Consider the following 72,089-nt stretch of genomic DNA (forward strand, 5'->3'; position numbering starts at 1 on the left):
AATGCCTCCAGATGTGCATCGAAAACTACTACTGGTCTTCCAGGGAACGATCAAAGCGTAAACTGTTTGAGACATTACACCCATGGAGGAATGTGCGCATGGTGACTGTTGTATTCTATCCCGATGCAATTTCTGTGTCTCATCAAGACTCTGATAGTCCACAGATTACCAAATGCCTCCAGGTGTGCATCAGAAACTACTACTGGTCTTCCAGGGAACGATCAAAGCGTAAACTTTTTGAGACATAACACCCATGGAGGAAAGTGCGCATGGTGACTGTTGTATTCAATCCCGATGCAATTTCTGTGTTTCATCAAGACTCTGATAGTCCACAGATTAAAGAATGCCTCCAGATGTGCATCGGAAACTACTATTGGTCTTCCAGGGAACGATCAAAGCGTAGACTGTTGGAGACATTACTCACATGGAGGAAAGTGCACATGGTGACTGTTGTATTCAATCCCGATGCAATTTCTGTGTGTCATCAACACTTTGAAGGTCCACAGATTACAGAATGCCTCCAGATGTCCATCGGAAACTACTACTGGTCTTCCAGGGAACGATCAAATCGTAGACTGTTTGTGACATTACTCATATGGAGGAAAGTGCGCATGGTGACTGTTGCATTCAATCCCGATGCAATTTCTGTGTTCCATCAACACTTTGAAGGTCCACAGATTACAGAATGCCTCCAGATGTGCATCGGAAACTACTACTGGTCTTCCAGGAAACGATCAAAGCGTCGACTGTTTCCGACATTACTCCCATGGAGGAAAGTGGGCATGGTGACTGTAGTATAAATCCCGATGCATTTTCTGTGTTTCATCAACACTCTGATAGTCCAAAGATTACAGAATGCCTCCAGATGTGCATCGGAAACTACTACTGGTCTTCCAGGGAACGATCAAAGCGTAAACTGTTTGAGACATTACACCCATGGAGGAATGTGCGCATGGTGACTGTTGTATTCAATTCCGATGCAATTTCTGTGTTTCATCAACACTCTGATAGTCCACACATTACAGAATGCCCACAGATGTGCATCGGAAACTACTACTGGTCTTCCAGGAAACGATCAAAGCGTCGACTGTTTCCGACATTACTCCCATGGAGGAAAGTGGGCATGGTGACTGTAGTATAAATCCCGATGCATTTTCTGTGTTTCATCAACACTCTGATAGTCCAAAGATTACAGAATGCCTCCAGATGTGCATCGGAAACTACTACTGGTCTTCCAGGGAACGATCAAAGCGTAAACTGTTTGAGATATTACACCCATGGAGGAATGTGCGCATGGTGACTGTTGTATTCAATTCCGATGCAATTTCTGTGTTTCATCAACACTCTGATAGTCCACACATTACAGAATGCCCACAGATGTGCATCGGAAACTACTACTGGTCTTCCAGGGAACGATCAAAGCGTAAACTGTTTGAGACATTACTCGCATGGCGGAAAGTGCGCATGGTGACTGTTGTATTCAATCCCGATGCAATTCTGTGTTTCATCAACACTCTGATAGTCCACACATTACAGAATGCCCACAGATGTGCATCGGAAACTACTACTGGTCTTCCAGGGAACGATCAAAGCGTAAACTGTTTGAGACATTACTCGCATGGCGGAAAGTGCGCATGGTAACTGTTGTATTCAATCCTGATGCAATTTCTGTGTTTCACCAACACTCTGATAGTCCTCACATTACAGAATGTCAGAAGATGTGCATCGGAAACTACTACTGGTCTTCCAGGGAACGATCAAAGCGTAAACTGTTTGAGATATTACTCCCATGGAGGAAAGTGCGCATGGTGACTGTTGTATTCAATTCCGATGCAATTTCTGCGTTTCATCAACACTCTGATACACCACAGTTTACAGAATGCCTCCAGGTGTGCATCGGAAACTACTACTGGGCTTCCAGGGAACGATCAAAACGTAGACAGTTTGTGACATTAATCATATGGAGGAAAGTGCGCATGGTGACTGTTGTATTCAATCCCGATGCAATTTCTGTGTCTCATCAAGACTCTGATAGTCCACACATTACCAAATGCCTCCAGGTGTGCATCGGAAACTACCACTGGTCTTCCAGGGAACGATCAAAGCGTAAACTGTTTGAGACATAACACCCATGGAGGAAAGTGGGCATGGTGACTGTTGTATTCAATCCCGATGCAATTTCTGTGTTTCATCAAGACTCTGATAGTCCACAGATTAAAGAATGCCTCCAGATGTGCATCGGAAACTACTATTGGTCTTCCAGGGAACGATCAAAGCGTAGACTGTTTGAGACATTACTCACATGGAGGAAAGTGCACATGGTGACTGTTGTATTCAATCCCAATGCAATTTCTGTGTGTCATCAACACTTTGAAGGTCCACAGATTACAGAATGCCTCCAGATATCCATCGGAAACTACTACTGGTCTTCCAGGGAAAGATCGAAGCGTAGACAGTTTGAGACATTACTCCCATGGAGGAAAGTGCGCATGGTGACTGTTGTATTCAATCCCGATGCAATTTCTGTGTTTCATCAACATTCTGATAGTCCACAGATTACAGAATGCCTCCAGATGTGCATCGGAAACTACTACTGGTCTTCCAGGGAACGATCAAAACGTAGACTGTTTGTGAAATTACTCATATGGAGGAAAGTGCGCATGGTGACTGTTGCATTCAATCCCGATGCAATTTCTGTGTTCCATCAACACTTTGAAGGTGCACAGATTACAGAATGCCTCCAGATGTGCATCGGAAACTACTACTGGTCTTCCAGGAAACGATCAAAGCGTCGACTGTTTGCGACATTACTCCCATGGAGGAAAGTGGGCATGGTGACTGTAATATAAATGCCGATGCATTTTCTGTGTTTCATCAACACTCTGATAGTCCAAAGATTACAGAATGCCTCCAGATGTGCATCGGAACCTACTACTGGTCTTCCAGGGAACGATCAAAGCGTAAACTGTTTGAGACATTACACCCATGGAGTAATGCGCGCATGGTGACTGTTGTATTCAATCCCGATGAAATTTCTGTGTCTCATCAAGACTCTGATAGTCCACAGATAACCGAATGCCTCCAGATGTGCATCGGAAACTACTACTGGTCTTCCAGGGAACGATCAAAGTGTAAACTGTTTGAGACATTGCTCGCATGGCGGAAAGTGCGCATGATGACTGTTGTATTCAATTCCGATGCAGTTTCTGTGTTTCATCAACACTCTGATAGTCCACACATTACAGAATGCCCACAGATGTGCATCGGAAACTACTACTGGTCTTCCAGGGAACGATCAAAGCGTAAACTGTTTGAGACATTACTCGCATGGCGGAAAGTGCGCATGGTGACTGTTGTATTCAATCCTGATGAAATTTCTGTGTTTCACCAACACTCTGATAGTCCTCATATTACAGAATGCCTCCAGATGTGCATCGGAAACTACTACTGGGCTTCCAGGGAACGATCAAAATGTAGACAGTTTGTGACATTACTCATACTGAGGAAAGTGCGCATGGTGACTGTTGTATTCAATCCCAATGCTATTTCTGTGTTTCATCAACACTTTGAAGGTCCACAGATTACTGAATGATTCCAGATGTGCATCGGAAAGTACTACTGGTCTTCCAGGGAACGATCAAAGCGTCGACGGCTTGCGACATTACTCCCATGGAGGAAAGTGGGCATGGTGACTGTAGTATTCAATCCCGATGCATTCTCTGTGTTTCATCAACACTCTGATAGTCCAAAGATTACAGAATGCCTCCAGATGTGCATCGGAAACTACTACTGGTCTTCCAGGGAACGATCAAAGCGTAAACTGTTTGAGACATTACACCCATGGAGGAATGTGCGCATGGTGACTGTTGTATTCAATCCCGATGCAATTTCTGTGTCTGATCAAGACTCTGATACTCCACAGATTACCAAATGCCTCCAGATGTGCATCGGAAACTACTACTGGTCTTCCAGGGAACGATCAAAGCATAAACTGTTTGAGACATAACACCCATGGAGGAAAGTGCGCATGGTGACTGTTGTATTCAATCCCGATGCAATTTCTGTGTTTCATCAAGACTCTGATAGTCCACAGATTAAAGAATGCCTCCAGATGTGCATCGGAAACTACTATTGGTCTTCCAGGGAACGATCAAAGCGTAGACTGTTTGAGACATTACTCACATGGAGGAAAGTGCACATGGTGACTGTTGTATTCAATCCCGATGCAATTTCTGTGTGTCATCAACACTTTAAAGGTCCACAGATTACAGAATGCCTCCAGATGTCAATCGGAAGCTACTACTGGTCTTCCAGGGAAAGATCGAAGCGTAGACAGTTTGAGACATTACTCCCATGGAGGAAAGTGCGCATGGTGACTGTTGTATTCAATCCCGATGCAATTTCTGTGTTTCATCAACACTCTGATAGTCCACAGACTACAGAATGCCTCCAGATGTGCATCGGAAACTACTACTGGTCTTCCAGGGAACGATCAAAGCGTAAACTGTTTGAGACATTACAACCATGGAGGAAAGTGCGCATGGTGACTGTTGTATTCAATCCCAATGCATTATCTGTGTTTCATCAACACTCTGATAGTCCACAGATTACAGAATGACTCCAGATGTGGATCGGATACTACTACTGGTCTTCCAGGGAACGTTCAAAGCGTAAACTGTTTGAGACATTACACCAATGGAGGAAAGTGCGCATGGTGACTGTTGTATTCAATCCCGATGCAATTTCTGTGTTTCATCAACACTCTGATAGTCCACAGATTACCGAATGCCTCCAGATGTACATCGGAGACTACTACTGGTCTTCCAGGGAACGATCAAAGCGTAAACTGTTTGTGACATTACACCAATGGAGGAAAGTGCACATGGTGACTGTTGTATTCAATCCCGATGCAATTTCTGTGTTTCATCAACACTCTGATAGTCCACAGATTACAGAATGCCTCCAGATATTCATCGGAAACTACTACTGGTCTTCCAGGGAACGATCAAATCGTAGACAATTTGAGACATTACTCCCATGGTGGAAAGTAAGCATGGTGACAGTTGTATTCAATCCCGATGCAATTTCTGTGTCTCATCAAGACTCTGATAGTCCACACATTAGAGAATGCCTCCAGATGTGCATCGGAAACTACTACTGGTCTTCCAGGGAACGATCAAAGCGTAAACTGTTTGAGACATTACAACCATGGAGGAAAGTGCGCATGAGGACTGTTGTATTCAATCCCGATGCTATTTCTGTGTTTCATCAACTCTCTGATAGTCCACACAATACAGAATGTCAGAAGATGTGCATTGGAAACCACTACTGGTCTTCCAGGGAACGACCAAAGCGTAAACTGATTGAGACATTACTCCCATGGAGGAAAGTGCGCATGGTGACTGTTGTATTCAATCCCGATGCAATTTCTGTGCTTCATCAACACTCTGATAGTCCAAAGATTACAGAATGCCTCCAGATGTGCATCGGAAACTACTACTGGTCTTCCACGGAACGATCAAAACGTAGACTGTTTGTGACATTTCTCATATGGAGGAAAGTGCGCATGGTGACTGTTGTATTCAATCCCGATGCAATTTCTGTGTTTCATCAACACTTTGAAGGTCCACAGATTACAGAATGCCTAAAGATGTGCATCGGAAACTACTACTGGTCTTCCAGGGAACGATCAAAGCGTCGACTGTTTGAGACATTACTCCAATGGAGGAAAGTGAGCATGGTGACTGTTGTATTCAATCCCGATGCAATTTCTGTGTTTCATCAACACTCTGATAGTCCACAGATTACAGAATGCCTCCAGATGTGCATCGGGAACTACTACTGGTCTTCCAGGGAACGATCAAAGCGTCGACTGTTTGAGACATTACTCCAATGGAGGAAAGTGAGCATGGTGACTGTTGTATTCAATCCCGATGCAATTTCTGTGTTTCATCAACACTCTGATAGTCCACAGATTACAGAATGCCTCCAGATGTGCATCGGAAACTACTACTGGTCTTCCAGGGAACGATCAAAACGTAGACTGTTTGAGACATTACTCCCATTAAGGAAAGTGTTCATGGTGACTGTAGTATTCAATCCTGATGCAATTTCTGTGTTTCATCAACACTCTGATAGTCCACACATTATAGAATGCCTCCAGATGTTCATCGGAAACTACTACAAGTCTTCCAGGGAACGATCAAAGCGTAGACTGATTGAGACATTACTCCCATGGAGGAAAGTGCGCATGGTGACTGTTGTATTCAATCCCGATGCAATTTCTGTGTTTCATCAACACTCTGATAGTCCACACATTACAGAATGCCCACAGATGTGCATCGGAAACTACTACTGGTCTTCCAGGGAGCGATCAAAGCGTAAACTGTTTGAGACATTACTCGCATGGCGGAAAGTGCGCATGGTGACTGTTGTATTCAATCCTGATGCAATTTCTGTGTTTCATCAACACTCTGATAGTCCACACATTACAGAATGCCTCCAGATGTGCATCGGAAACCACTAGTGGGCTTCCAGGGAACGATCAAAGCGTAAACTGTTTGAGACATTACATCCATGGAGGCATGTGCGCATGGTGACTGTTGTATTCAATCCCGATGCAATTTCTGTGTCTCATCAAGACTCTGATAGTCCCCAGATTACCGAATGCCTCCAGATGTGCATCGGAAACTACTACTGGTCTTCCAGGGAACGATCAAATCGTAAACTGTTTGAGACATTACAACCATGGAGGAAAGTGCGCATGGTGACTGTTGTATTCAATCCCAATGCAATATCTGTGTTTCATTAACACTCTGATAGTCCACAGATTACAGAATGCCTTCAGATGTGCATCGGAAACTACTACTGGTCTTCCAGGGAACGATCAAAGCGTAAACTGTTTGAGACATTACACCAATGGAGGAATGTGCGCATGGTGACTGTTGTATTCAATCCCGATGCAATTTCTGTGTTTCATCAAGACTCTGATAGTCCACAGTTTACAAAATGCCTCCAGATGTGCATCGGAAACTACTACTGGTCTTCCAGGGAACGATCAAAGCGTAGACTGTTTGAGACATTACTCACATGGAGGATAGTGCGCATGGTGACTGTTGCATTCAATCCCGATGCAATTTCTGTGTTTCATCAACACTTTGAAGGTACACAGATTACAGAATGCCTCCAGATGTGCATCGGAAACTACTACTGGTCTTCCAGGGAACGATCAAAGCGCAGACAGTTTGAGACATTACTCCCACGGAGGAAAGTGCGCACAGTGTCTGTTGTATTCCATGCCGATGCAATTTCTGTGATTCATCAACACTTTGAAGGTCCACAGATTACAGAATGCCTCCAGATGTGAATCGGAAACTACTACTGGTCTTCCGGGGAATGATCAAAGCGTAGACTGTTTGCGACATTACTCCTATGGAGGAAAGTAGGCATGGAGACTGTTCTATTCAATCCCGATGCAATTTCTGTGTTTCATCAACACTCAGATAGTCCACAGATTACAGAATGGCTCCAGATGTGCATCGGAAACTACTACTGGTCTTCCAGGGAACGATCAAATCGTAGACTGTTTGCGACATTACTCCCATGGAGGAAAGTGGGCATGGTGACTGTTGTAATCAATCCCGATGCACTTTCTGTGTTTCATCAACACTTTGAAGGTCCACAGATTACAGAATGCCTCCAGATGTGCATCAGAAACTACTACTGGTGTTCCAGGGTACGATCAAAACTTAGACAGTTTGATACATTACTCCCATGGAGGAAAATGCGAATGGTGACTGTTGTATTCAATCCCGATGCAATTTCTGTGTTTCATCAACACTCCGATAGTCAACAGATTACAAAATGCCTCCAGATGTGCATCGGAAACTACTACAGGTCTTCCAGGGAACGATCAAAGCGTAGACTGTTTGAGACATTACTCCCATGTAGGAAACTGCGCATGGTGACTGTTGTATTCAATCGCGATGCAATTCCTGTGTTTCATCAACACTTTGAAGGTCCACAGATTACAGAATGACTCCAGATGTGCATCGGAAACTACTACTGGTCTTCCACGGAACGATCAGAGCGTAGACTGTTTGAGACATTACTCACATGGAGGAAAGTGCGCAAGGTGGCTGTTGTATTCAATCCCGATGCAATTTCTGTGTTTCATCAACACTTTGAAGGTCGACAGGTTACAGAATGCCTCCAGATGTGAATCGGAAACTACTACTGGTCTTCCAATGAACGATCAAAACGTAGACAGTTTGAGACATCACTCCCATGAAGGAAAGTGCGCATGGCAACTTTTGTATTCTATACCGATATAATTTCTGTGTTTCATCAACACTTTGAAGATCCACAGATTACAGGATGCCTCCAGAAGTGCATCGGAAACTACTTCTGGTCTTCCAGGGAAAGATCAAAGCGTAGACTGTTTCAGACATTACTCCTATGGAGGAAAGTGCTCATGGTGACTGTTGTATTCAATCTCGATGCAGTTTCTGTGTTTCATCAACACTCTGATAGTCCACAGATTACAGAATGCCTCCAGATGTGCATCGGAAACTATTACATTAACTTCCAGGGAACGATAAAGCGTAGACTGTTTGAGAGATTACTCTCATGGAGGAAATTGCGCATGGTGACGGTTGTATTCAATCCCGATGCAATTTCTGTGTTTCATCAACACTCTGATAGTCCACAGATTACAGAATGCGTCCAGATGTGCATCGGAAACTACTACTGGTTTTCAAGGGAACGATCAAAGCGTAAACAGTTTGAGACATTACTCCCATGGAGAAAAGCCTGCTTGGTGCCTGTTGTATACAATCCCGATGCACGTTCTGTGTTTCATCAACAATTTGAAGATCCACAGATTACAGAATGCCTCCAGAAGTGCATCGGAAACTACTTCTGGTCTTACAGGGAACGATCAAAGCGTAGACTGTTTGAGACATTACTCCTATGGAGGAATGTGCGCATGGTCACTGTTGTATTCAATCCCGATGCTATTTCTGTGTTGCATCAACACTTTGATAGTCCACACAATACAGAATGTCAGAAGATGTGCATCGGAAACCACTACTGGTCTTCCAGGGAACGATCAAAGCGTAATCTGTTTTAGATATTACTCCCATGGAGGAAAGTGCGCATGGTGACTGTTGTATTCAATCCCGATGCTATTTCTGTGTTTCATCAACACTCTGATAGTCCACAGATTACAGAATGCCTCCAGATGTGCATCGGAAACTACTACTGGTCTTCAAGGGAACGATCAAAACGTAGACTGTTTGTGACATTACTCATATGGAGGAAAGTGCGCATGGTGACTGTTGTATTCAATCCCGATGCAATTTCTGTGTTTCATCAACACTTTGAAGGTCCACAGATTACAGAATGCCTCCAGATGTGCATCGGAAACTACTACTGGTCTTCCAGGGAACGATCAAAGCGTAAACTGTTTGAGACATTACCCCAATGGAGGAAAGTGCGCATGGTGACTGTTGTATTCATTCCCGATGCAATTTCTGTGTTTCATCAAGACTCATATAGTCCACAGATTACAGAATGCCTCCAGATGTGCATCGGAAATTACTACAGGTCTTCCAGGGAACGATCAAAGCGTAGACTGTTTGAGACATTACTCACATGGAGGATAGTGCGCATGGTGATTGTTGTATTGAATCCCGATGCAATTTCTGTGTTTCATCAACACTTTGAAGGTACACAGATTACAGAATGCCTCCAGATGTGCATCGGAAACTACCACTGGTCTTCCAGGGAACGATCAAAGCGTAGACAGTTTGAGACATTACTCCCACGGAGGAAAGTGCGCACGGTGACTGTTGTATTCCATGCCGATGCAATTTCTGTGATTCATCAACACTTTGAAGGTCCACAGATTACAGAATGCCTCCAGATGTGAATCGGAAACTACTACTGGTCTTCCAGGGAATGATTAAAGCGTAGACTGTTTGTGACATTACTCCCATGGAGGAAAGTGGGCATGGAGACTGTTGTATTCAATCCCGATGCAATTTCTGTGTTTCATCAACACTCAGATAGTCCACAGATTACACAATGGCTCCAGATGTGCATCGGAAACTACTACTGGTCTTCCAGGGAACGATCAAATCGTAGACTGTTTGCGACATTACTCCCATGGAGGAAAGTGCGCATGGTGACTGTTGTATTCATTCCCGATGCAATTTCTGTGTTTCATCAACACTCCGATAGTCCACAGATTACAAAATGCCTCCAGATGTGCATCGGAAACTACTACAGGTCTTCCAGGGAACGATCAAAGCGTAGACTGTTTGAGACATTACTCCCATGTAGGAAAGTGCGCATGGTGACTGTTGTATTCATTCGCGATGCAATTCCTGTGTTTCATCAACACTTTGAAGGTCCACAGATTACAGAATGACTCCAGATGTGCATCGGAAACTACTACTGGTCTTCCAGGGAACGATCAGAGCGTAGACTGTTTGAGACATTACTCACATGGAGGAAAGTGCGCAAGGTGGCTGTTGTATTCAATCCCGATGCAATTTCTGTGTTTCATCAACACTTTGAAGGTCGACAGGTTACAGAATGCCTCCAGATGTGAATCGGAAACTACTACTGGTCTTCCAGGGAACGATCAAAACGTAGACAGTTTGAGACATCACTCCCATGAAGGAAAGTGCGCATGGTAACTTTTGTATTCTATACCGATATAATTTCTGTGTTTCATCAACACTTTGAAGATCCACAGATTACAGAATGCCTCCAGAAGTGCATCGGAAACTACTTCTGGTCTTCCAGGGAACGATCAAAGCGTAGACTGTTTGAGACATTACTCCTATGGAGGAAAGTGCGCATGGTCATTGTTGTATTCAATCCCGATGCTATTTCAGTGTTGCATCAACACTCTGATAGTCCACACAATACAGAAGGTCAGAAGATGTGCATCGGAAACCACTACTGGTCTTCCAGGGAACGATCAAAGTGTAAACTGTTTGAGACATTACTCCCATGGAGGAAAGTGTGCATGGTGACTGTTGTATTCAATCCCAATGCTATTTCTGTGTTTCATCAACACTCTGATAGTCCACAGATTACAGAATGCCTCCAGATGTGCATCGGAAACTACTACTGGTCTCCCAGGGAACGATCAAAACGTAGACTGTTTGTGACATTACTCATATGGAGGAAAGTGCGCATGGTGACTGTTGTATTCAATCCCGATGCAATTTCTGTGTTTCATCAACACTTTGAAGGTCCACAGATTACAGAATGCCTCCAGATGTGCATCGGAAACTACTACTGGTCCTCCAGGGAACGATCAAAGCGTCGATTGATAGCGACATTACTCCCATGGAGGAGAGTTAGCATGGTGACTGTAGTATTCAATCCCGATGCAATTTCTGTGTTTCATCAACACTCTGATAGTCCACAGATTACAGAATGCCTCCAGATGTGCATCGGAAACTACTACTGGTCTTCCAGGGAACGATCAAAGCGTAAACTGTTTGAGACATTACACCCATGGAGGAAAGTGCGCATGGTGACTGTTGTATTCAATCCCGATGCAATTTCTGTGTCTCATCAAGACTCTGATAGTCCACAGATTACAGAATGCCTCCAGATGTGCATCGGGAACTACTACTGGTCTTCCAGGGAACGATAAAAGTGTAAACTGTTTGAGACATTACTCGCATTGCGGAAAGTGCGCATGGTGACTGTTGTATTCAATCCTGATGCAATTTCTGTGTTTCATCAAAACTCTGATAGTCCACACATTACAGAATGCCTCCAGATGTGCATCGGAAACCACTAGTGGGCTTCCAGGTAACGATCAAAACGTAGATTGTTTGTGACATTACTCATATGGAGGAAAGTGCGCATGGTGACTGTTGTATTCAATCCCGATGCAATTTCTGTGTTTCATCAACACTTTGAAGGTCCACAGATTACTGAATGCCTCCAGATGTGCATCGGGAACTACTACTGGTCTTCCAGGGAACGATCAAAGCGTAAACTGTTTGAGACATTACATCCATGGAGGAATGTGCGCATGGTGACTGTTGTATTCAATCCCGATGCAATTTCTGTGTCTCATCAAGACTCTGATAGTCCACAGATTACCGAATGCCTCCAGATGTGCATCGGAAACTACTCCTGGTCTTCCAGGGAACGATCAAATCGTAAACTGTTTGAGACATTACAACCATGGAGGAAAGTGCGCATGGTGACTGTTGTATTCAATCCCAATGCAATATCTGTGTTTCATTAACACTCTGATAGTCCACAGATTACAGAATGCCTCCAGATGTGCATCGGAAACTACTACTGGTCTTCCAGGGAACGATCAAAGCGTAAACACTTTGAGACATTACACCAATGGAGGAAAGTGCGCATGGTGACTGTTGTATTCAATCCCGATGCAATTTCTGTGTTTCATCAAGACTCTGATAGTCCACAGATTACAGATTGCCTCCACATGTGCATCGGAAACTACTACTGGTCTTCCAGGGAACGATCAAAGCGTAGACTGTTTGAGACATTACTCACATGGAGGATAGTGCGCATGGTGACAGTTGCATTCAATCCGGATGCAATTTCTGTGTTTCATCAACACTTTGAAGGTACACAGATTACAGAATACCTCCAGATGTGCATCGGAAACTACTACTGGTCTTCCAGGGAACGATCAAAGCGTAAACTGTTTGAGACATTACCTCAATGGAGGAAAGTGCGCATGGTGACTGTTGTATTCAATCCCGATGCAATTTCTGTGTTTCATCAAGACTCATATAGTCCACAGATTACAGAATGCCTCCAGATGTGCATCGGAAATTACTACTGGTCTTCCAGGGAACGATCAAAGCGTAGACTGTTTGAGACATTACTCACATGGAGGATAGTGCGCATGGTGATTGTTGTATTCAATCCCGATGCAATTTCTGTGTTTCATCGACACTTTGAAGGTACACAGATTACAGAATGCCTCCAGATGTGCATCGGAAACTACTACTGGTCTTCCAGGGAACGATCAAAGCGTAGACAGTTTGAGACATTACTCCCACGGAGGAAAGTGCGCACGGTGACTGTTGTATTCCATGCCGATGCAATTTCTGTGATTCATCAACACTTTGAAGATCCACAGATTACAGAATGCCTCTAGATGTGAATCGGAAACTACTACTGGTCTTCCAGGGAATGATCAAAGCGTAGACTGTTTGCGACATTACTCCCATGGAGGAAAGTGGGCATGGAGATTGTTGTATTCAATCCCGATGCAATTTCTGTGTTTCATCAACACTCAGATAGTCCACAGATTACAGAATGGCTCCAGATGTGCATCGGAAACTACTACTGGTCTTCCAGGGATCGATCAAATCGTAGACTGTTTGCGACATTACTCCCATGGAGGAAAGTGGGCATGGTGACTGTTGTAATCAATCCCGATGCACTTTCTGTGTTTCATCAACACTTTGAAGGTCCACAGATTACAGAATGCCTCCAGATGTGCATCAGAAACTACTACTGGTGTTCCAGGGTACGATCAAAACTTAGACAGTTTGATACATTACTCCCATGGAGGAAAATGCGAATGATGACTGTTGTATTCAATCCCGAGGCATTTTCTATGTTTCATCAACACTTTGAAGGTCCACAGATTACAGAATGCCTCCAGATGTGCATCGGAAACTACTACTGGTCTTCCAGGGAACGATCAAACCGTAGACTGTTTGAGATATTACTCGCATTGAGGAAAGTGCGCATGGTGACTGTTGTATTCAATCCCGATGCAATTTCTGTGATTCATCAACACTCTGATAGTCCACAGATTACAAAATGCCTCCAGATGTGCATCGGAAACTACTACAGGTCTTCCAGGGAACGATCGAAGCGTAAACTGTTTGAGACATTACTCATATGTAGGAAAGTGGGCATGGTGACTGTTGTATTCAATCGCGATGCAATTCCTGTGTTTCATCAACACTTTGAAGGTCCACAGATTACAGAATGACTCCAGATGTGCATCGGAAACTACTACTGGTCTTCCAGGGAACGATCAAAGCGTAAACTGTTTGAGACATTACATCCATGGAGGAATGTGCGCATGGTGACTGTTGTATTCAATCCCGATGCAATTTCTGTGTCTCATCAAGAATCTGATAGTCCACAGATTACCGAATGCCTCCAGATGTGCATCGAAAACTACTACTGGTCTTCCAGGGAACGATCAAATCGTAAACTGTTTGAGACATTACAACCATGGAGGAAAGTGCGCATGGTGACTGTTGTATTCAATCCCAATGCAATATCTGTGTTTCATTAACACTCTGATAGTCCACAGTTTACAGAATGCCTCCAGATGCGCATCGGAAACTACTACTGGTCTTCCAGGGAACGATCAAAGCGTAAACTCTTTGAGACATTACACCAATGGAGGAAAGTGCGCATGGTGACTGTTGTATTCAATCCCGATGCAATTTCTGTGTTTCATCAAGACTCTGATAGTCCACAGATTACAGATTGCCTCCACATGTGCATCGGAAACTACTACTGGTCTTCCAGGGAACGATCAAAGCGTAGACTGTTTGAGACATTACTCCTATGGAGGAAAGTGCGCATGGTCACTGTTGTATTCAATCCCGATGCTATTTCTGTGTTTCATCAACACTCTGATAGTCCACAGATTACAGAATGCCTCCAGATGTGCATCGGAAACTAGTACTGGTCTTCCAGGGAACGATCAAAACGTACACTGTTTGTGACATTACTCATATGGAGGAAAGTGCGCATGGTGACTGTTGTATTTAATCCCGATGCAATTTCTGTGTTTCATCAACACTTTGAAGGTCCACAGATTACAGAATGCCTCCAGATGTGCATCGGAAACTACTACTGGTCTTCCAGGGAACGATCAAAGCGTCGACTGTTTGCGACATTACTCCCATGGAGGAGAGTGGGCATGGTGACTGTAGAATTCAATCCCGTTGCAATTTCTGTGTTTCATCAACACTCTGATAGTCCACAGATTACAGAATGCCTCCAGATGTGCATCGGAAACTACTACTGGTCTTCCAGGGAACGATCAAAGCGCAAACTGTTTGAGACATTACTCGCATTGCGGAAAGTGCGCATGGTGACTGTTGTATTCAATCCTGATGCAATTTCTGTGTTTCATCAACACTCTGATAGTCCACACATTACAGAATGCCTCTAGATGCGAATCGGAAACCACTAGTGGGCTTCCAGGGAACGATCAAAACGTAGATTGTTTGTGACATTACTCATATGGAGGAAAGTGCGCATGGTGACTGTTGTATTCAATCCCGATGCAATTTCTGTGTTTCATCAACACTTTGAAGGTCCACAGATTACTGAATGCCTCCAGATGTGCATCGGAAACTACTACTGGTCTTCCAGGGAACGATCAAAGCGTAAACTGATTGAGACATTACACCAATGGAGGAAAGTGCGCATGGTGACTGTTGTATTCAATCCCGATGCAATTTCTGTGTTTCATCAAGACTCTGATAGTCCACAGATTACAGAATGCCTCTAGATGTGCATCGGAAACTACTACTGGTCTTCCAGGGAACGATCAAAGCGTAGACTGTTTGAGACATTACTCACATGGAGGATAGTGCGCATGGTGACAGTTGCATTCAATCCGGATGCAATTTCTGTGTTTCATCAACACTTTGAAGGTACACAGATTACAGAATGCCTCCAGATGTGCATCGGAAACTACTACTGGTCTTCCAGGGAACGATCAAAGCGTAAACTGTTTGAGACATTACCTCAATGGAGGAAAGTGCGCATGGTGGCTGTTGTATTCAATCCCGATGCAATTTCTGTGTCTCATCAAGACTCTGATAGTCCACAGATTACAAAATGCCTCCAGATGTGCATCGGAAACTACTACTGGTCTTCCAGGGAACGATAAAAGTGTAAACTGTTTGAGACATTACTCGCATTGCGGAAAGTGCGCATGGTGACTGTTGTATTCAATCCTGATGCAATTTCTGTGTTTCATCAAAACTCTGATAGTCCACACATTACAGAATGCCTCCAGATGTGCATCGGAAACCACTAGTGGGCTTCCAGGTAACGATCAAAACGTAGATTGTTTGTGACATTACTCATATGGAGGAAAGTGCGCATGGTGACTGTTGTATTCAATCCCGATGCAATTTCTGTGTTTCATCAACACTTTGAAGGTCCACAGATTACTGAATGCCTCCAGATGTGCATCGGGAACTACTACTGGTCTTCCAGGGAACGATCAAAGCGTAAACTGTTTGAGACATTACATCCATGGAGGAATGTGCGCATGGTGACTGTTGTATTCAATCCCGATGCAATTTCTGTGTCTCATCAAGACTCTGATAGTCCACAGATTACCGAATGCCTCCAGATGTGCATCGGAAACTACTCCTGGTCTTCCAGGGAACGATCAAATCGTAAACTGTTTGAGACATTACAACCATGGAGGAAAGTGCGCATGGTGACTGTTGTATTCAATCCCAATGCAATATCTGTGTTTCATTAACACTCTGATAGTCCACAGTTTACAGAATGCCTCCAGATGTGCATCGGAAACTACTACTGGTCTTCCAGGGAACGATCAAAGCGTAAACTCTTTGAGACATTACACCAATGGAGGAAAGTGCGCATGGTGACTGTTGTATTCAATCCCGATGCAATTTCTGTGTTTCATCAAGACTCTGATAGTCCACAGATTACAGATTGCCTCCACATGTGCATCGGAAACTACTACTGGTCTTCCAGGGAACGATCAAAGCGTAGACTGTTTGAGACATTACTCCTATGGAGGAAAGTGCGCATGGTCACTGTTGTATTCAATCCCGATGCTATTTCTGTGTTTCATCAACACTCTGATAGTCCACAGATTACAGAATGCCTCCAGATGTGCATCGGAAACTAGTACTGGTCTTCCAGGGAACGATCAAAACGTACACTGTTTGTGACATTACTCATATGGAGGAAAGTGCGCATGGTGACTGTTGTATTTAATCCCGATGCAATTTCTGTGTTTCATCAACACTTTGAAGGTCCACAGATTACAGAATGCCTCCAGATGTGCATCGGAAACTACTACTGGTCTTCCAGGGAACGATCAAAGCGTCGACTGTTTGCGACATTACTCCCATGGAGGAGAGTGGGCATGGTGACTGTAGAATTCAATCCCGTTGCAATTTCTGTGTTTCATCAACACTCTGATAGTCCACAGATTACAGAATGCCTCCAGATGTGCATCGGAAACTACTACTGGTCTTCCAGGGAACGATCAAAGCGCAAACTGTTTGAGACATTACTCGCATTGCGGAAAGTGCGCATGGTGACTGTTGTATTCAATCCTGATGCAATTTCTGTGTTTCATCAACACTCTGATAGTCCACACATTACAGAATGCCTCTAGATGCGAATCGGAAACCACTAGTGGGCTTCCAGGGAACGATCAAAACGTAGATTGTTTGTGACATTACTCATATGGAGGAAAGTGCGCATGGTGACTGTTGTATTCAATCCCGATGCAATTTCTGTGTTTCATCAACACTTTGAAGGTCCACAGATTACTGAATGCCTCCAGATGTGCATCGGAAACTACTACTGGTCTTCCAGGGAACGATCAAAGCGTAAACTGATTGAGACATTACACCAATGGAGGAAAGTGCGCATGGTGACTGTTGTATTCAATCCCGATGCAATTTCTGTGTTTCATCAAGACTCTGATAGTCCACAGATTACAGAATGCCTCTAGATGTGCATCGGAAACTACTACTGGTCTTCCAGGGAACGATCAAAGCGTAGACTGTTTGAGACATTACTCACATGGAGGATAGTGCGCATGGTGACAGTTGCATTCAATCCGGATGCAATTTCTGTGTTTCATCAACACTTTGAAGGTACACAGATTACAGAATGCCTCCAGATGTGCATCGGAAACTACTACTGGTCTTCCAGGGAACGATCAAAGCGTAAACTGTTTGAGACATTACCTCAATGGAGGAAAGTGCGCATGGTGGCTGTTGTATTCAATCCCGATGCAATTTCTGTGTCTCATCAAGACTCTGATAGTCCACAGATTACAAAATGCCTCCAGATGTGCATCGGAAACTACTACTGGTCTTCCAGGGAACGATAAAAGTGTAAACTGTTTGAGACATTACTCGCATTGCGGAAAGTGCGCATGGTGACTGTTGTATTCAATCCTGATGCAATTTCTGTGTTTCATCAAAACTCTGATAGTCCACACATTACAGAATGCCTCCAGATGTGCATCGGAAACCACTAGTGGGCTTCCAGGTAACGATCAAAACGTAGATTGTTTGTGACATTACTCATATGGAGGAAAGTGCGCATGGTGACTGTTGTATTCAATCCCGATGCAATTTCTGTGTTTCATCAACACTTTGAAGGTCCACAGATTACTGAATGCCTCCAGATGTGCATCGGGAACTACTACTGGTCTTCCAGGGAACGATCAAAGCGTAAACTGTTTGAGACATTACATCCATGGAGGAATGTGCGCATGGTGACTGTTGTATTCAATCCCGATGCAATTTCTGTGTCTCATCAAGACTCTGATAGTCCACAGATTACCGAATGCCTCCAGATGTGCATCGGAAACTACTCCTGGTCTTCCAGGGAACGATCAAATCGTAAACTGTTTGAGACATTACAACCATGGAGGAAAGTGCGCATGGTGACTGTTGTATTCAATCCCAATGCAATATCTGTGTTTCATTAACACTCTGATAGTCCACAGATTACAGAATGCCTCCAGATGTGCATCGGAAACTACTACTGGTCTTCCAGGGAACGATCAAAGCGTAAACACTTTGAGACATTACACCAATGGAGGAAAGTGCGCATGGTGACTGTTGTATTCAATCCCGATGCAATTTCTGTGTTTCATCAAGACTCTGATAGTCCACAGATTACAGATTGCCTCCACATGTGCATCGGAAACTACTACTGGTCTTCCAGGGAACGATCAAAGCGTAGACTGTTTGAGACATTACTCACATGGAGGATAGTGCGCATGGTGACAGTTGCATTCAATCCGGATGCAATTTCTGTGTTTCATCAACACTTTGAAGGTACACAGATTACAGAATACCTCCAGATGTGCATCGGAAACTACTACTGGTCTTCCAGGGAACGATCAAAGCGTAAACTGTTTGAGACATTACCTCAATGGAGGAAAGTGCGCATGGTGACTGTTGTATTCAATCCCGATGCAATTTCTGTGTTTCATCAAGACTCATATAGTGCACAGATTACAGAATGCCTCCAGATGTGCATCGGAAATTACTACTGGTCTTCCAGGGAACGATCAAAGCGTAGACTGTTTGAGACATTACTCACATGGAGGATAGAGCGCATGGTGATTGTTGTATTCAATCCCGATGCAATTTCTGTGTTTCATCAACACTTTGAAGGTACACAGATTACAGAATGCCTCCAGATGTGCATCGGAAACTACTACTGGTCTTCCAGGGAACGATCAAAGCGTAGACAGTTTGAGACATTACTCCCACGGAGGAAAGTGCGCACGGTGACTGTTGTATTCCATGCCGAGGCAATTTCTGTGATTCATCAACACTTTGAAGATCCACAGATTACAGAATGCCTCCAGATGTGAATCGGAAACTACTACTGGTCTTCCAGGGAATGATCAAAGCGTAGACTGTTTGCGACATTACTCCCATGGAGGTACGTGGGCATGGGGACTGTTGTATTCAATCCCGATGCAATTTCTGTGTTTCATCAACACTTTGAAGGTCCACAGATTACTGAATGCCTCCAGATGTGCATCGGGAACTACTACTGGTCTTCCAGGGAACGATCAAAGCGTAAACTGTTTGAGACATTACATCCATGGAGGAATGTGCGCATGGTGACTGTTGTATTCAATCCCGATGCAATTTCTGTGTCTCATCAAGACTCTGATAGTCCACAGATTACCGAATGCCTCCAGATGTGCATCGGAAACTACTCCTGGTCTTCCAGGGAACGATCAAATCGTAAACTGTTTGAGACATTACAACCATGGAGGAAAGTGCGCATGGTGACTGTTGTATTCAATCCCAATGCAATATCTGTGTTTCATTAACACTCTGATAGTCCACAGATTACAGAATGCCTCCAGATGTGCATCGGAAACTACTACTGGTCTTCCAGGGAACGATCAAAGCGTAAACACTTTGAGACATTACACCAATGGAGGAAAGTGCGCATGGTGACTGTTGTATTCAATCCCGATGCAATTTCTGTGTTTCATCAAGACTCTGATAGTCCACAGATTACAGATTGCCTCCACATGTGCATCGGAAACTACTACTGGTCTTCCAGGGAACGATCAAAGCGTAGACTGTTTGAGACATTACTCACATGGAGGATAGTGCGCATGGTGACAGTTGCATTCAATCCGGATGCAATTTCTGTGTTTCATCAACACTTTGAAGGTACACAGATTACAGAATACCTCCAGATGTGCATCGGAAACTACTACTGGTCTTCCAGGGAACGATCAAAGCGTAAACTGTTTGAGACATTACCTCAATGGAGGAAAGTGCGCATGGTGACTGTTGTATTCAATCCCGATGCAATTTCTGTGTTTCATCAAGACTCATATAGTCCACAGATTACAGAATGCCTCCAGATGTGCATCGGAAATTACTACTGGTCTTCCAGGGAACGATCAAAGCGTAGACTGTTTGAGACATTACTCACATGGAGGATAGAGCGCATGGTGATTGTTGTATTCAATCCCGATGCAATTTCTGTGTTTCATCAACACTTTGAAGGTACACAGATTACAGAATGCCTCCAGATGTGCATCGGAAACTACTACTGGTCTTCCAGGGAACGATCAAAGCGTAGACAGTTTGAGACATTACTCCCACGGAGGAAAGTGCGCACGGTGACTGTTGTATTCCATGCCGAGGCAATTTCTGTGATTCATCAACACTTTGAAGATCCACAGATTACAGAATGCCTCCAGATGTGAATCGGAAACTACTACTGGTCTTCCAGGGAATGATCAAAGCGTAGACTGTTTGCGACATTACTCCCATGGAGGTACGTGGGCATGGGGACTGTTGTATTCAATCCCGATGCAATTTCTGTGTTTCATCAACACTCAGATAGTCCACAGATTACAGAATGGCTCCAGATGTGCATCGGAAACTACTACTGGTCTTCCAGGGATCGATCAAATCGTAGACTGTTTGCGACATTACTCCCATGGAGGAAAGTGGGCATGGTGACTGTTGTAATCAATCCCGATGCACTTTCTGTGTTTCATCAACACTTTGAAGGTTAACAGATTACAGAATGCCTCCAGATGTGCATCAGAAACTACTACTGGTGTTCCAGGGTACGATCAAAGCTTAGACAGTTTGATACATTACTCCCATGGAGGAAAATGCGAATGATGACTGTTGTATTCAATCCCGAGGCATTTTCTATGTTTCATCAACACTTTGAAGGTCCACAGATTACAGAATGCCTCCAGATGTGCATCGGAAACTACTACTGGTCTTCCAGGGAACGATCAAACCGTAGACTGTTTGAGATATTACTCATATGTAGGAAAGTGCGCATGGTGACTGTTGTATTCAATCGCGATGCAATTCCTGTGTTTCATCAACACTTTGAAGGTCCACAGATTACAGAATGACTCCAGATGTGCATCGGAAACTACTACTGGTGTTCCAGGGTACGATCAAAGCGTAAACTGTTTGAGACATTACTCCCATGGAGAAAAGCCTGCATGGTGCCTGTTGTATACAATCCCGATGCACTTTCTGTGTTTCATCAACATATTGAAGATCCACAGATTACAGAATGCCTCCAGAAGTGCATCGGAAACTACTTCTGGTCTTCCAGGGAACGATCAAAGCGTAGACTGTTTGAGACATTACTCCTATGGAGGAAAGTGCGCATTGTCACTGTTGTATTCAATCCCGATGCTATTTCTGTGTTGCATCAACACTCTGATAGTCCACACAATACAGAATGTCAGAAGATGTGCATCGGAAACCACTACTGGTCTTCCAGGGAACGATCAAAGCTTAAACTGTTTGGGACATTACTCCCATGGAGGAAAGTGCGCATGGTGACTGTTGTATTCAATCTCGATGCTATTTCTGGGTTTCATCAACACTCTGATAGTCCACAGATTACAGAATGCCTCCAGATGTGCATTGGAAACTAGTACTGGTCTTCCAGGGAACGATCAAAACGTAGACTGTTTGTGACATTACTCATATGGAGGAAAGTGCGCATGGTGACTGTTGTATTCAATCCCGATGCAATTTCTGTGTTTCATCAACACTCTGAAGGTCCACAGATTACAGAATGCCTCCAGATGTGCATCGGAAACTACTACTGGTCTTCCAGGGAACGATCAAAGCGTCGACTGTTTGCGACATTACTCCCATGGAGGAGAGTGGGCATGGTGACTGTAGTATTCAATCCCGATGCAATTTCTGTGTTTCATCAACACTCTGATAGTCCACAGATTACAGAATGCCTCCAGATGTGCATCGGAAACTACAACTGGTCTTCCAGGGAACGATCAAAGCGTTAACTGTTTGAGACATTACACCCATGGAGGAAAGTGCGCATGGTGACTGTTGTATTCAATCCCGATGCAATTTCTGTGTCTCATCAAGACTCTGATAGTCCACAGATTACAGAATGCCTCCAGATGTGCATCGGAAACTACTACTGGTCTTCCAGGGAACGATCAAAGCGTAAACTGTTTGAGACATTACTCGCATTGCGGAAAGTGCGCATGGTGACTGTTGTATTCAATCCTGATGCAATTTCTGTGTTTCATCAACACTCTGATAGTCCACACATTACAGAATGCCACTAGATGTGCATCGGAAACCACTAGTGGGCTTCCAGGGAACGATCAAATCGTAGATTGATTGTGACATTACTCATATGGAGGAAAGTGCGCATGGTGACTGTTGTATTCAATCCCGATGCAATTTCTGTGTTTCATCAACACTTTGAAGGTCCACAGATTACTGAATGCCTCCAGATGTGCATCGGAAACTACTACTGGTCTTCCAGGGAACGATCAAAGCGTAAACTGTTTGAGACATTACATCCATGGAGGAATGTGCGCATAGTGACTGTTGTATTCAATCCCGATGCAAATTCTGTGTCTCATCAAGACTCTGATTGTCCACAGATTACAAAATGTCTCCAGATGTGCATCGGAAACTACAACTGGTCTTCCAGGGAACGATCAAAGCGTAAACTGTTTGAGACATTACATCCATGGAGGAATGTGCGCATAGTGACTGTTGTATTCAATCCCGATGCAATTTCTGTGTTTCATCAACACTTTGAAGGTCCACAGATTACAGAATGCCTCCAGATGTGCATCGGAAACTACAACTGGTCTTCCAGGGAACGATCAAAGCGTAAACTGTTTGAGACATTACACCCATGGAGGAAAGTGCGCATGGTGACTGTTGTATTCAATCCCGATGCAATTTCTGTGTTTCATCAACACTCTGATAGTCCACAGATTACAAAATGCCTCCAGATGTGCATCGGAAACTACTACAGGTCATTCAGGGAACGATCAAAGCGTAGACTGTTTGAGACATTACTCCCATGTAGGAAAGTGCGCATGGTGACTGTTGTATTCAATCGCGATGCAATTCCTGTGTTTCATCAACACTTTGAAGGTCCACAGATTACAGAATGACTCCAGATGTGCATCGGAAACTACTACTGGTCTTCCAGGGAACGATCAGAGCGTACACTGTTTGAGACATTACTCACATGGAGGGAAGTGCTCATGGTAACTTTTGTATTCTATACCGATATAATGTCTGTGTTTCATCAACACTTTGAAGATCCACAGATTACAGAATGCCACCAGAAGTGCATCGGAAACTACTTCTGGTCTTCCAGGGAACGATCAAAGCGTAGACTGTTTGAGACATTACTCCTATGGAGGAAAGTGCTCATGGTGACTGTTGTATTCAATCTCGATGCAGTTTCTGTGTTTCATCAACACTCTGATAGTCCACAGATTACAGAATGCCTCCAGATGTGCATCGGAAACTATTACATTAACTTCCAGGGAACGATAAAGCGTAGACTGTTTGAGAGATTACACTCATGGAGGAAATTGCGCATGGTGACTGTTGTATTCAATCCCGATGCAATTTCTGTGTTTCATCAACACTCTGATAGTCCACAGATTACAGAATGCCTCCAGATGTGCATCGGAAACTACTACTGGTCTTCAAGGGAACGATCAAAGCGTAAACTGTTTGAGACATTACTACCATGGAGAAAAGCCTGCATGGTGCCTGTTGTATACAATCCCGATGCACTTTCTGTGTTTCATCAACACTTTGAATATCCACAGATTACAGAATGCCTCCAGAAGTGCATCGGAAACTACTTCTGGTCTTCTAGGGAACGATCAAAGCGTAGACTGTTTGAGACATTACTCCTATGGAGGAAAGTGCGCATGGTCACTGTTGTATTCAATTCCGATGCTATTTCTGTGTTGCATCAACACTCTGATAGTCCACACAATACAGAATGTCAGAAGATGTGCATCGAACCCACTACTGGTCTTCCAGGGAACGATCAAAGCGTAAACTGTTTGAGACATTACTCCCATGGAGGAAAGTGCGCATGGTGACTGTTGTATTCAATCCCGATGCTATTTCTGTGTTTCATCAACACTCTGATAGTCCACAGATTACAGAATGCCTCCAGATGTGCATCGGAAACTACTACTGGCCTTCCAGTGAACGATCAAAACGTAGACTGTTTGTGACATTACTCATATGGAGGAAAGTGCGCATGGTGACTGTTGTATTCAATCCCGATGCAATTTCTGTGTTTCATCAACACTTTGAAGGTCCACAGATTACAGAATGCCTCCAGATGTGCATCGGAAACTACTACTGGTCTTCCAGGGAACGATCAAAGCGTCGACTGTTTGCGACATTACTCCAATGGAGGAGAGTGGGCATGGTGACTGTAGTATTCAATCCCGATGCAATTTCTGTGTTTCATCAAAACTCTGATAGTCCACAGATTACAGAATGCCTCCAGATGTGCATCGGAAACTACTACTGGTCTTCCAGGGAACGATCAAAGCGTAAACTGTTTGAGACATTACACCCATGGAGGAAAGTGCGCATGGTGACTGTTGTATTCAATCCGGATGCAATTTCTGTGTCTCATCAAGACTCTGATAGTCCACAGATTACAGAATGCCTCCAGATGTGCATCGGAAACTACTACTGGTCTTCCAGGGAACGATCAAAACGTAGACAGTTTGAGACCTAACTCCCATGGAGGAAAGTGCGCATGGTAACTGTTGTATTCTATACCGATATAATTTATGTGTTTCATCAACACTTTGAAGATCCACAGATTACAGAATGCCTCCAGAAGTGCATCGGAAACTACTTCTGGTCTTCCAGGGAACGATCAAAGCGTAGACTGTTTGAGACATTACTCCTATGGAGGAAAGTGCTCATGGTGACTGTTGTATTCAATCTCGATGCAGTTTCTGTGTTTCATCAACACTCTGATAGTCCACAGATTACAGAATGCCTCCAGATGTGCATCGGAAACTATTACATTAACATCCAGGGAACGATAAAGCGTAGACTGTTTGAGAGATTACTCTCATGGAGGAAATTGCGCATGATGACTGTTGTATTCAATCCCGATGCAATTTCTATGTTTCATCAACACTCTGATAGTCCACAGATTACAGAATGCCTCCAGATGTGCATCGGAAACTACTACTGGTCTTCAAGGGAACGATCAAAGCGTAAACTCTTTGAGACATTACTCCCATGGAGAAAAGCCTGCATGGTGCCTGTTGTATACAATCGCGATTTACATTCTGTGTTTCATCAACACTTTGAAGATCCACAGATTACAGAATGCCTCCAGAAGTGCATCGGAAACTACTTCTGGTCGTCCAGGGAACGATCAAAACGTAGACTCTTTGAGACATTACTCCTATGGAGGAAAATGTGCATGGTCACTGTTGTATTCAATCCTGATGCAATTTCTGTGTTTCATCAACACTCTGATAGTCCACAGATTACAGAATGCCTCCAGATGTGCATCGGAAACTACTACTGGTCTTCCAGGGAACGATCAAAACGTAGACTGTTTGTGACATAAGTCATATGGAGGAAAGTGCGCATGGTGACTGTTGTATTCAATCCCGATGCTATTTCTGTGTTGCATCAACACTCTGACAGTCCACACAATACAGACTGTCAGAAGATGTGCATCGGGAACCACTACTTTTCTTCCAGGGAACGATCAAAGCGTAAACTGTTTGAGGTATTACTCCCATGGAGGAAAGTGCGCATGGTGACTGTTGTATTCAATCCCGATGGTATTTCTGTGTTTCATCAACACTCTGATAATCCACAGATTACAGAATGCCTCCAGATGTGCATCGGAAACTACTACTGGTCTTCCAGGGAACGATCAAAACGTAGACTGTTTGTGACATTACTCATATGGAGGAAAGTGTGCATGGTGACTGTTGTATTCAATCCCGATGCAATTTCTGTGTTTCATCAACACTTTGAAGGTCCACAGATTACAGAATGCCTCCAGATGTGCATCGGAAACTACTACTGGTCTTCCAGGGAACGATCAAAGCGTCGACTGTTTGCGACATTACTACCATGGAGGAGAGTGAGCATGGTGACTGTAGTATTCAATCCCGATGCAATTTCTGTGTCTCATCAACACTCTGATAGTCCACAGATTACAGAATGCCTCCAGATGTGCATCGGAAACTACTACTGGTCTTCCAGGGAACGATCAAAGCGTAAACTGTTTGAGACATTACACCCATGGAGGAAAGTGCGCATGGTGACTGTTGTATTCAATCCCGATGCAATTTCTGTGTCTCATCAAGACTCTGATAGTCCACAGATTACAGAATGCCTCCAGATGTGCATCGGAAACTACTACTGGTCTTCCAGGGAACGATCAAAGCGTAAACTGATTGAGACATTACACCAATGGAGGAAAGTGCGCATGGTGACTGTTGTATTCAATCCCGATGCAATTTCTGTGTTTCATCAACACTCTGATAGTCCACAGATTACAGAATGCCTCCAGATGTGCATCGGAAACTACTATGGGTCTTCCAGGGAACGATCAAAGCGTGGACAGTTTGAGACATTACTCCCATGGCGGAAAGTGCGCATGGTGACTGTTGTATTCAATCCCGAGGCAATTTCTGTGTTTCATCAACACTTTGAAAGTCCACACATTACAGAACGGCTCCAGATGTGCATCGGAAACTACTACTGATCAAGCAGGGAACGATCAAAGCGTAGTCTGTTTGAGACATTACTCCCATGGAGGAAAGTGTTCATGTTGACTGTTGTATTCAATCCGGATGCAATTTCTGTGTTTCATCAACACTCTGATAGTCCACACATTATGGAATGCCTCCAGATGTGCATCGGAAACTACTACAGGCCTTCCAGGGAACGATCAAAGCGTAGACTCATTGAAACATTACTCCCATGGAGGAAAGTGCGCATGGTGACTGTCGTATTCAATCCCGAAGCAATTTTTGTGTTTCATCAACACTTTGAAGGTCTACAGATTACAGAATGCCTCCAGATGTGCATCGGAAACTACTACTGGTGTTGCAAGGACGATCAAAGCGTAGACTGTTTTAGACATTACTCCCATGGAGGAAAGTGCGCATGGTGACTGTTGTATTCAATCCCGATGCAATTTCTGTGTTTCATCAACACTCTGATAGTCCACACATTACAGAATGCCCGCAGATGTGCATCGGAAACTACTACTGGTCTTCCAGGGAACGATCAAAACGTAAACTGTTTGAGACATTACTCGCATTGAGGAAAGTGCGCATGGTGACTGTTGTATTCAATCCTGATGCAATTTCTGTGTTTCATCAACACTCTGATAGTCCACACATTACAGAATGTCAGAAGAAGTGCATCGGAAACTACTACTGGTCTTGCAGGGAACGATCAAAGCGTAAACTGTTTGAGACATTACTCCCATGGAGGAAAGTGAGCATGGTGACTGTTGTATTCAATCCCGATGCAATTTCTGTGTTTCATCAACACTCTGATAGTCCACAGATTACAGAATGCCTCCAGATGTGCATCGGAAACTACTACTGGGCTTCCAGGGAACGATCAAATCGTAGACTGTTTGTGACATTACTCATATGGAGGAAGTGCGCATGGTGACTGTTGTATTCAATCCCGATGCAATTTCTGTGTTTCATCAACACATTGAAGGTCCACAGATTACTGAATGCCTCCAGATGTGCATCGGAAACTACTACTGGTTTTCCAGGGAACGATCAAAGCGTAAACTGTTTGAGACATTACACATATGGAGGAAAGTGCGCATGGTGACTGTTGTATTCAATCCCGATGCAATTTCTGTGTCTCATCAAGACTCTGATAGTCCACACATTACAGAATGCCCACAGATGTGCATCGGAAACTACTACTGGTCTTCCAGGGAACGATCAAAACGTAAACTGTTTGAGACATTATTCGCATTGCGGAAAGTGCGCATGGTGACTGTTTTATTCAATCCTGATGCAATTTCTGTGTTTCATCAACACTCTGATTGTCCACATATTACAGAATGCCTCCAGATGTGCATCGGAAACTACTACTGGGCTTCCAGGGAACGATCAAATCGTAGACTGTTTGTGACATTACTCCTATGGAGGAAGGTGCTCATGGTGACTGTTGTATTCAATCTCGATGCAGTTTCTGTGTTTCATCAACACTCTGATAGTCCACAGATTACAGAATGCCTCCAGATAAGCATCGGAAACTACTACTGGGCTTCCAGGGAACGATCAAATCGTAGACTGTTTGTGACATTACTCCTATGGAGGAAGGTGCTCATGGTGACTGTTGTATTCAATCTCGATGCAGTTTCTGTGTTTCATCAACACTCTGATAGTCCACAGATTACAGAATGCCTCCAGATAAGCATCGGGAACTATTACATTAACTTCCAGGGAACGATAAAACGTAGACTGTTTGAGAGATTACTCTCATGGAGGAAATTGCGCATGGTGACTGTTGTATTCAATCCCGATGCAATTTCTGTGTTTCATCAACACTCTGATAGTCCACAGATTACAGAATGCCTCCAGATGTGCATCGGAAACTACTAGTGGTCTTCAAGGGAACGATCAAAGCGTAAACTGTTTGAGACATTACTCCCATGGAGAAAAGCCTGCATGGCGCCTGTTGTATACTATCCCGATGCACTTTCTGTGTTTCATCAACACTTTGAAGATCCACAGATTACAGAATGCCTCCAGAAGTGCATCGGAAACTACTTCTGGTCTTCCAGGGAACGATCAAAGCGTAGACTGTTTGAGACATTACTCCTATGGAGGAAAGTGCGCATGGTCACTGTTGTATTCAATCCCGATGCTATTTCTGTGTTGCATCAACACTCTGATAGTCCACACAATACAGAATGTCAGAAGAAGTGCATCGGAACCCACTACTGGTCTTCCAGGGAACCATCAAAGCGTAAACTGTTTGAAACATTACTCCCATGGAGGAAAGTGCGCATGGTGACTGTTGTATTCAATCCCGATGCTATTTCTGTGTTTTATCAACACTCTGATAGTCCACAGATTACAGAATGCCTCCAGATGTGCATCGGAAACTACTACTGGTCTTCCAGGGAACGATCAAAACGTAGACTGTTCGTGACATTACTCATATGGAGGAAAGTGCGCATGGTGACTGTTGTATTCAATCCCGATGCAATTTCTGTGTTTCATCAACACTTTGAAGGTCCACAGATTACAGAATGCCTCCAGATGTGCATCGGAAAGTACTACTGTTCTTCCAGGGAACGATCAAAGCGTCGACTGTTTGCGACATTACTCCCATGGAGGAGAGTGGGCATGGTGACTGTAGTATTCAATCCCGATGCAATTTCTGTGTTTCATCAACACTCCGATAGTCCACAGATTACAGAATGCCTCCAGATGTGCATCGGAAACTACTACTGGTCTTCCAGGGAACGATCAAAGCGTAAACTGTTTGAGACATTACACCCATGGAGGAAAGTGCGCATGGGGACTGTTGTATTCAATCCCGATGCAATTTCTGTGTCTCATCAAGACTCTGATAGTCCACAGATTACAGAATGCCTCCAGATGTGCATCGGAAACTACTACTGGTCTTCCAGGGAACGATCAAAACGTAGACAGTTTGAGACATCACTCCCATGGAGGAAAGTACACATGGTAACTGTTGTATTCTATACCGATATAATTTCTGTGTTTCATCAAAACTTTGAAGATCCACAGATTACAGAATGCCTCCAGAAGTGCATCGGAAACTACTTCTGGTCTTCCAGGGAACGATCAAAGCGTAGACTCTTTAGACATTACTCCTATGGAGGAAAGTGTGCATGGTCACTGTTCTATTCAATCCTGATGCAATTTCTGTGTTTCATCAACACTCTGATAGTCCACACATGATAGAATGCCTCCAGATGTGCATCGGAAACTACTACTGGTCTTCCAGGGAACGATCAAAGCGTAAACTGTTTGAGACATTACAACCATGGAGGAAAGTGCGCATGGTGACTGTTGTATTCAATCCCAATGCAATATCTGTGTTTCATCAACACTCTGACAGTCCACAGATTACAGAATGCCTCCAGATGTGCATCGGAAACCACTACTGGTCTTCCAGGGAAGGATCAAAGCGTAAACTGTTGAGACATTACTCCCATGGAGGAAATTGCGCATGGTGACTGTTGTATTCAATCCCGATGCTATTTCTGTGTTGCATCAACACTCTGATAGTCCACAGCTTACAGAATGCCTCCAGATGTGCATCGGAAACTAGTACTGGTCTTCCTGGGAACGATCAAAGCGTAAACTGTTTAAGACATTACACCCATGGAGGAAAGTGCGCATGGTGACTGTTGTATTCAATCCCGATGCAATTTCTGTGTTTCATCAACACTCTGATAGTCCACAGATTACAGAATGCCTCCAGATGTGCATCGGAAACTACTACTGGTCTTCCAGGGAACGATCAAAGCGTGGACAGTTTGAGACATTACTCCCATGGCGGAAAGAGCGCATGGTGACTGTTGTATTCAATCCCGAGGCAATTTCTGTGTTTCATCAACACTTTGAAAGTCCACACATTACAGAACGGCACCAGATGTGCATCGGAAACTACTACTGATCAAGCAGGGAACGATCAAAGCGTAGTCTGTTTGAGACATTACTCCCATGGAGGAAAGTGTTCATGTTGACTGTTGTATTCAATCCTGATGCTTTTTCTGTGTTTCATCAACACTCTGATGGTCCACACATTATGGAATACCTCCAGATGTGCATCGGAAACTACTACAGGTCTTCCAGGGAACGATCAAAGCGTAGACTGATTGAGACATTACTCCCATGGAGGAAAGTGCGCATGGTGACTGTTGTATTCAATCCCGATGCAATTTTTGTGTTTCATCAACACTTTGAAGGTCCACAGATTACAGAATGCCTCCAGATGTGCATCGGAAACTACTACTGGGCTTCCAGGGAACGATCAAATCGTAGACTGTTTGTGACATTACTCATATGGAGGAAGTGCGCATGGTGACTGTTGTATTCAATCCCGATGCAATTTCTGTGTTTCATCAACACATTGAAGGTCCACAGATTACTGAATGCCTCCAGATGTGCACCGGAAACTACTACTGGTTTTCCAGGGAACGATCAAAGCGTAAACTGTTTGAGACATTACACATATGGAGGAAAGTGCGCATGGTGACTGTTGTATTCAATCCCGATGCAATTTCTGTGTCTCATCAAGACTCTGATAGTCCACACATTACAGAATGCCCACAGATGTGCATCGGAAACTACTACTGGTCTTCCAGGGAACGATCAAAACGTAAACTGTTTGAGACATTATTCGCATTGCGGAAAGTGCGCATGGTGACTGTTGTATTCAATCCTGATGCAATTTCTGTGTGTCATCAACACTCTGATTGTCCACAGATTACAGAATGCCTCCAGATGTGCATCGGAAACTACTACTGGTCTTCCAGGGAACGATCAAAGCGTAAACTGTTTGAGACATTCCTCCCATGGAGGAAAGTGAGCATGGTGTCTGTTGTATTCAATCCCGATGCAATTTCTGTGTTTCATCAACACTCTGATAGTCCACATATTACAGAATGCTTCCAGATGTGCATCGGAAACTACTACTGGGCTTCCAGGGAACGATCAAATCGTAGACTGTTTGTGACATTACTCCTATGGAGGAAGGTGCTCATGGTGACTGTTGTATTCAATCTCGATGCAGTTTCTGTGTTTCATCAACACTCTGATAGTCCACAGATTACAGAATGCCTCCAGATAAGCATCGGAAACTATTACATTAACTTCCAGGGAACGATAAAGCGTAGACTGTTTGAGAGATTACTCTCATGGAGGAAATTGCGCATGGTGACTGTTGCATTCAATCCCGATGCAATTTCTGTGTTTCATCAACACTCTGATAGTCCACAGATTACAGAATGCCTCCAGATGTGCATCGGAAACTACTACTGGTCTTCAAGGGAACGATCAAAGCGTAAACTGTTTGAGACATTACTCCCATGGAGAAAAGCCTGCATGGTGCCTGTTGTATACTATCCCGATGCACTTTCTGTGTTTCATCAACACTTTGAAGATCCACAGATTACAGAATGCCTCCAGAAGTGCATCGGAAACTACTTCTGGTCTTCCAGGGAACGATCAATGCGTAGACTGTTTGAGACATTACTCCTATGGAGGAAAGTGCGCATGGTCACTGTTGTATTCAATCCCGATGCTATTTCTGTGTTGCATCAACACTCTGATAGTCCACACAATACAGAATGTCAGAAGAAGTGCATCGGAACCCACTACTGGTCTTCCAGGGAACCATCAAAGCGTAAACTGTTTGAAACATTACTCCCATGGAGGAAAGTGCGCATGGTGACTGTTGTATTCAATCCCGATGCTATTTCTGTGTTTTATCAACACTCTGATGGTCCACAGATTACAGAATGCCTCCAGATGTGCATCGGAAACTACTACTGGTCTTCCAGGGAACGATCAAAACGTAGACTGTTCGTGACATTACTCATATGGAGGAAAGTGCGCATGGTGACTGTTGTATTCAATCCCGATGCAATTTCTGTGTTTCATCAACACTCTGATAGTCCACAGATTACAGAATGCCTCCAGATGTGCATCGGAAACTACTACTGGTCTTCCAGGGAACGATCAAAGCGTAAACTGTTTGAGACATTACACCCATGGAGGAAAGTGCGCATGGGGACTGTTGTATTCAATCCCGATGCGATTTCTGTGTCTCATCAGGACTCTGATAGTCCACAGATTACAGAATGCCTCCAGATGTGCATCGGAAACTACTACTGGTCTTCCAGGGAACGATCAAAACGTAGACATTTTGAGACATCACTCCCATGGAGGAAAGTGCACATGGTAACTGTTGTATTCTATACCGATATAATTTCTGTGTTTCATCAACACTTTGAAGATCCACAGATTACAGAATGCCTCCAGAAGTGCATCGGAAACTACTTCTGGTCTTCCAGGGAACGATCAAAGCGTAGACTCTTTAGACATTACTCCTATGGAGGAAAGTATGCATGGTCACTGTTCTATTCAATCCTGATGCAATTTCTGTGTTTCATCAACACTCTGATAGTCCACACATGATAGAATGCCTCCAGATGTGCATCGGAAACCACTACTGGTCTTCCAGGGAAGGATCAAAGCGTAAACTGTTGAGACATTACTCCCATGGAGGAAATTGCGCATGGTGACTGTTGTATTCAATCCCGATGCAATTTCTGTGTTTCATCAACACTCTGATAGTCCACATATTACAGAATGCCTCCAGATGTGCATCGCAAACTACTACTGGTCTTCCAGGGAACGATCAAAGCGTGGACAGTTTGAGACATTACTCCCATGGCGGAAAGAGCGCATGGTGACTGTTGTATTCAATCCCGAGGCAATTTCTGTGTTTCATCAACACTTTGAAAGTCCACACATTACAGAACGGCACCAGATGTGCATCGGAAACTACTACTGATCAAGCAGGGAACGATCAAAGCGTAGTCTGTTTGAGACATTACTCCCATGGAGGAAAGTGTTCATGTTGACTGTTGTATTCAATCCTGATGCTTTTTCTGTGTTTCATCAACACTCTGATCGTCCACACATTATGGAATACCTCCAGATGTGCATCGGGAACTACTACAGGTCTTCCAGGGAACGATCAAAGCGTAGACTGATTGAGACATTACTCCCATGGAGGAAAGTGCGCATGGTGACTGTTGTATTCAATCCCGATGCAATTTTTGTGTTTCATCAACACTTTGAAGGTCCACAGATTACAGAATGCCTCCAGATGTGCATCGGAAACTACTACTGGTTCTTGCAATGAACGATCAAAGCGTAGACTGTTTGAGACATTACTCCCATGGAGGAAAGTGCGCATGGTGACTGTTGTATTCAATCCCGATACAATTTCTGTGTTTCATCAACACTCTGATAGTCCACACATTACAGAATGCCCACAGATGTGCATCGGAAACTACTACTGGTCTTCCAGGGAACGATCAAAACGTAAACTGTTTGAGACATTACTCGCATTGCGGAAAGTGTGCATGGTGACTGTTGTATTCAATCCTGATGCAATTTCTGTGTTTCATCAACACTCTGATAGTCCACACATTACAGAATGTCAGATGATGTGCATCGGAAACTACTACTGGTCTTCCAGGGAACGATCAAAGCGTAAACTGTTTGAGACATTACTCCCATGGAGGAAAGTGAGCATGGTGACTGTTGTATTCAATCCCGATGCAATTTCTGTGTTTCATCAACCCTCTGATAGTCCACAGATTACAGAATGCCTCCAGATGTGCATCGGAAACTACTACTGGGCTTCCAGGGAACGATCAAATCGTAGACTGTTTGTGACATTACTCATATGGAGGAAAGTGCGCATGGTGACTGTTGTATTCAATCCCGATGCAATTTCTGTGTTTCATCAACACATTGAAGGTCCACAGATTACTGAATGCCTCCAGATGTGCATCGGAAACTACTACTGGTCTTCCAGGGAACGATCAAAGCGTAAACTGTTTGAGACATTACACATATGGAGGAAAGTGCGCATGGTGAATGTTGTATTCAATCCCGATGCAATTTCTGTGTCTCATCAAGACTCTGATAGTCCACAGATTACCGAATGCCTCCAGATGTGCATCGGAAACTACTACTGGTCTTCCAGGGAACGATCAAAGCGTAAACTGTTTGAGACATTACAACCATGGAGGAAAGTGCGCATGGTGACTGTTGTATTCAATCCCAATGCAATATCTGTGTTTCATCAACACTCTGATAGTCCACAGATTACAGAAAGCCTCCAGATGTGCATCGGAAACTACTACTGGTCTTCCAGGGAAGGATCAAAGCGTAAACTGTTGAGACATTACTCCCATGGAGGAAAGTGCGCATGGTGACTGTTGTATTCAATCCCGATCCTATTTCTGTGTTTCATCAACACTCTGATAGTCCACACAATACAGAATGTCAGAAGATGTGCATCGGAAACCACTACTGGTCTTCCAGGGAACGATCAAAGCGTAAACTGTTTGAGACATTACTCCCATGGAGAAAAGCCTGCATGGTGCCTGTTGTATACAATCCCGATGCACTTTCTGTGTTTCATCAACACTTTGAAGATCCACAGATTACAGAATGCCTCCAGAAGTGCATCGGAAACTACTTCTGGTCTTCCAGGGAACGATCAAAGCGTAGACTGTTTGAGATATTACTCCTATGGAGGAAAGTGTGCATGGTCACTGTTGTATTCAATCCTGATGCAATTTCTGTGTTTCATCAACACTCTGGTAGTCCACACATTATAGAATGCCTCCAGATGTGAATCGGAAACTACTACTGGTCTTCCAGGGAAGGATAAAAGCGTAAACAGTTTGAGACATTACTCACAAGGAGGAAAGTGCGCATGGTGACTGTTGTATTCAATCCCGATTCTATTTCTGTGTTTCATCAACACTCTGATAGTCCACAGATTACAGAATGCCTCCAGATGTGCATCGGAAACTACTACTGGTCTTCAAGGGAACGATCAAAACGTAGACTGTTTGTGACATTACTCATATGGAGGAAAGTGCGCATGGTGACTGTTGTATTCAATCCCGATTTAATTTCTGTGTTTCATCAACACTTTGAAGGTCCACAGATTACAGAATGCCTCCAGATGTGCATCGGAAACTACTACTGGTCTTCCAGAGAACGATCAAAGCGTCCACTGTTTGCGACATTACTACCATGTAGGAGAGTGGGCATGGTGACTGTAGTATTTAATCCCGATGCAATTTCTGTGTTTCATCAACACTCTGATAGTCCACAGATTACAGAATGCCTCCAGATGTGCATCGGAAACTACTACTGGTCTTCCAGGGAACGATCAAAGCATAAACTGTTTGAGACATTACACCCATGGAGGAAAGTGCGCATGGTGACTGTTGTATTCAATCCCGATGCAATTTCTGTGTCTCATCAAGACTCTGATAGTCCACAGATTACAGAATGCCTCCAGATGTGCACCGGAAACTACTACTGGTCTTCCAGGGAGCAATAAAAGCGTAAACTGTTTGAGACATTACACCAATGGAGGAAAGTGCGCATGGTGACTGTTGTATTCAATCCCGATGCAATTTCTGTGTTTCATCAACACTCTGATAGTCCACAGATTACAGAATGCCTCCAGATGTGCATCGGAAACTACTACTGGTCTTCCAGGGAACGATCAAAGCGTAGACAGTTTGAGACATTACTCCCATGGCGGAAAGTGCGCATGGTGACTGTTGTATTCAATCCCGAGGCAATTTCTGTGTTTTATCAACACTTTGAAAGTCCACACATTACAGAACGGCTCCAGATGTGCATCAGAAACTACTACTGATCAAGCAGGGAACGATCAAAGCGTAGACTGTTTGAGACATTACTCCCATGGAGGAAAGTGTTCATGTTGACTGTTGTATTCAATCCTGATGCAATTTCTGTGTTTCATCAACACTCTGATAGTCCACAGATTACAGAATGCCTCCAGATGTGCATCGGAAACCACTACTGGTCTTCCAGGGAAGGATCAAAGCGTAAACTGTTGAGACATTACTCCCATGGAGGAAATTGCGCATGGTGACTGTTGTATTCAATCCCGATGCTATTTCTGTGTTGCATCAACACTCTGATAGTCCACAGCTTACAGAATGAGTCCAGATGTGCATCGGAAACTACTACTGGTCTTCCAGGGAACGATCAAAGCGTAAACTGTTTAAGACATTACACCCATGGAGGAAAGTGCGCATGGTGACTGTTGTATTCAATCCCGATGCAATTTCTGTGTCTCATCAAGACTCTGATAGTCCACAGATTACAGAATGCCTCCAGATGTGCATCGGAAACTACTACTGGTCTTCCAGGGAACGATCAAAGCGTAAACTGTTTGAGACATTACACCAATGGAGGAAAGTGCGCATGGTGACTGTTGTATTCAATCCCGATGCAATTTCTGTGTTTCATCAACACTCTGATAGTCCACAGATTACAGAATGCCTCCAGATGTGCATCGGAAACTACTACTGGTCTTCCAGGGAACGATCAAAGCGTGGACAGTTTGAGACATTACTCCCATGGCGGAAAGAGCGCATGGTGAGTGTTGTATTCAATCCCGAGGCAATTTCTGTGTTTCATCAACACTTTGAAAGTCCACACATTACAGAACGGCACCAGATGTGCATCGGAAACTACTACTCATCAAGCAGGGAACGATCAAAGCGTAGTCTGTTTGAGACATTACTCCCATGGAGGAAAGTGTTCATGTTGACTGTTGTATTCAATCCTGATGCTTTTTCTGTGTTTCATCAACACTCTGATGGTCCACACATTATGGAATACCTCCAGATGTGCATCGGAAACTACTACAGGTCTTCCAGGGAACGATCAAAGCGTAGACTGATTGAGACATTACTCCCATGGAGGAAAGTGCGCATGGTGACTGTTGTATTCAATCCCGATGCAATTTTTGTGTTTCATCAACACTTTGAAGGTCCACAGATTACAGAATGCCTCCAGATTTGCATCGGAAACTACTACTGGTTCTTGCAATGAACGATCAAAGCGTAGACTGTTTGAGACATTACTCCCATGGAGGAAAGTCCGCATGGTGACTGTTGTATTCAATCCCGATACAATTTCTGTGTTTCATCAACACTCTGATAGTCCACACATTACAGAATGCCCACAGATGTGCATCGGAAACTACTACTGGTCTTCCAGGGAACGATCAAAACGTAAACTGTTTGAGACATTACTCGCATTGCGGAAAGTGTGCATGGTGACTGTTGTATTCAATCCTGATGCAATTTCTGTGTTTCATCAACACTCTGATAGTCCACACATTACAGAATGTCAGATGATGTGCATCGGAAACTACTACTGGTCTTCCAGAGAACGATCAAAGCGTAAACTGTTTGAGACATTACTCCCATGGAGGAAAGTGAGCATGGTGACTGTTGTATTCAATCCCGATGCAATTTCTGTGTTTCATCAAACCTCTGATAGTCCACAGATTACAGAATGCCTCCAGATGTGCATCGGAAACTACTACTGGGCTTCCAGGGAACGATCAAATCGTAGACTGTTTGTGACATTACTCATATGGAGGAAAGTGCGCATGGTGACTGTTGTATTCAATCCCGATGCAATTTCTGTGTTTCATCAACACATTGAAGGTCCACAGATTACTGAATGCCTCCAGATGTGCATCGGAAACTACTACTGGTCTTCCAGGGAACGATCAAAGCGTAAACTGTTTGAGACATTACACATATGGAGGAAAGTGCGCATGGTGAATGTTGTATTCAATCCCGATGCAATTTCTGTGTCTCATCAAGACTCTGATAGTCCACAGATTACCGAATGCCTCCAGATGTGCATCGGAAACTACTACTGGTCTTCCAGGGAACGATCAAAGCGTAAACTGTTTGAGACATTACAACCATGGAGGAAAGTGCGCATGGTGACTGTTGTATTCAATCCCAATGCAATATCTGTGTTTCATCAACACTCTGATAGTCCACAGATTACAGAAAGCCTCCAGATGTGCATCGGAAACTACTACTGGTCTTCCAGGGAAGGATCAAAGCGTAAACTGTTGAGACATTACTCCCATGGAGGAAAGTGCGCATGGTGACTGTTGTATTCAATCCCGATCCTATTTCTGTGTTTCATCAACACTCTGATAGTCCACACAATACAGAATGTCAGAAGATGTGCATCGGAAACCACTACTGGTCTTCCAGGGAACGATCAAAGCGTAAACTGTTTGAGACATTACTCCCATGGAGAAAAGCCTGCATGGTGCCTGTTGTATACAATCCCGATGCACTTTCTGTGTTTCATCAACACTTTGAAGATCCACAGATTACAGAATGCCTCCAGAAGTGCATCGGAAACTTCTTCTGGTCTTCCAGGGAACGATCAAAGCGTAGACTGTTTGAGACATTACTCCTATGGAGGAAAGTGTGCATGGTCACTGTTGTATTCAATCCTGATGCAATTTCTGTGTTTCATCAACACTCTGGTAGTCCACACATTATAGAATGCCTCCAGATGTGAATCGGAAACTACTACTGGTCTTCCAGGGAAGGATAAAAGCGTAAACAGTTTGAGACATTACTCACAAGGAGGAAAGTGCGCATGGTGACTGTTGTATTCAATCCCGATTCTATTTCTGTGTTTCATCATCACTCAGATAGTCCACAGATTACAGAATGCCTCCAGATGTGCATCGGAAACTACTACTGGTCTTCAAGGGAACGATCAAAACGTAGACTGTTTGTGACATTACTCATATGGAGGAAAGTGCGCATGGTGACTGTTGTATTCAATCCCGATGCAATTTCTGTGTTTCATCAACACTTTGAAGGTCCACAGATTACAGAATGCCTCCAGACGTGCATCGGAAACTACTACTGGTCTTCCAGAGAACGATCAAAGCGTCCACTGTTTGCGACATTACTACCATGGAGGAGAGTGGGCATGGTGACTGTGGTATTTAATTCCGATGCAATTTCTGTGTTTCATCAACACTCTGATAGTCCACAGATTACAGAATGCCTCCAGATGTGCATCGGAAACTACTACTGGTCTTCCAGGGAACGATCAAAGCATAAACTGTTTGAGACATTACACCCATGGAGGAAAGTGCGCATGGTGACTGTTGTATTCAATCCCGATGCAATTTCTGTGTCTCATCAAGACTCTGATAGTCCACAGATTACAGAATGCCTCCAGATGTGCACCGGAAACTACTACTGGTCTTCCAGGGAACAATAAAAGCGTAAACTGTTTGAGACATTACACCAATGGAGGAAAGTGCGCATGGTGACTGTTGTATTCAATCCCGATGCAATTTCTGTGTTTCATCAACACTCTGATAGTCCACAGATTACAGAATGCCTCCAGATGTGCATCGGAAACTACTACTGGTCTTCCAGGGAACGATCAAAGCGTAGACAGTTTGAGACATTACTCCCATGGCGGAAAGTGCGCATGGTGACTGTTGTATTCAATCCCGAGGCAATTTCTGTGTTTCATCAACACTTTGAAAGTCCACACATTACAGAACGGCTCCAGATGTGCATCGGAAACTACTACTGATCAAGCAGGGAACGATCAAAGCGTAGACTGTTTGAGACATTACTCCCATGGAGGAAAGTGTTCATGTTGACTGTTGTATTCAATCCTGATGCAATTTCTGTGTTTCATCAACACTCTGATAGTCCACAGATTACAGAATGCCTCCACATGTGCATCGGAAACTACTACTGGTCTTCCAGGGAAGGATCAAAGCGTAAACTGTTGAGACATTACTCCCATGGAGGAAAGTGCGCATGGTGACTGTTGTATTCAATCCCGATGCTATTTTTGTGTTTCATCAACACTTTGAAGGTCCACAGATTACAGAATGCCTCCAGATGTGCATCGGAAACTACTACTGGTCTTGCAATGAACGATCAAAGCGTATACTGTTTGAGACATTACTCCCATGGAGGAAAGTGCGCATGGTGACTGTTGTATTCAATCCCGATGCAATTTCTGTGTTTCGTCAACACTCTGATAGTCCACACATTACAGAATGCCCACAGATGTGCATCGGAATCTTCTACTGGTCTTCCAGGGAACCATCAAAGCGTAAACTGTTTGAGACATTACTCGCATTGCGGAAAGTGCGCATGGTGACTGTTGTATTCAATCCTGATGCAATTTCTGTGTTTCATCAACACTCTGATAGTCCACACATTACAGAATGTCAGAAGATGTGCATCGGAAACTACTACTGGTCTTCCAGGTTACGATCAAAGCGTAAACTGTTTGAGACATTACTCCCATGGAGGAAAGTGAGCATGGTGACTGTTGTATTCAATCCCGATGCAATTTCTGTGTTTCATCAACACTCTGATAGTCCACAGATTACAGAATGCCTCCAGATGTGCATCGGAAACTACTACTGGTCTTCCAGGGAACGATCAAAGCGTAAACTGTTTGAGGCATTACACCAATGGAGGAAAGTGCGCATGGTGACTGTTGTATTCAATCCCGATGCAATTTCTGTGTTTCATCAACACTCTGATAGTCCACAGATTACAGAATGCCTCCAGATGTGCATCGGAAACTACTACTGGTATTCCAGGGAACGATCAAAGTTTAGACTGTTTGCGACATTACTCCTGTGGAGGAAAGTGGGCATGGTGACTGTTGTATTCAATCCCGATGCAATTTCTGTGTCTCATCAAGACTCTGATAGTCCACAGATTACCGAATGCCTCCAGATGTGCATCGGAAACTACTACTGGTCTTCCAGGGAACGATCAAAGCGTAAACTGTTTGAGACATTACAACCATGGAGGAAAGTGCGCATGGTGACTGTTGTATTCAATCCCAATGCAATATCTGTGTTTCATCAACACTCTAATAGTCCACAGATTACAGAATGCCTCCAGATGTGCATCGGAAACTACTACTGGTCTTCCAGGGAAGGATCAAAGCGTAAACTGTTGAGACCTTACTCCCATGGAGGAAAGTGCGCATGGTGACTGTTGTATTCAATCCCGATGCTATTTCTGTGTTTCATCAACTCTCTGATAGTCCACACAATACAGAATGTCAGAAGATGTGCATCGGAAACCACTACTGGTCTTACTGGGAACGACCAAAGCGTAAACTGATTGAGACATTACTCCCATGGAGGAAAGTGCGCATGGTGACTGTTGTATTCAATCCCGATGCTATTTCTGTGTTTCATCAACACTCTGATAGTCCAAAGATTACAGAATGCCTCCAGATGTGCATCGGAAACTACTACTGGTCTTCCAGGGAACGATCAAAACGTAGACTGTTTGTGACATGACTCATATGGAGGAAAGTGAGCATGGTGACTGTTGTATTCAATCCCGATGCAATTTCTGTGTTTCATCAACACTTTGAAGGTCCACAGATTACAGAATGCCTCCAGATGTGCATCGGAAACTACTACTGGTCTTCCAGGGAACGATCAAAGCGTCGACTGTTTGCGACATTACTCCCATGGAGGAGAGTGGGCATGGTGACGGTAGTATTCAATCCCGATGCAATGTCTGTGTTTCATCAACACTCTGATAGTCCACAGATCACAGAATGCCTCCAGATGTGCATCAGAAACTACTACTGGTCTTCCAGGGAACGATCAAAACGTAAACTGTTTTAGACATTACACCCATGGAGGAAAGTGCGCATGGTGTCTGTTGTATTCAATCCTGATGCAATTTCTGTATCTCATCAAGACTCTGATAGTCCACAGATTACAGAATGCCTCCAGATGTGCATCGGAAACTACTACTGGTTTTATTGGGAACGATCAAAGCGTAAACTGTTTGGACATTACAACCATGGAGGAAAGTGCGCATGGTGACTGTTGTATTCAATCCCAATGCAATATCTGTGTTTCATCAACACTCTGATAGTCCACAGATTACAGAATGCCTCCAGATGTGCATCGGAAACTACTACTGGTCTTCCAGGGAACGATCAAAGCGTAGACAGTTTGAGACATTACTCCCGTGGAGGAAAGTGCGCATGGTGACTGTTGTATTCAATCCCGAGGCAATTTCTGTGTTTCATCAACACTTTGAAAGTCCACACATTACAGAACGCCTCCAGATGTGCATCGGAAACTACTACTGGTCAAGCAGGGAACGATCAAAGCGTAGACTGTTTGAGACATTACTCCCATGGAGAAAAGTGCGCATGGTGACTGTTGTATTCAATCCCAATGCAATATCTGTGTTTCATCAACACTCTGATTGTCCACACATTACAGAATGCCCCCATATGTGCATCGGAAACTACTACAGGTCTTCCAGGAAACGATCAAAGCGTATACTGATTGAGACATTACTCCCATGGAGGAAGGTGCGCATGGTGACTGTTGTATTCAATCCCGATGCAATTTCTGTGTTTCATCCACACTTTGAAGCTCCACAGATTACAGAATGCCTCTAGATGTGCATCGAAAACTACTACTGGTCTTGCAATGAACGATCAAAGCGTAGACTGTTTGAGACATTACACCCTAGGAGGAATGTGCGCGTGGTGACTGTTGTATTCAATCCCGATGCAATTTCTGTGTCTCATCAAGACTCTGATAGTCCACAGATTACCGAATGCCTCCAGATGTGCATCGGAAACTACTACTGGTCTTCCAGGGAACGATCAAAGCGTAAACTGTTTGAGACATTACAACCATGGAGGAAAGTGCGCATGGTGACTGTTGTATTCAATCACGATGCAATTTCTGTGTTTCATCAACACTTTGAAGGTACACAGATTACAGAATGCCTCCTGATGTGCATCGGAAACTACTACTGGCCTTCCAGGGAACGATCAAAGCGTAGACAGTTTGAGACATTACTCCCACGGAGGAAAGTGCGCACGGTGACTGTTGTATTCCATCCCGATGCAATTTCTGTGATTCATCAACACTTTGAAAGTCCACAGATTACAGAATGCCTCCAGATGTGCATCGGAAACTACTACAGGTCTTCCAGGGAATGATCAAAGCGTAGACTGTTTGCGACATTACTCCCATGGAGGAAAGTGGGCATGGAGACTGTTGTATTCAATCCCGATGCAATTTCTATGTTTCATCAACACTCAGATAGTCCACAGATTACAGAATGGCTCCAGACGTGCATCGGAAACTACTACTGGTCTTCCAGGGAACGATCAAATCGTAGACTGTTTGCGACATTACTCCCATGGAGGAAAGTGGGCATGGTGACTGTTGTAATCAATCCCGATGCACTTTCTGTGTTTCATCAACACTTTGAAGGTCCACAGATTACAGAATGCCTCCAGATGTGCATCGGAAACTACTACTGGTCTTCCAGGGAACGATCAAAACGTAGACTGTTTGTGACATTACTCATATGGAGGAATGTCGGCATGGTGACTGTTGTATTCAATCCCGATGCAATTTCTGTGTTTCATCCACACTTTGAAGGTCCACAGATTACACAATGCCTCCAGATGTGCATCGGAAACTACTACTGGTCTTCCAGGGAACGATCAAAGCGTCGACTGTTTGCGACATTACTCCCATGGAGGAGAGTGGGCATGGTGACTGTAGTATTCAATCCCGATGCAATTTCTGTGTTTCATCAACACTCTGATAGTCCACAGATTACAGAATGCCTCCAGATGTGCATCGGAAACTACTACTGGTCTTCCAGGGAACGATCAAAGCGTAAACTGTTTGATACATTACACCCATGGAGGAAAGTGCGCATGGTGACTGTTTTATTCAATCCCGATGCAATTTCTGTGTCTCATCAAGACTCTGATAGTCCACAGATTACAGAATGCCTCCAGATGTGCATCGGAAACTACTACTGGTCTTCCAGGAAACGATGAAAGCGTAAACAGTTTGAGACATTACGCCAATGGAGGAAAGTGCGCATGGTGACTGTTGTATTCAATCCCGACGCGATTTCTGTGTTTCATCAACACTCTGATAGTCCACAGATTACAGAATGCCTCCAGATGTGCATCGGAAACTACTACTGGTCTTCCAGGGAACGATCAAAGCGTAGACAGTTTGAGACATTACTCCCATGGCGGAAAGTGAGCATGGTGACTGTTGTATTCAATCCCGAGGCAATTTCTCTGTTTCATCAACACTCTGATAGTCCACAGATTACAGAATGCCTCCAGATGTGCATCGGAAACTACTACTGGTCTTCCAGGGAACGATCAAAGCGTAAACTGTTTGAGACATTACAACCATGGAGGAAAGTGCGTATGGTGACTGTTGTATTCAATCCCAATGCAATATCTGTGTTTCATCAACACTCTGATAGTCCACAGATTACAGAATGCCTCCAGATGTGCATCGGAAACTACTACTGGTCTTCCAGGGAAGGATCAAAGCGTAAACTGTTGAGACATTACTCCCATGGAGGAAAGTGCGCAAGGTGACTGTTGTATTCAATCCCGATGCTATTTCTGTGTTTCATCAACTCTCTGATAGTCCACACAATACAGAATGTCAGAAGATGTGCATCGGAAACCACTACTGGTCTTCCTGGGAACGACCAAAGCGTAAACTGATTGAGACATTACTCCCATGGAGGAAAGTGCGCATGGTGACTGTTGTATTCAATCCCGATGCTATTTCTGTGTTTCATCAACACTCTGATAGTCCAAAGATTACAGAATGCCTCCAGATGTGCATCGGAAACTACTACTGGTCTTCCAGGGAACGATCAAAACGTAGACTGTTTGTGACATGACTCATATGGAGGAAAGTGCGCATGGTGACTGTTGTATTCAATACCGATGCAATTTCTGTGTTTCATCAACACTTTGAAGGTCCACAGATTACAGAATGCCTCCAGATGTGCATCGGAAACTACTACTGGTCTTCCAGGGAACGATCAAAGCGTCTACTGTTTGCGACATTACTCCCATGGAGGAGAGTGGGCATGGTGACGGTAGTATTCAATCCCGATGCAATGTCTGTGTTTCATCAACACTCTGATAGTCCACAGATCACAGAATGCCTCCAGATGTGCATCGGAAACTACTACTGGTCTTCCAGGGAACGATCAAAGCGTAAACTGTTTTAGACATTACACCCATGGAGGAAAGTGCGCATGGTGTCTGTTGTATTCAGTCCCGATGCAATTTCTGTATCTCATCAAGACTCTGATAGTCCACATATTACAGAATGCCTCCAGATGTGCATCGGAAACTACTACTGGTCTTCCTGGGAACGATCAAAGCGTAAACTGTTTGGACATTACAACCATGGAGGAAAGTGCGCATGGTGACTGTTGTATTCAATCCCAATGCAATATCTGTGTTTCATCAACACTCTGATAGTCCACAGATTACAGAATGCCTCCAAATGTGCATCGGAAACTACTACTGGTCTTCCAGGGAACGATCAAAGCGTAGACAGTTTGAGACATTACTCCCGTGGAGGAAAGTGCGCATGGTGACTGTTGTATTCAATCCCGAGGCAATTTCTGTGTTTCATCAACACTTTGAAAGTCCACACATTACAGAACGCCTCCAGATGTGCATCGGAAACTACTACTGGTCAAGCAGGGAACGATCAAAGCGTAGACTGTTTGAGACATTACTCCCATGGAGAAAAGTGCGCATGGTGACTGTTGTATTCAATCCCAATGCAATATCTGTGTTTCATCAACACTCTGATTGTCCACACATTACAGAATGCCCCCATATGTGCATCGGAAACTACTACAGGTCTTCCAGGAAACGATCAAAGCGTATACTGATTGAGACATTACTCCCATGGAGGAAGGTGCGCATGGTGACTGTTGTATTCAATCCCGATGCAATTTCTGTGTTTCATCCACACTTTGAAGCTCCACAGATTACAGAATGCCTCTAGATGTGCATCGAAAACTACTACTGGTCTTGCAATGAACGATCAAAGCGTAGACTGTTTGAGACATTACACCCTAGGAGGAATGTGCGCGTGGTGACTGTTGTATTCAATCCCGATGCAATTTCTGTGTCTCATCAAGACTCTGATAGTCCACAGATTACCGAATGCCTCCAGATGTGCATCGGAAACTACTACGGGTCTTCCAGGGAACGATCAAAGCGTAAACTGTTTGAGACATTACAACCATGGAGGAAAGTGCGCATGGTGACTGTTGTATTCAATCACGATGCAATTTCTGTGTTTCATCAACACTTTGAAGGTACACAGATTACAGAATGCCTCCTGATGTGCATCGGAAACTACTACTGGCCTTCCAGGGAACGATCAAAGCGTAGACAGTTTGAGACATTACTCCCACGGAGGAAAGTGCGCACGGTGACTGTTGTATTCCATCCCGATGCAATTTCTGTGATTCATCAACACTTTGAAAGTCCACAGATTACAGAATGCCTCCAGATGTGCATCGGAAACTACTACAGGTCTTCCAGGGAATGATCAAAGCGTAGACTGTTTGCGACATTACTCCCATGGAGGAAAGTGGGCATGGAGACTGTTGTATTCAATCCCGATGCAATTTCTATGTTTCATCAACACTCAGATAGTCCACAGATTACAGAATGGCTCCAGACGTGCATCGGAAACTACTACTGGTCTTCCAGGGAACGATCAAATCGTAGACTGTTTGCGACATTACTCCCATGGAGGAAAGTGGGCATGGTGACTGTTGTAATCAATCCCGATGCACTTTCTGTGTTTCATCAACACTTTGAAGGTCCACAGATTACAGAATGCCTCCAGATGTGCATCGGAAACTACTACTGGTCTTCCAGGGAACGATCAAAACGTAGACTGTTTGTGACATTACTCATATGGAGGAATGTCGGCATGGTGACTGTTGTATTCAATCCCGATGCAATTTCTGTGTTTCATCCACACTTTGAAGGTCCACAGATTACACAATGCCTCCAGATGTGCATCGGAAACTACTACTGGTCTTCCAGGGAACGATCAAAGCGTCGACTGTTTGCGACATTACTCCCATGGAGGAGAGTGGGCATGGTGACTGTAGTATTCAATCCCGATGCAATTTCTGTGTTTCATCAACACTCTGATAGTCCACAGATTACAGAATGCCTCCAGATGTGCATCGGAAACTACTACTGGTCTTCCAGGGAACGATCAAAGCGTAAACTGTTTGATACATTACACCCATGGAGGAAAGTGCGCATGGTGACTGTTTTATTCAATCCCGATGCAATTTCTGTGTCTCATCAAGACTCTGATAGTCCACAGATTACAGAATGCCTCCAGATGTGCATCGGAAACTACTACTGGTCTTCCAGGAAACGATGAAAGCGTAAACAGTTTGAGACATTACGCCAATGGAGGAAAGTGCGCATGGTGACTGTTGTATTCAATCCCGACGCGATTTCTGTGTTTCATCAACACTCTGATAGTCCACAGATTACAGAATGCCTCCAGATGTGCATCGGAAACTACTACTGGTCTTCCAGGGAACGATCAAAGCGTAGACAGTTTGAGACATTACTCCCATGGCGGAAAGTGAGCATGGTGACTGTTGTATTCAATCCCGAGGCAATTTCTCTGTTTCATCAACACTCTGATAGTCCACAGATTACAGAATGCCTCCAGATGTGCATCGGAAACTACTACTGGTCTTCCAGGGAACGATCAAAGCGTAAACTGTTTGAGACATTACAACCATGGAGGAAAGTGCGTATGGTGACTGTTGTATTCAATCCCAATGCAATATCTGTGTTTCATCAACACTCTGATAGTCCACAGATTACAGAATGCCTCCAGATGTGCATCGGAAACTACTACTGGTCTTCCAGGGAAGGATCAAAGCGTAAACTGTTGAGACATTACTCCCATGGAGGAAAGTGCGCAAGGTGACTGTTGTATTCAATCCCGATGCTATTTCTGTGTTTCATCAACTCTCTGATAGTCCACACAATACAGAATGTCAGAAGATGTGCATCGGAAACCACTACTGGTCTTCCTGGGAACGACCAAAGCGTAAACTGATTGAGACATTACTCCCATGGAGGAAAGTGCTCATGGTGACTGTTGTATTCAATCCCGATGCTATTTCTGTGTTTCATCAACACTCTGATAGTCCAAAGATTACAGAATGCCTCCAGATGTGCATCGGAAACTACTACTGGTCTTCCAGGGAACGATCAAAACGTAGACTGTTTGTGACATGACTCATATGGAGGAAAGTGCGCATGGTGACTGTTGTATTCAATACCGATGCAATTTCTGTGTTTCATCAACACTTTGAAGGTCCACAGATTACAGAATGCCTCCAGATGTGCATCGGAAACTACTACTGGTCTTCCAGGGAACGATCAAAGCGTCTACTGTTTGCGACATTACTCCCATGGAGGAGAGTGGGCATGGTGACGGTAGTATTCAATCCCGATGCAATGTCTGTGTTTCATCAACACTCTGATAGTCCACAGATCACAGAATGCCTCCAGATGTGCATCGGAAACTACTACTGGTCTTCCAGGGAACGATCAAAGCGTAAACTGTTTTAGACATTACACCCATGGAGGAAAGTGCGCATGGTGTCTGTTGTATTCAGTCCCGATGCAATTTCTGTATCTCATCAAGACTCTGATAGTCCACATATTACAGAATGCCTCCAGATGTGCATCGGAAACTACTACTGGTCTTCCTGGGAACGATCAAAGCGTAAACTGTTTGGACATTACAACCATGGAGGAAAGTGCGCATGGTGACTGTTGTATTCAATCCCAATGCAATATCTGTGTTTCATCAACACTCTGATAGTCCACAGATTACAGAATGCCTCCAGATGTGCATCGGAAACTACTACTGGTCTTCCAGGGAACGATCAAAGCGTAGACAGTTTGAGACATTACTCCCATGGAGGAAAGTGCGCATGGTGACTGTTGTATTCAATCCCGAGGTAATTTCTGTGTTTCATCAACACTTTGAAAATCCACACATTACAGAACGCCTCCAGATGTGCATTGGAAACTACTACTGGTCAAGCAGGGAACGATCAAAGCGTAGACTGTTTGAGACATTACTCCCATGGAGAAAAGTGCGCATGGTGACTGTTGTATTCAATCCCAATGCAATATCTGTGTTTCATCAACACTCTGATTGTCCACACATTACAGAATGCCCCCATATGTGCATCGGAAACTACTACAGGTCTTCCAGGAAACGATCAAAGCGTATACTGATTGAGACATTACTCCCATGGAGGAAAGTGCGCATGGTGACTGTTGTATTCAATCCCGAAGCAATTTCTGTGTTTCATCCACACTTTGAAGCTCCACAGATTACAGAATGCCTCTAGATGTGCATCGGAAACTACTACTGGTCTTGCAATGAACGATCAAAGCGTAGACTGTTTGAGACATTACACCCTAGGAGGAATGTGCGCGTGGTGACTGTTGTATTCAATCCCGATGCAATTTCTGTGTTTCATCAACACTCTGATAGTCCACAGATTACAGAATGCATCCAGATGTGCATCGGAGACTACTACTGGTCTTCCAGGGAACGATCAAAGCGTAAACTGTTTGAGACATTACACCCATGGAGGAATGTGCGCATGGTGACTGTTGTATTCAATCCCGATGCAATTTCTGTGTCTCATCAAGACTCTGATAGTCCACAGATTACCGAATGCCTCCAGATGTGCATCGGAAACTACTACTGGTCTTCCAGGGAACGATCAAAGCGTAAACTGTTTGAGACATTACAACCATGGAGGATAGTGCTTATGGTGACTGTTGTATTCAATCCCGATGCAATTTCTGTGTTTCATCAACACTCTGATAGTCCACAGATTACAGAATGCCTCCAGATGTGCATCGGAAACTACTACTGGTCTTCCAGGGAACGATCAAAGCGTAGACAGTTTGAGACATTACTCCCATGGCGGAAAGTGAGCATGGTGACTGTTGTATTCAATCCCGAGGTAATTTCTGTGTTTCATCAACACTTTGAAAGTCCACACATTACAGAACGCCTCCAGATGTGCATCGGAAACTACTACTGGTCTTCCAGGAAACGATGAAAGCGTAAACAGTTTGAGACATTACGCCAATGGAGGAAAGTGCGCATGGTGACTGTTGTATTCAATCCCGATGCAATTTCTGTGTTTCATCAACACTCTGATAGTCCACAGATTACAGAATGCCTCCAGATGTGCATCGGAAACTACTACTGGTCTTCCAGGGAAAGATCAAAGCGTAGACAGTTTGAGACATTACTCCCATGGCGGAAAGTGAGCATGGTGACTGTTGTATTCAATCCCGAGGCAATTTCTCTCTTTCATCAACACTCTGATAGTCCACAGATTACAGAATGCCTCCAGATGTGCATCGGAAACTACTACTGGTCTTCCAGGGAACGATCAAAGCGTAAACTGTTTGAGACATTACAACCATGGAGGAAAGTGCGTATGGTGACTGTTGTATTCAATCCCAATGCAATATCTGTGTTTCATCAACACTCTGATAGTCCACAGATTACAGAATGCCTCCAGATGTGCATCGGAAACTACTACTGGTCTTCCAGGGAAGGATCAAAGCGTAAACTGTTGAGACATTACTCCCATGGAGGAAAGTGCGCAAGGTGACTGTTGTATTCAATCCCGATGCTATTTCTGTGTTTCATCAACTCTCTGATAGTCCAGCAATACAGAATGTCAGAAGATGTGCATCGGAAACCACTACTGGTCTTCCTGGGAACGACCAAAGCGTAAACTGATTGAGACATTACTCCCATGGAGGAAAGTGCGCATGGTGACTGTTGTATTCAATCCCGATGCTATTTCTGTGTTTCATCAACACTCTGATAGTCCAAAGATTACAGAATGCCTCCAGATGTGCATCGGAAACTACTACTGGTCTTCCAGGGAACGATCAAAACGTAGACTGTTTGTGACATGACTCATATGGAGGAAAGTGCGCATGGTGACTGTTGTATTCAATACCGATGCAATTTCTGTGTTTCATCAACACTTTGAAGGTCCACAGATTACAGAATGCCTCCAGATGTGCATCGGAAACTACTACTGGTCTTCCAGGGAACGATCAAAGCGTCGACTGTTTGCGACATTACTCCCATGGAGGAGAGTGGGCATGGTGACGGTAGTATTCAATCCCGATGCAATGTCTGTGTTTCATCAACACTCTGATAGTCCACAGATCACAGAATGCCTCCAGATGTGCATCGGAAACTACTACTGGTCTTCCAGGGAACGATCAAAGCGCAAACTGTTTTAGACATTACACCCATGGAGGAAAGTGCGCATGGTGTCTGTTGCATTCAGTCCCGATGCAATTTCTGTGTCTCATCAAGACTCTGATAGTCCACATATTACAGAATGCCTCCAGATGAGCATCGGAAACTACTACTGGTCTTCCTGGGAACGATCAAAGCGTAAACTGTTTGGACATTACAACCATGGAGGAAAGTGCGCATGGTGACTGTTGTATTCAATCCCAATGCAATATCTGTGTTTCATCAACACTCTGATAGTCCACAGATTACAGAATGCCTCCAGATGTGCATCGGAAACTACTACTGGTCTTCCAGGGAACGATCAAAGCGTAGACAGTTTGAGACATTACTCCCATGGAGGAAAGTGCGCATGGTGACTGTTGTATTCAATCCCGAGGTAATTTCTGTGTTTCATCAACACTTTGAAAGTCCACACATTACAGAACGCCTCCAGATGTGCATCGGAAACTACTACTGGTCAAGCAGGGAACGATCAAAGCGTAGACTGTTTGAGACATTACTCCCATGGAGAAAAGTGCGCATGGTGACTGTTGTATTCAATCCCAATGCAATATCTGTGTTTCATCAACACTCTGATTGTCCACACATTACAGAATGCCTCCAGATGTGCATCGGAAACTACTACTGGTCTTCCAGGGAACGATCAAAGCGTAAACTGTTTGATACATTACACCCATGGAGGAAAGTGCGCATGGTGACTGTTTTATTCAATCCCGATGCAATTTCTGTGTCTCATCAAGACTCTGATAGTCCACAGATTACAGAATGCCTCCAGATGTGCATCGGAAACTACTACTGGTCTTCCAGGAAACGATGAAAGCGTAAACAGTTTGAGACATTACGCCAATGGAGGAAAGTGCGCATGGTGACTGTTGTATTCAATCCCGATGCGATTTCTGTGTTTCATCAACACTCTGATAGTCCACAGATTACAGAATGCCTCCAGATGTGCATCGGAAACTACTACTGGTCTTCCAGGGAACGATCAAAGCGTAGACAGTTTGAGACATTACTCCCATGGCGGAAAGTGAGCATGGTGACTGTTGTATTCAATCCCGAGGCAATTTCTCTGTTTCATCAACACTCTGATAGTCCACAGATTACAGAATGCCTCCAGATGTGCATCGGAAACTACTACTGGTCTTCCAGGGAACGATCAAAGCGTAAACTGTTTGAGACATTACAACCATGGAGGAAAGTGCGTATGGTGACTGTTGTATTCAGTCCCAATGCAATATCTGTGTTTCATCAACACTCTGATAGTCCACAGATTACAGAATGCCTCCAGATGTGCATCGGAAACTACTACTGGTCTTCCAGGGAAGGATCAAAGCGTAAACTGTTGAGACATTACTCCCATGGAGGAAAGTGCGCAAGGTGACTGTTGTATTCAATCCCGATGCTATTTCTGTGTTTCATCAACTCTCTGATAGTCCACACAATACAGAATGTCAGAAGATGTGCATCGGAAACCACTACTGGTCTTCCTGGGAACGACCAAAGCGTAAACTAATTGAGACATTACTCCCATGGAGGAAAGTGCGCATGGTGACTGTTGTATTCAATCCCGATGCTATTTCTGTGTTTCATCAACACTCTGATAGTCCAAAGATTACAGAATGCCTCCAGATGTGCATCGGAAACTACTACTGGTCTTCCAGGGAACGATCAAAACGTAGACTGTTTGTGACATGACTCATATTTAGGAAAGTGCGCATGGTGACTGTTGTATTCAATACCGATGCAATTTCTGTGTTTCATCAACACTTTGAAGGTCCACAGATTACAGAATGCCTCCAGATGTGCATCGGAAACTACTACTGGTCTTCCAGGGAACGATCAAAGCGTCGACTGTTTGCGACATTACTCCCATGGAGGAGAGTGGGCATGGTGACGGTAGTATTCAATCCCGATGCAATGTCTGTGTTTCATCAACACTCTGATAGTCCACAGATCACAGAATGCCTCCAGATGTGCATCGGAAACTACTACTGGTCTTCCAGGGAACGATCAAAGCGTAAACTGTTTTAGACATTACACCCATGGAGGAAAGTGCGCATGGTGTCTGTTGTATTCAGTCCCGATGCAATTTCTGTATCTCATCAAGACTCTGATAGTCCACATATTACAGAATGCCTCCAGATGTGCATCGGAAACTACTACTGGTCTTCCTGGGAACGATCAAAGCGTAAACTGTTTGGACATTACAACCATGGAGGAAAGTGCGCATGGTGACTGTTGTATTCAATCCCAATGCAATATCTGTGTTTCATCAACACTCTGATAGTCCACAGATTACAGAATGCCTCCAGATGTGCATCGGAAACTACTACTGGTCTTCCAGGGAACGATCAAAGCGTAGACAGTTTGAGACATTACTCCCATGGAGGAAAGTGCGCATGGTGACTGTTGTATTCAATCCCGAGGTAATTTCTGTGTTTCATCAACACTTTGAAAGTCCACACATTACAGAACGCCTCCAGATGTGCATCGGAAACTACTACTGGTCAAGCAGGGAACGATCAAAGCGTAGACTGTTTGAGACATTACTCCCATGGAGAAAAGTGCGCATGGTGACTGTTGTATTCAATCCCAATGCAATATCTGTGTTTCATCAACACTCTGATTGTCCACACATTACAGAATGCCTCCAGATGTGCATCGGAAACTACTACTGGTCTTCCAGGGAACGATCAAAGCGTAAACTGTTTGATACATTACACCCATGGAGGAAAGTGCGCATGGTGACTGTTTTATTCAATCCCGATGCAATTTCTGTGTCTCATCAAGACTCTGATAGTCCACAGATTACAGAATGCCTCCAGATGTGCATCGGAAACTACTACTGGTCTTCCAGGAAACGATGAAAGCGTAAACAGTTTGAGACATTACGCCAATGGAGGAAAGTGCGCATGGTGACTGTTGTATTCAATCCCGATGCGATTTCTGTGTTTCATCAACACTCTGATAGTCCACAGATTACAGAATGCCTCCAGATGTGCATCGGAAACTACTACTGGTCTTCCAGGGAACGATCAAAGCGTAGACAGTTTGAGACATTACTCCCATGGCGGAAAGTGAGCATGGTGACTGTTGTATTCAATCCCGAGGCAATTTCTCTGTTTCATCAACACTCTGATAGTCCACAGATTACAGAATGCCTCCAGATGTGCATCGGAAACTACTACTGGTCTTCCAGGGAACGATCAAAGCGTAAACTGTTTGAGACATTACAACCATGGAGGAAAGTGCGTATGGTGACTGTTGTATTCAATCCCAATGCAATATCTGTGTTTCATCAACACTCTGATAGTCCACAGATTACAGAATGCCTCCAGATGTGCATCGGAAACTACTACTGGTCTTCCAGGGAAGGATCAAAGCGTAAACTGTTGAGACATTACTCCCATGGAGGAAAGTGCGCAAGGTGACTGTTGTATTCAATCCCGATGCTATTTCTGTGTTTCATCAACTCTCTGATAGTCCACACAATACAGAATGTCAGAAGATGTGCATCGGAAACCACTACTGGTCTTCCTGGGAACGACCAAAGCGTAAACTAATTGAGACATTACTCCCATGGAGGAAAGTGCGCATGGTGACTGTTGTATTCAATCCCGATGCTATTTCTGTGTTTCATCAACACTCTGATAGTCCAAAGATTACAGAATGCCTCCAGATGTGCATCGGAAACTACTACTGGTCTTCCAGGGAACGATCAAAACGTAGACTGTTTGTGACATGACTCATATTTAGGAAAGTGCGCATGGTGACTGTTGTATTCAATACCGATGCAATTTCTGTGTTTCATCAACACTTTGAAGGTCCACAGATTACAGAATGCCTCCAGATGTGCATCGGAAACTACTACTGGTCTTCCAGGGAACGATCAAAGCGTCGACTGTTTGCGACATTACTCCCATGGAGGAGAGTGGGCATGGTGACGGTAGTATTCAATCCCGATGCAATGTCTGTGTTTCATCAACACTCTGATAGTCCACAGATCACAGAATGCCTCCAGATGTGCATCGGAAACTACTACTGGTCTTCCAGGGAACGATCAAAGCGTAAACTGTTTTAGACATTACACCCATGGAGGAAAGTGCGCATGGTGTCTGTTGTATTCAGTCCCGATGCAATTTCTGTATCTCATCAAGACTCTGATAGTCCACATATTACAGAATGCCTCCAGATGTGCATCGGAAACTACTACTGGTCTTCCTGGGAACGATCAAAGCGTAAACTGTTTGGACATTACAACCATGGAGGAAAGTGCGCATGGTGACTGTTGTATTCAATCCCAATGCAATATCTGTGTTTCATCAACACTCTGATAGTCCACAGATTACAGAATGCCTCCAGATGTGCATCGGAAACTACTACTGGTCTTCCAGGGAACGATCAAAGCGTAGACAGTTTGAGACATTACTCCCATGGAGGAAAGTGCGCATGGTGACTGTTGTATTCAATCCCGAGGTAATTTCTGTGTTTCATCAACACTTTGAAAGTCCACACATTACAGAACGCCTCCAGATGTGCATCGGAAACTACTACTGGTCAAGCAGGGAACGATCAAAGCGTAGACTGTTTGAGACATTACTCCCATGGAGAAAAGTGCGCATGGTGACTGTTGTATTCAATCCCAATGCAATATCTGTGTTTCATCAACACTCTGATTGTCCACACATTACAGAATGCCCCCATATGTGCATCGGAAACTACTACAGGTCTTCCAGGAAACGATCAAAGCGTATACTGATTGAGACATTACTCCCATGGAGGAAAGTGCGCATGGTGACTGTTGTATTCAATCCCGATGCAATTTCTGTGTTTCATCAACACTTTGAAGCTCCACAGATTACAGAATGCCTCTAGATGTGCATCGGAAACTACTACTGGTCTTGCAATGAACGATCAAAGCGTAGACTGTTTGAGACATTACACCCTAGGAGGAATGTGCGCGTGGTGACTGTTGTATTCAATCCCGATGCAATTTCTGTGTTTCATCAACACTCTGATAGTCCACAGATTACAGAATGCATCCAGATGTGCATCGGAGACTACTACTGGTCTTCCAGGGAACGATGAAAGCGTAAACTGTTTGAGACATTACACCCATGGAGGAATGTGCGCATGGTGACTGTTGTATTCAATCCCGATGCAATTTCTGTGTCTCATCAAGACTCTGATAGTCCACAGATTACCGAATGCCTCCAGATGTGCATCGGAAACTACTACTGGTCTTCCAGGGAACGATCAAAGCGTAAACTGTTTGAGACATTACAACCATGGAGGAAAGTGCGTATGGTGACTGTTGTATTCAATCCCGATGCAATTTCTGTGTTTCATCAACACTCTGATAGTCCACAGATTACAGAATGCCTCCAGATGTGCATCGGAAACTACTACTGGTCTTCCAGGGAACGATCAAAGCGTAGACAGTTTGAGACATTACTCCCATGGCGGAAAGTGAGCATGGTGACTGTTGTATTCAATCCCGAGGCAATTTCTCTGTTTCATCAACACTCTGATAGTCCACAGATTACAGAATGCCTCCAGATGTGCATCGGAAACTACTACTGGTCTTCCAGGGAACGATCAAAGCGTAGACAGTTTGAGACATTACTCCCATGGAGGAAAGTGCGCATGGTGACTGTTGTATTCAATCCCGAGGTAATTTCTGTGTTTCATCAACACTTTGAAAGTCCACACATTACAGAACGCCTCCAGATGTGCATCGGAAACTACTACTGGTCTTCCAGGAAACGATGAAAGCGTAAACAGTTTGAGACATTACGCCAATGGAGGAAAGTGCGCATGGTGACTGTTGTATTTAATCCCGATGCAATTTCTGTGTTTCATCAACACTCTGATAGTCCACAGATTACAGAATGCCTCCAGATGTGCATCGGAAACTACTACTGGTCTTCCAGGGAACGATCAAAGCGTAGACAGTTTGAGACATTACTCCCATGGCGGAAAGTGAGCATGGTGACTGTTGTATTCAATCCCGAGGCAATTTCTCTGTTTCATCAACACTCTGATAGTCCACAGATTACAGAATGCCTCCAGATGTGCATCGGAAACTACTACTGGTCTTCCAGGGAACGATCAAAGCGTAAACTGTTTGAGACATTACAACCATGGAGGAAAGTGCGTATGGTGACTGTTGTATTCAATCCCAATGCAATATCTGTGTTTCATCAACACTCTGATAGTCCACAGATTACAGAATGCCTCCAGATGTGCATCGGAAACTACTACTGGTCTTCCAGGGAAGGATCAAAGCGTAAACTGTTGAGACATTACTCCCATGGAGGAAAGTGCGCAAGGTGACTGTTGTATTCAATCCCGATGCTATTTCTGTGTTTCATCAACTCTCTGATAGTCCACACAATACAGAATGTCAGAAGATGTGCATCGGAAACCACTACTGGTCTTCCTGGGAACGACCAAAGCGTAAACTGATTGAGACATTACTCCCATGGAGGAAAGTGCGCATGGTGACTGTTGTATTCAATCGCGATGCTATTTCTGTGTTTCATCAACACTCTGATAGTCCAAAGATTACAGAATGCCTCCAGATGTGCATCGGAAACTACTACTGGTCTTCCAGGGAACGATCAAAACGTAGACTGTTTGTGACATGACTCATATGGAGGAAAGTGCGCATGGTGACTGTTGTATTCAATACCGATGCAATTTCTGTGTTTCATCAACACTTTGAAGGTCCACAGATTACAGAATGCCTCCAGATGTGCATCGGAAACTACTACTGGTCTTCCAGGGAACGATCAAAGCGTCGACTGTTTGCGACATTACTCCCATGGAGGAGAGTGGGCATGGTGACGGTAGTATTCAATCCCGATGCAATGTCTGTGTTTCATCAACACTCTGATAGTCCACAGATCACAGAATGCCTCCAGATGTGCATCGGAAACTACTACTGGTCTTCCAGGGAACGATCAAAGCACAAACTGTTTTAGACATTACACCCATGGAGGAAAGTGCGCATGGTGTCTGTTGTATTCAGTCCCGATGCAATTTCTGTATCTCATCAAGACTCTGATAGTCCACATATTACAGAATGCCTCCAGATGTGCATCGGAAACTACTACTGGTCTTCCTGGGAACGATCAAAGCGTAAACTGTTTGGACATTACAACCATGGAGGAAAGTGCGCACGGTGACTGTTGTATTCAATCCCAATGCAATATCTGTGTTTCATCAACACTCTGATAGTCCACAGATTACAGAATGCCTCCAGATGTGCATCGGAAACTACTACTGGTCTTCCAGGGAACGATCAAAGCGTAGACAGTTTGAGACATTACTCCCATGGAGGAAAGTGCGCATGGTGACTGTTGTATTCAATCCCGAGGTAATTTCTGTGTTTCATCAACACTTTGAAAGTCCACACATTACAGAACGCCTCCAGATGTGCATCGGAAACTACTACTGGTCAAGCAGGGAACGATCAAAGCGTAGACTGTTTGAGACATTACTCCCATGGAGAAAAGTGCGCATGGTGACTGTTGTATTCAATCCCAATGCAATATCTGTGTTTCATCAACACTCTGATTGTCCACACATTACAGAATGCCCCCATATGTGCATCGGAAACTACTACAGGTCTTCCAGGAAACGATCAAAGCGTATACTGATTGAGACATTACTCCCATGGAGGAAAGTGCGCATGGTGACTGTTGTATTCAATCCCGATGCAATTTCTGTGTTTCATCCACACTTTGAAGCTCCACAGATTACAGAATGCCTCTAGATGTGCATCGGAAACTACTACTGGTCTTGCAATGAACGATCAAAGCGTAGACTGTTTGAGACATTACACCCTAGGAGGAATGTGCGCGTGGTGACTGTTGTATTCAATCCCGATGCAATTTCTGTGTTTCATCAACACTCTGATAGTCCACAGATTACAGAATGCATCCAGATGTGCATCGGAGACTACTACTGGTCTTCCAGGGAACGATCAAAGCGTAAACTGTTTGAGACATTACACCCATGGAGGAATGTGCGCATGGTGACTGTTGTATTCAATCCCGATGCAATTTCTGTGTCTCATCAAGACTCTGATAGTCCACAGATTACCGAATGCCTCCAGATGTGCATCGGAAACTACTACTGGTCTTCCAGGGAACGATCAAAGCGTAAACTGTTTGAGACATTACAACCATGGAGGAAAGTGCGTATGGTGACTGTTGTATTCAATCCCAATGCAATATCTGTGTTTCATCAACACTCTGATAGTCCACAGATTACAGAATGCCTCCAGATGTGCATCGGAAACTACTACTGGTCTTCCAGGGAAGGATCAAAGCGTAAACTGTTGAGACATTACTCCCATGGAGGAAAGTGCGCAAGGTGACTGTTGTATTCAATCCCGATGCTATTTCTGTGTTTCATCAACTCTCTGATAGTCCACACAATACAGAATGTCAGAAGATGTGCATCGGAAACCACTACTGGTCTTCCTGGGAACGACCAAAGCATAAACTGATTGAGACATTACTCCCATGGAGAAAGTGCGCATGGTGACTGTTGTATTCAATCCCGATGCTATTTCTGTGTTTCATCAACACTCTGATAGTCCACAGATTACAGAATGCCTCCAGATGTGCATCGGAAACTACTACTGGTCTTCCAGGGAACGATCAAAACGTAGACTGTTTGCGACATTACTCCCATGGAGGAAAGTGGGCATGGAGACTGTTGTATTCAATCCCGATGCAATTTCTATGTTTCATCAACACTCAGATAGTCCACAGATTACAGAATGGCTCCAGATGTGCATCGGAAACTACTACTGGTCTTCCAGGGAACGATCAAATCGTAGACTGTTTGCGACATTACTCCCATGGAGAAAAGTGAGCATGGTGACTGTTGTAATCAATCCCGATGCACTTTCTGTGTTTCATCAACACTTTGAAGGTCCACAGATTACAGAATGCCTCCAGATGTGCATCAGAAACTACTACTGGTGTTCCAGGGTACGAACAAAATTTAGACAGTTTGATACATTACTCCCATGGAGGAAAATCCGAATGATGACTGTTGTATCCAATCCCGAGGCATTTTCTGTTTTTCATCAACACTTTGAAGGTCCACAGATTACAGAATGCCTCCAGATGTGCATCGGAAACTACTACTGGTCTTCCAGGGAACGATCAAAACGTAGACTGTTTGTGACATTACTCATATGGAGGAAAGTGCGCATGGTGACTGTTGTATTCAATCCCGATGCAATTTCTGTGTTTCATCAACACTTTGAAGGTCCACAGATTACACAATGCCTCCAGATGTGCATCGGAAACTACTACTGGTCTTCCAGGGAACGATCAAAGCGTCGACTGTTTGCGACATTACTCCCATGGAGGAGAGTGGGCATGGTGACTGTAGTATTCAATCCCGATGCAATTTCTGTGTTTCATCAACACTCTGATAGTCCACAGATTACAGAATGCCTCCAGATGTGCATCGGAAACTACTACTGGCCTTCCAGGGAACGATCAAAGCGTAAACTGTTTGATACATTACACCCATGGATGAAAGTGCGCATGGTGACTGTTTTATTCATTCCCGATGCAACTTCTGTGTCTCATCAAGACTCTGATAGTCCACAGATTACAGAATGCCTCCAGATGTGCATCGGAAACTACTACTGGTTTCCAGGGTACGATCAAAGCGTAAACAGTTTGAGACATTACACCAATGGAGGAAAGTGCGCATGGTGACTGTTGTATTCAATCCCGATGCAATTTCTGTGTTTCATCAACACTCTGATAGTCCCCAGATTACAGAATGCCTCCAGATGTGCATCGGAAACTACTACTGGTCTTCCAGGGAACGATCAAAGCGTAGACAGTTTGAGACATTACTCCCATGGCGGAAAGTGAGCATGGTGACTGTTGTATTCAATCCCGAATCAATTTCTGTGTTTCATCAACACTTTGAAAGTCCACACATTACAGAACGGCTCCAGATGTGCATCAGAAACTACTACTGGTCTTCCAGGGAACGATCAAATCGTAGACTGTTTGCGACATTACTCCCATGGAGGAAAGTGGGCATGGTGACTGTTGTAATCAATCCCGATGCACTTTCTGTGTTTCATCAACACTTTGAAGGTCCACAGATTACAGAATGCCTCCAGATGAGCATCAGAAACTTCTACTGGTGTTCCAGGGTACGATCAAAATGTAGACAGTTTGATACATTACTCCCATGGAGGAAAATCCGAATGATGACTGTTGTATCCAATCCCGAGGCATTTTCTGTTTTTCATCAACACTTTGAAGGTCCACAGATTACAGAATGCCTCCAGATGTGCATCGGAAACTACTACTGGTCTTCCAGGGAACGATCAAAACGTAGACTGTTTGTGACATTACTCATATGGAGGAAAGTGCGCATGGTGACTGTTGTATTCAATCCCGATGCAATTTCTGTGTTTCATCAACACTTTGAAGGTCCACAGATTACAGAATGCCTCCAGATGTGCATCGGAAACTACTACTGGTCTTCCAGGGAACGATCAATGCGTCGACTGTTTGCGACATTACTCCCATGGAGGAGAGTGGGCATGGTGACTGTAGTATTCAATCCCGATGCAATTTCTGTGTTTCATCAACACTCTGATAGTCCACAGATTACAGAATGCCTCCAGATGTGCATCGGAAACTACTACTGGTCTTCCAGGGAACGATCAAAGCGTAAACTGTTTGATACATTACACCCATGGATGAAAGTGCGCATGGTGACTGTTTTATTCAATCCCGATGCAATTTCTGTGTCTCATCAAGACTCTGATAGTCCACAGATTACAGAATGCCTCCAGATGTGCATCGGAAACTACTACTGGTCTTCCAGGGAACGATCAAAGCGTAAACAGTTTGAGACATTACACCAATGGAGGAAAGTGCGCATGGTGACTGTTGTATTCAATCCCGATGCAATTTCTGTGTTTCATCAACACTCTGATAGTCCACAGATTACAGAATGCCTCCAGATGTGCATCGGAAACTACTACTGGTCTTCCAGGGAACGATCAAAGCGTAGACAGTTTGATACATTACTCCCATGGCGGAAAGTGAGCATGGTGACTGTTGTATTCAAACCCGAGGCAATTTCTGTGTTTCATCAACACTTTGAAAGTCCACACATTACAGAACGGCTCCAGATGTGCATCGGAAACTACTACTGATCAAGCAGGGAACGATCAAAGCGTAGACTGTTTGAGACATTACTCCCATGGAGGAAAGTGTTCATGTTGACTGTTGTATTCAATCCTGATGCAATTTCTGTGTTTCATCAACACTCTGATAGTCCACACATTATGGAATGCCTCCAGATGTGCATCGGAAACTACTACATGTCTTCCAGGGAACGATCAAAGCGTAGACTGATTGAGACATTACTCCCATGGAGGAAAGTGCGCATGGTGACTGTTGTATTCAATCCCGATGCAATTTTTGTGTTTCATCAACACTTTGAAGGTCCACAGATTACAGAATGCCTCCAGATGTGCATCGGAAACTACTACTGGTCTTGCAATGAACGATAAAAGCGTAGACTGTTTGAGACATTACTCCCATGGAGGAAAGTGCGCATGGTGACTGTTGTATTCAATCCCGATGCAATTTCTGTGTTTCATCAACACTCTGATAGTCCACACATTACAGAATGTACACAGATGTGCATCGGAAACTACTACTGGTCTTCCATTGAACGATCAAAGCGTAAACTGTTTGAGACATTACTCGCATTGCGGAAAGTGCGCATGGTGACTGTTGTATTCAATCCTGATGCAATTTCTGTGTTTCATCAACACTCTGATAGTCCACACATTACAGAATGTCAGAAGATGTGCATCGGAAACTACTACTGGTCTTCCAGGGAACGATCAAAGCGTAAACTGTTTTAGACATTACACCCATGGAGGAAAGTGCGCATGGTGTCTGTTGTATTCAATCCCGATGCAATTTCTGTGTCTCATCAAGACTCTGATAGTACACAGATTACAGAATGCCTCCAGATGTGCATCGGAAACTACTACTGGTCTTCCTGGGAACGATCAAAGCGTAAACTGTTTGGATATTACAACCATGGAGGAAAGTGCGCATGGTGACTGTTGTATTCAATCCCAATGCAATATCTGTGTTTCATCAACACTCTGATAGTCCACAGATTACAGAATGCCTCCAGATGTGCATCGGAAACTACTACTGGTCTTCCAGGGAACGATCAAAGCGTAAACAGTTTGAGACATTACTCCCATGGAGGAAAGTGCACATGGTGACTGTTGTATTCAATCCCGATGCAATTTCTGTGTTTCATCCACACTTTGAAGCTCCACAGATTACAGAATGCCTCTAGATGTGCATCGGAAACTACTACTGGTCTTGCAATGAACGATCAAAGCGTAGACTGTTTGAGACGTTACACCTTAGGAGGAATGTGCGCGTGGTGACTGTTGTATTCAATCCCGATGCAATTTCTGTGTCTCATCAAGACTCTGATAGTCCACAGATTACCGAATGCCTCCAGATGTGCATCGGAAACTACTACTGGTCTTCCAGGGAACGATCAAAGCGTAAACTGTTTGAGACATTACAACCATGGAGGAAAGTGCGCATGGTGACTGTTGTATTCAATCACGATGCAATTTCTGTGTTTCATCAACACTTTGAAGGTACACAGATTACAGAATGCCTCCTGATGTGCATCGGAAACTACTACTGGCCTTCCAGGGAACGATCAAAGCGTAGACAGTTTGAGACATTACTCCCACGGAGGAAAGTGCGCACGGTGACTGTTGTATTCCATCCCGATGCAATTTCTGTGATTCATCAACACTTTGAAAGTCCACAGATTACAGAATGCCTCCAGATGTGCATCGGAAACTACTACAGGTCTTCCAGGGAACAATCAAAGCGTAAACAGTTTGAGACATTACACCAATGGAAGAAAGTGCGCATGGTGACTGTTGTATTCAATCCCGATGCAATTTCTGTGTTTCATCAACACTCTGATAGTCCACAGATTACAGAATGCCTCCAGATGTGCATCGGAAACTACTACTGGTCTTCCAGGGAACGATCAAAGCGTAGACAGTTTGAGACATTACTCCCATGGCGGAAAGTGAGCATGGTGACTGTTGTATTCAATCCCGAGGCAATTTCTGTGTTTCATCAACACTTTGAAAGTCCACACATTACAGAACGGCTCCAGATGTGCATCGGAAACTACTACTGATCAAGCAGGGAACGATCAAAGCGTAGGCTGTTTGAGACATTACTCCCATGGAGGAAAGTGTTCATGTTGACTGTTGTATTCAATCCTGATGCAATTTCTGTGTTTCATCAACACTCTGATAGTCCACACATTATGGAATGCCTCCAGATGTGCATCGGAAACTACTACATGTCTTCCAGGGAACGATCAAAGCGTAGACTGATTGAGACATTACTCCCATGGAGGAAAGTGCGCATGGTGACAGTTGTATTCAATCCCGATGCAATTTTTGTGTTTCATCAACACTTTGAAGGTCCACAGATTACAGAATGCCTCCAGATGTGCATCGGAAACTACTACTGGTCTTCCATTGAACGATCAAAGCGTAAACTGTTTGAGACATTACTCGCATTGCGGAAAGTGCGCATGGTGACTGTTGTATTCAATCCTGATGCAATTTCTGTGTTTCATCAACACTCTGATAGTCCACACATTACAGAATGTAAGAAGATGTGCATCGGAAACTACTACTGGTCTTCCAGGAAACGATCAAAGCGTAAACTGTTTTAGACATTACACCCATGGAGGAAAGTGCGCATGGTGTCTGTTGTATTCAATCCCGATGCAATTTCTGTGTCTCATCAAGACTCTGATAGTCCTCAGATTACAGAATGCCTCCAGATGTGCATCGGAAACTACTACTGGTCTTCCTGGGAACGATCAAAGCGTAAACTGTTTGGACATTACAACCATGGAGGAAAGTGCGCATGGTGACTGTTGTATTCAATCCCAATGCAATATCTGTGTTTCATCAACACTCTGATAGTCCACAGATTACAGAATGCCTCCAGATGTGCATCGGAAACTACTACTGGTCTTCCAGGGAACGATCAAAGCGTAGACAGTTTGAGACATTACTCCCATGGAGGAAAGTGCGCATGGTGACTGTTGTATTCAATCCCCAGGCAATTTCTGTGTTTCATCAACACTTTGAAAGTCCACACATTACAGAACGCCTCCAGATGTGCATCGGAAACTACTACTGGTCAAGCAGGGAACGATCAAAGCGTAGACTGTTTGAGACATTACTCCCATGGAGAAAAGTGCGCATGGTGACTGTTGTATTCAATCCCAATGCAATATCTGTGTTTCATCAACACTCTGATTGTCCACACATTACAGAATGCCCCCATATGTGCATCGGAAACTACTACAGGTCTTCCAGGAAACGATCAAAGCGAATACTGATTGAGACATTACTCCCATGGAGGAAAGTGCGCATGGTGACTGTTGTATTCAATCCCGATGCAATTTCTGTGTTTCATCAACACTTTGAAGCTCCACAGATTACAGAATGCCTCTAGATGTGCATCGGAAACTACTACTGGTCTTGCAATGAACGATCAAAGCGTAGACTGTTTGAGACATCACACCCTAGGAGGAATATGCGCGTGGTGACTGTTGTATTCAATCCCGATGCAATTTCTGTGTCTCATCAAGACTCTGATAGTCCACAGATTACCGAATGCCTCCAGATGTGCATCGGAAACTACTACTGGTCTTCCAGGGAACGATCAAAGCGTAAACTGTTTGAGACATTACAACCATGGAGGAAAGTGCGCATGGTGACTGTTGTATTCAATCACGATGCAATTTCTGTGTTTCATCAACACTTTGAAGGTACACAGATTACAGAATGCCTCCTGATGTGCATCGGAAACTACTACTGGCCTTCCAGGGAACGATCAAAGCGTAGACAGTTTGAGACATTACTCCCACGGAGGAAAGTGCGCACGGTGACTGTTGTATTCCATCCCGATGCAATTTCTGTGATTCATCAACACTTTGAAAGTCCACAGATTACAGAATGCCTCCAGATGTGCATCGGAAACTACTACAGGTCTTCCAGGGGATGATCAAAGCGTAGACTGTTTGCGACATTACTCCCATGGAGGAAAGTGAGCATGGAGACTGTTGTATTCAATCCCGATGCAATTTCTGTGTTTCATCAACACTCAGATAGTCCACAGATTACAGAATGGCTCCAGATGTGCATCGGAAACTACTACTGGTCTTCCAGGGAACGATCAAATCGTAGACTGTTTGCGACATTACTCCCATGGAGGAAAGTGGGCATGGTGACTGTTGTAATCAATCCCGATGCACTTTCTGTGTTTCATCAACACTTTGAAGGTCCACAGATTACAGAATGCCTCCAGATGTTCATCAGAAACTACTACTGGTGTTCCAGGGTACGATCAAAATTTAGACAGTTTGATACATTACTCCCATGGAGGAAAATCCGAATGATGACTGTTGTATCCAATCCCGAGGCATTTCCTGTTTTTCATCAACACTTTGAAGGTCCACAGATTACAGAATGCCTCCAGATGTGCATCGGAAACTACTACTGGTCTTCCAGGGAACGATCAAAACGTAGACTGTTTGTGACATTACTCATATGGAGGAAAGTGCGCATGGTGACTGTTGTATTCAATCCCGATGCAATTTCTGCGTTTCATCAACACTTTGAAGGTCCACAGATTACAGAATGCCTCCAGATGTGCATCGGAAACTACTACTGGTCTTCCAGGGAACGATCAAACCGTCGACTGTTTGCGACATTACTCCCATGGAGGAGAGTAGCCATGGTGACTGTAGTATTCAATCCCGATGCAATTTCTGTGTTTCATCAACACTCTGATAGTCCACAGACTACAGAATGCCTCCAGATGTGCATCGGAAACTACTACTGGTCTTCCAGGGAACGATCAAATCGTAAACTGTCTGATACATTACACCCATGGAGGAAAGTGCGCATGGTGACTGTTGTATTCAATCCCGATGCAATTTCTGTGTCTCATCAAGACTCTGATAGTCCACAGATTACAGAATGCCTCCACATGTGCATCGGAAACTACTACTGGTCTTCCAGGGAACGATCAAAGCGTAAACAGTTTGAGACATTACACCAATGGAGTAAAGTGCGCATGGTGACTGTTGTATTCAATCCCGATGCAATTTCTGTGTTTCATCAACACTCTGATAGTCCACAGATTACAGAATGCCTCCAGATGTGCATCGGAAACTACTACTGGTCTTCCAGGGAACGATCAAAGCGTAGACAGTTTGAGACATTACTCCCATGGCGGAAAGTGCGCATGGTGACTGTTGTATTCAATCCCGAGGTAATTTCTGTGTTTCATCAACACTTTGATAGTCCACACATTACAGAACGGCTCCAGATGTGCATCGGAAACTACTACTGATCAAGCAGGAAACGATCAAAGCGTAGACTGTTTGAGACATTACTCCCATGGAGGAAAGTGTTCATGTTGACTGTTCTATTCAATCCTGATGCAATTTCTGTGTTTCATCAACACTCTGATAGTCCACACATTATGGAATGCCTCCACATGTGCATCGGAAACTACTACAGATCTTCCAGGGAACGATCAAAGCGTAGACTGATTGAGACATTACTCCCATGGAGGAAAGTGCGCATGGTGACTGTTGTATTCAATCCCGATGCGATTGTTGTGTTTCATCAACACTTTGAAGGTCCACAGATTACAGAATGCATCCAGATGTGCATCGGAAACTACTACTGGTCTTGCAATGAACGATCAAAGCGTAGACTGTTTGAGACATTACTCCCATGGAGGAAAGTGCGCATGGTGACTGTTGTGTTCAATCCCGATGCAATTTCTGTGTTTCATCAACACTCTGATAGTCCACACATTACGGAATGCCCACAGATGTGCATCGGAAACTACTACTGGTCTTCCATTGAACGATGAAAGCGTAAACTGTTTGAGACTTTACTCGCATTGCGGAAAGTGCGCATGGTGACTGTTGTATTCAATCCTGATGCAATATCTGTGTTTCATCAACACTCTGATAGTCCACACATTACAGAATGTCAGAAGATGTGCATCGGAAACTACTACTGGTCTTCCAGGGAACGATCAAAGCGTAAACTGTTTGAGACATTACTCCCATGGAGGAAAGTGAGCATGGTGACTGTTGTATTCAATCCCGATGCAATTTTTGTGTTTCATCAACACTCTGATAGTCCACAGATTACAGAATGCCTCCAGATGTGCATCGGAAACTACTACTGGCCTTCCAGGGAACGATCAAAACGTAGACTGTTTGTGACATGACTCATATGGAGGAGAGTGCGCATGGTGACTGTTGTATTCAATCCCGATGCAATTTCTGTGTTTCATCAACACATTGAAGGTCCACAGATTACTGAATGCCTCCAGATGTGCATCGGAAACTACTACTGGTCTTCCAGGGAACGATCAAGCGTAAACTGTTTGAGACATTACACATATGGAGGAATGTGCGCATGGTGACTGTTGTATTCAATCCCGATGCAATTTCTGTGTCTCATCATGACTCTGATAGTCCACAGATTACCGAATGCCTCCAGATGTGCATCGGAAACTACTACTGGTCTTCCAGGGAACGATCAAAGCGTAAACTGTTTGAGACATTACAACCATGGAGGAAAGTGCGCATGGTGACTGTTGTATTCAATCACGATGCAATTTCTGTGTTTCATCAAAACTTTGAAGGTACACAGATTACAGAATGCCTCCTGATGTGCATCGGAAACTACTACTGGCCTTCCAGGGAACGATCAAAGCGTAGACAGTTTGAGACATTACTCCCACGGAGGAAAGTGCGCACGGTGACTGTTGTATTCCATCCCGATGCAATTTCTGTGATTCATCAACACTTTGAAAGTCCACAGATTACAGAATGCCTCCAGATGTGCATCGGAAACTGCTACAGGTCTTCCAGGGAATGATCAAAGCGTAGACTGTTTGCGACATTACTCCCATGGAGGAAAGTGAGCATGGAGACTGTTGTATTCAATCCCGATGCAATTTCTGTGTTTCATCAACACTCAGATAGTCCACAGATTACAGAATGGCTCCAGATGTGCATCGGAAACTACTACTGGTCTTCCAGGGAACGATCAAATCGTAGACTGTTTGCGACATTACTCCCTTGGAGGAAAGTGGGCATGGTGACTGTTGTAATCAATCCCGATGCACTTTCTGTGTTTCATCAACACTTTGAAGGTCCACAGATTACAGAATGCCTCCAGATGTTCATCAGAAACTACTACTGGTGTTCCAGGGTACGATCAAAATTTAGACAGTTTGATACATTACTCCCATGGAGGAAAATCCGAATGATGACTGTTGTATCCAATCCCGAGGCATTTCCTGTTTTTCATCAACACTTTGAAGGTCCACAGATTACAGAATGCCTCCAGATGTGCATCGGAAACTACTACTGGTCTTCCAGGGAACGATCAAAACGTAGACTGTTTGTGACATTACTCATATGGAGGAAAGTGCGCATGGTGACTGTTGTATTCAATCCCGATGCAATTTCTGTGTTTCATCAACACTTTGAAGGTCCACAGATTACAGAATGCCTCCAGATGTGCATCGGAAACTACTACTGGTCTTCCAGGGAACGATCAAAGCGTCGACTGTTTGCGACATTACTCCCATGGAGGAGAGTGGGCATGGTGACTGTAGTATTCAATCCCGATGCAATTTCTGTGTTTCATCAACACTCTGATAGTCCACAGATTACAGAATGCCTCCAGATGTGCATCGGAAACTACTACTGGTCTTCCAGGGAACGATCAAATCGTAAACTGTTTGATACATTAGACCCATGGAGGAAAGTGCGCATGGTGACTGTTGTATTCAATCCCGATGCAATTTCTGTGTCTCATCAAGACTCTGATAGTCCACAGATTACAGAATGCCTCCATATGTGCATCGGAAACTACTACTGGTCTTCCAGGGAACGATCAAAGCGTAAACAGTTTGAGACATTACACCAATGGAGGAAAGTGCGCATGGTGACTGTTGTATTCAATCCCGATGCAATTTCTGTGTTTCATCAACACTCTGATAGGCCACAGATTACAGAATGCCTCCAGATGTGCATCGGAAACTACTACTGGTCTTCCAGGGAACGATCAAAGCGTAAACAGTTTGAGACAATACTCCCATGGCGGAAAGTGCGCATGGTGACTGTTGTATTCAATCCCGAGGTAATTTCTGTGTTTCATCAACACTTTGATAGTCCACACATTACAGAACGGCTCCAGATGTGCATCGGAAACTACTACTGATCAAGCAGGAAACTATCAAAGCGTAGACTGTTTGAGACATTACTCCCATGGAGGAAAGTGTTCATGTTGACTGTTCTGTTCAATCCTGATGCAATTTC

This window comes from Schistocerca gregaria, chromosome 10 (assembly GCF_023897955.1).
Source record: "Schistocerca gregaria isolate iqSchGreg1 chromosome 10, iqSchGreg1.2, whole genome shotgun sequence".
Taxonomy (NCBI): Eukaryota; Metazoa; Arthropoda; class Insecta; order Orthoptera; family Acrididae; genus Schistocerca; species Schistocerca gregaria.